This window comes from Macaca thibetana, chromosome 7 (genome assembly GCF_024542745.1).
Source record: "Macaca thibetana thibetana isolate TM-01 chromosome 7, ASM2454274v1, whole genome shotgun sequence".
Taxonomy (NCBI): domain Eukaryota; kingdom Metazoa; phylum Chordata; class Mammalia; order Primates; family Cercopithecidae; genus Macaca; species Macaca thibetana.
Genome location: NC_065584.1, coordinates 167019230 through 167091318, shown reverse-complemented (window position 1 = coordinate 167091318; position 72089 = coordinate 167019230). Strand labels below are relative to the sequence as shown.

General features: G+C 43.4%; 1 protein-coding gene and 1 pseudogene across 1 annotated transcript; both read left to right on the top strand.

Moving 5' to 3' along the window:
• Window positions 1-12858: 12858 nt before the first annotated feature.
• On the top strand, window positions 12859-17273 carry MEX3B (mex-3 RNA binding family member B). Its single transcript, XM_050798568.1, has 2 exons — window positions 12859-13628; window positions 14456-17273. The coding sequence occupies exons 1-2, from the start codon at window positions 13364-13366 to the stop codon at window positions 15904-15906; spliced, it is 1716 nt and encodes a 571-aa protein (XP_050654525.1). The 5' UTR covers window positions 12859-13363; the 3' UTR covers window positions 15907-17273.
• Window positions 17274-50348: 33075 nt separating this feature from the next.
• Window positions 50349-50754, top strand: LOC126959458 (peptidyl-prolyl cis-trans isomerase NIMA-interacting 4-like; annotated as a pseudogene).
• The last annotated feature ends 21335 nt before the right edge of the window (window positions 50755-72089 follow it).

The following is a 72089-nucleotide window of genomic DNA, read 5'->3' as shown; positions in this document are numbered from 1 at the left end:
AGTAGAGAAAGGAAGAGGAGGGAGGAGAGGGAAGAGGAGGAAATGAGAAGAGAGGGGAAGAGAAGGGAGGAGTTGGGGAGGAGGAGGGGGAGAAGGGAGAGGAGAGGGAGGAGGAGGAAGGAAAAAAGGGAGGGAGAGGAGGAGAAGAGGTAAGAGGGGGAGGAGGAGGAAGAGGAGAGGGTGGAGTGGGGTTAGTGGTTAGTCCTGGAGGCATCAGAAGCTTCTCTAGGGAGCCTGGTTTCTATCCTACTCTGCCTTAGCCTTGAGCAAGCAGGCAGATAGCATTAGTATTCACTCCTTGCTTGGGGGCACTTGAAAAGTTTATAAAAAGTTGTAGGCTGTTAGGATAAAAGATGCTCTGGAGACAAGACGGTGCATCTTCCTCAGTCACTTCCTCATTCTTTTCTCAGCTCTGATTCTGGTGTTTGATGTTTACCCAAACCCGGCAAAGAAAAAAATCCCTCTACTCACTGTGCGGTTTGTAGGTAACTTAAAGGAAATGCATTCAGGTGGTTACTTGCCCGGCAGGGTGCAGGGATGGTGTGGGATGCAACCAACCCCTCAGAGGGCAAGGGCAGCTCATTCACAGTGGCCAGGATCCCTAGGGCAGCCTCGGGCGTCTGTCCCACAGCACAGGACACTCTAGTGAGGCACTGGAAACTCAGCCCAGGGCGTGCCAGGTCCCACGGGCGCCTTCCAGCCTGGGACACCTGTGCCAAACCTGAACAGGGAAGGTGCAGAAAAGCGTGTGTGTGCTAAAATATAAATTAACAATTAAGGGTTTCCTCTGCTGGATATTCTCTGCGGTGGGGAGGAGCGGTGGGAGAAAGAGGCTGTTTTTGCCGCTTGGGGTATGTTTGCCCAATTGGTAAAGGTAAAATCGTTCTTTTCCAAAGGAAAGTTGTGTGGGAGTTGCTTCTTTACTGAAAACAAGGAAAAGCATTAGTGAAAAGATGTAAGATCAACAGACAATCAAAAATGCACACTGCCAGTGTTAAGGGCACAAGCGAATTTTCCTTATAGGATTCTCAATACACAGCTATTTTGAAATAAAATGCTTCTAGGTCTTCCCTGCCTAAACCCATGTGGAGAATACTAACAGCCGGGTACAAACTTCATTAAACTGGCCACAGCTGAAAGGAGCTGGTGCCAACCCACTGCTTTTCGCTGACCAAAGTATCTGGCTGGGTTTTTGCCCTCATTCTGAAGTGACTGCTGCCCATCCCCTAAACCTTGAGCATTGTTTTTCTAGACATCTTCTAGTGTAGGGTAATTGGAAGAAAAGTAATGGAATATATCCCTGCCTCTTCTATTTCATGGTGCAGGGACACTGAGGGGAAAACGAGTTTCCTCTAAGTGCTTGGAGATCCTCCCCAACTCCACCTTCTGATTTCCATAAGCATTTGGCATCAGAGTCTTCTGGTAAACCCCCCAGCTTCTATAATTGGACAATTGGCTTTGTATCACGGCAGGAATTCGTGCCTCTCAAGTTTCTAGGGAAGCTCTACGGCAGCAATAAAGTAGTAGAGTTGTTTGAATAAAAGTAGCTTCTATGCTTGTAGGAAGCATACCCAATTCCAGTTAGCTGTATGAGATGCATCCATTTTGGAGGTTTGTGAAAATACGCAAGGCTCCTGTCTTCAGGAGAAAAAACAGATTTACATTCCTCCCTGTCTCAGCAGGGAGCCTTCAATCAAAGGCAACCAACAAATCAACACATGATTATGTCATCACATTGGTCCTGGTTTGTAATTATACATTTATTTGTGTGTGATCAATGCTAGTCTCCTCACTGGATTCTAAACTCCCTGAGAGCTTTTCTGTCTTAATTACCCTGAACTCCAGTGCCCACACAGTACCTGGCACATAGGTCATGCTGTAAATATCTGTGGAAAGAAGGAAAAAATGGAGAAAAGGAAGGGACGAAGGAACAGAATGGAGAAAGGAAAAGGGAAGAAAATAAATGTTCCAGGTGGAAGGATTTTTTTTTTTTTTTTTTACAATCATCCTGTCCAACAGTATATCCAAAGATATACATAAGATGGAGAAAATAGTCCTTGTCTCAATAGTTATTTTATGTTATTTTCTAACTCAAATAGTTAAAAGTCATTTGTAGGTCCCTGCTCTGGGCCCATGCTTTGCAGGATCTCACTATTGCTGTCCTCAGCTGTGCCCCTTCCTAGAGTATGAAGTCCCGGTGGGACTTTAAGCTTATTCTCCCCTTCCCCTTCCTCAGCATCTGTGTGGACTTCTCCCCGACAGTTCACCCAGGTCTCCACCACAAGTGTGCATGCCCTAGGCCCAAGGGGTGTCCAAGGAGGGACTATTTGCAGGGGATGAGGCATGGATGGAACTGTGGTGTGCCTGAGACCCTCTCTCATTGTGGGATGGAGCCCGCAGTGCAGTAGAGGGAAAGAAGGGAGGTGTGAGTTATGGCTCTTGACCCAGGCCCGCCTCTCTCTGCGTGGCCAGGGTTCAGGGCAGAACCTCAGGAGGCTGGAGGTTGTAGATTCTAACCTGGCCTTTCAGGTCATGATGAAGGTCTATTTGTCAGGGTAAGAGGTTCAAACCTCCTGCAATAGTCCTATTTAGCATCTGATAGCTTGGTTTATAACTTTTGAATATTTAGATACATTCCATGTGGGCAAATAGGAACACACACACGTATATATGTATATGTGTGCATTTATCTGTGTGTGTGTGTACATGTATAATTCTAAAGTTCACCCGTCAGTGTACCTTGATGATGAAAAATGAGGGAGGACCCTGACTTTGGACAGCATGGATCTGCCCGCCACTTACCAGCTAAACTGTTTCCTTAGGGCAAAAATAGAGATAACAATAGTACCTATTTAGTTGGATTATTGAGATTATTAAAAGAGAGTAACTAACATACTCCTAGAATATAAGTGCTCCATGCATATTATAAACTAAAATTTTTTTCCTGCTCCTTTCACTTCATGCATGAAGACATATTCACTCACTCATAAATACTTGCATTGTATCTATTATCTATCTATCTATCTATCTATCTATCTATCTATCTATCTATCAATCAATCACTCTGTTGCCCAGGCTAGAGTGCAGTGGTGTGATCCTAGCTCACTGTAGCCTTGAACTCCTGTGCTCAAGCAATTCTCCCACCTCAGCCTCCTGAGTAGCTGGAACTACAGATGTGCACCATCACGCCTGGCTAATTTTTGCATTTATTTGTAGAGACGAGCTCTCACTATGTTGCCCAGGCTGGTCTCGAACTCCTGGGCTCAAGTGATTCTCCTGACTCAGCCTCCCAAAGTGCTGGAATTAGGGGTGTGAGCCACCATACTCGGCCATTATGTGTATTTCTTATTCAATCTGAGAACTAACTATTTTACTATTTACTATTTTAGTTCAAGTTGATTTCCCTTTAAAACATACACACCAAGTTTATGGGTATTGATACCAGTGGTTTCCCAGGTGGTGTTTTTTTGTTTGTTTGTTTTTAACGGATTCTCATTCTGTTGCCAGACTGGAGTGCAGTGGCACTATCTTGGCTTACTGCAACCTCTGCCTCCTGGGTTCAAGTGATTCTCCTGCCTCAGCCTCCCGAGTAGCTGGGACTACAGACACGTGCCACCACGCCCAGCTAATTTTTGTATTTTTAGTAGAGATGGGGTTTCACCATGTTGGCCAGGATGGTCTTGATCTCTTGAACTCATGATCCGCTCACTTTGGCCTCCCAAAGTGCTGGGATTACAGACATGAGCCACCACGCCTGGCCTCATATAGGTATTTCACAAAATGATTTCCTCCATTAGGATCATATTCAAAAAGCCCTTCCCCTACTCCACAATTACAGAAACAGTCACATACATTCCATTTGATTCTTCTCTATGATTTCATTTTTGAAACTTAATTCCTTAACCCACCTGGAATTTATTGTGGTGTGGCTGTGAGGTTAAGAAAAAAAAAATTCAATCTAATATAATGTTTCTAAAAAGCCAGTTGTCTCAGCATCATTTTTGGAATAATCTTTCCCCTCATTCATTTACATTTCTACCTTTGTCACATAGAAAATACTTTTTTTCCAACTTGGGTTTCTTTCTAAACCTATAAGTCCATTTTAATGATCTAGTTAACTTTTGATGCCAGTATATACCGTTTTAAGTTTTGCAGTTGCATAACATAGTTAATACAGAAGAGTGCAAGGGCTGCTTGTTTTTCTTCTTTTTCCTTTATTTTGGGTGGCGGGGAAGGGAACAGGGTCTTGCTCTCTTGCCTAGGCTGGAGTGTAGCGGCGTGATTACTGCTCACCACAGCCTCAACCTCTTGGGCTCAAGCCATCCTCCCACTTCAGCCTCCTGAGTAGCTGGGATTACAGGGGTGCACCACCAGGACCAGCTAATTTTTTTTTTTTTTTTTGTAAAGACAGTGGTCTTGCTTTGTTACCCAGGCTGGTCTCAAACTCCTGGGCTCAAGCCCACCTCAGCCTCCCAGAGTGCTAGAATTACAAACATGAGCCACTGTGCCTGGTCATTTTTCTTCTTTTTCAAAGTTGATCAATTATGTGAACATCAACACTAGAATCTGCAAATGTCACTTCCTGTATCAGCAACGAGGAAGCACCCTTATTTTATAGATAAAATAAGCACCTTATTTTACAGATGAGGAAACCGAGCACAGAAAGAAGAGACACTTGCTCAAGGTCACAAAAACAAGGTAGGTCCAGGAACAGTGAGACACAGGTAGTCTAGCTGCAGGGACCATGATCATAAACTTTGCAAAGTGGGGCAGACCCCAGCTCAGAATCCACCTCCTTCAAGTCAGAGCATTTTCTCTGCATATCTATTATTATTGACTTCTTGGTATTGGTTTTATTTATTTGGTTGTTTTATGATTTCATATGTTTCATTGTGTTTTGTTATATACTTTCTATTTATAATGCTTCTTAAAATTTTCTGAAGAAATTTACAGACTATTTTCTTTCTTCTATTCTCAGATGTGGAACTTATCATGTTCATACTTTAAACTCTTTGGCTAGGTTTACTAATAATTGTGCTTACCCAAAAGCACTAACAGCTACTTCTTTGGTTTTCAAGGTCAGTGAATCTTCATATGGCCGCATACACATTTTAGTACAATGATAACTGGAGAATTTTAATAAATAAAGTTGTAGAAGATACGGTTTATGAACATAAAATGATTCTATTATTAGATAAAATTTCAACCGCACTGTGACGTAATTTTTATTGTTTTAATTAAATTGCATGGAAAAGAAACAATTTTATCATGAGAATAAAGAGGATGATCGTTCAAAGTTATTTGTGAGAATATCGTGGCTGTACTGCATTAGCATCTTGACTTTTAAGGTGATGTTTAATAGAGACACAATAATTCTTTAGGTCATAAAGGCAATTCTTGCTGTTTTAAAAAATGTTATGAGAACAGGTGTGATCACATAAAGTATTAAAAAAGGTGAAAGAATTTTCAATATTTTCCACTCTATATTCTACTGCTTTATAAGAAGACTGACAAGAAAACCCACATTTCACTAGATCGTATCTACATCTCACTGGCAGGAAAGAAGAGCCCATATGAGCTACCTACCTAAGTAGGAACTATTATTCCTACTTTACAGATGACAAAACCAAAGCTCAGAGGCTAAGTGACTAGTTGAATGTCAACAGACCAACTGAAGAAAACTCAAAATGTCACCACTCACCAAATTCACCTGTCTATCCAGCCAGTGCACACATCCTTGGCAGATGTCTCCCAATTAAGCGGAGTGTGTGTGTGTGTGTGGGCACAGTAAGGTGGCCCACCATGCCTGCAGGCAGCTCTAAGCTTAAGGAAGTTCTTATCCTATTCCGGTATCCATCTTCCCCTAATATCTATCCATGTTCGGCCCTATGGAGTATAAGCCTCCCATTGAGTAGTTTTTAAATATTGGAAAACTACCAATTTCCTCCATCGGTTACTATCCCTTTCCAATTGTGACTGTTTTAAACTTTATTTACCGAGTATTTTTGACTGTGGCATTTTACCTTGTATTTATTTATTATTAATCTCATTGTCATTCTCAACTCTGAGGAATAAATACAATTAGCCTCTGTCTAAAAAGTAATAGTTTTTTTAATTATTTCTTTTATATGATGATTTTGAGTCCTTTTGCAGTCCTGGCTGTCTTTTTATGAGCACATTTCTATTTGAGAAAGTCAGCAGGAATCTGGATTCTGGAGTCACTGAAGTCCCAACGCTAGTTCCAACTCTTCCTAGAAACGTGATCTTAGAAACGTTAATTTATATAACAGAAATGATAATACATATATTACAGGTATGGTGTGAGAATTAAATGAGAAGGTGTCCATGTATTGTTCCCAACTGGTTTCATGTGCCAATGCATACTGCTCATTTTATTTTGCTTTATTTCCATGCTATTGAGGTCCTTTTAAGAATATTTGCCCACTGTGGCCAGACGCAGTGGCTCACACCTGTAATCCCAGCACTTTGGGAGGCCGAGGTAGGCGGATCACAAGGTCAGGAGATCGAGACCATCCTGGCTAACACAGTGAAACCCCATCACTACTAAAAAAAAAAAACAATGTAGCCGAGCGTGGTGGCGGGCACCTGTTGTCCCAGATACTCGGGAGGCTGAGGCAGGCAGGAGAGTGGCATGAACCTGGGAGGCAGAGCTTGCAGTGAGTTGAGATTGCGCCACTGCACTCCAGCCTGGGTGACAGAGCAAGGCTCTATCTAAAAAAAAAAAAAAAGAAAAGAAAAAAGAAGAAAAAGAAGAATATTCGCCCACTGTGGAATGACTTTTGCTGCCGGTGACTCCTCTGTCTCCCCCAGGCAGGGTTATATAGTTCCTTGAGACATTCCTTTCACCAAAAGGCATTCCTTAGCTCAGGGAAAGGAAAGTGGAGAGGAATGGTGAGTGAGACCGTCTTTAAATGCCCTGAACTACTGCCCCCTTCCTTATTGTCTACTATGTAGATTTGGGGAGTGATTCTCTTTGCAAACTCTTAGGTTTGATATCAGCAATATTGACCCATGAGACTACCCCAAAGCCAAAGCATGAAACATAGAAGGTGTTCAGTAGGGACAATACCAGATTTCCTTAAATCACAAAGCAAGAGAGCACATCACACTGGATGTCTCACTCTGGCTTCCTGCCCCGCTCCATATCAACAGGCAATTGACGTTCGGGGGGGGCCATTTCCTATTCTGGCCTTCAGCTTGCGGTTACATGAGAGTGTTGGACCACACACTCTCTAGCATCCTGCGATTCTAACTTTCTATGGATTTCATCAGTTTTATAGATATGAGTCCAACCTACGACTTCGGGAAACAAATGATTCAACTGCAAAAAACACTTGAATCCCACTGATCTATTTTATCAGGAAGAAAAAATGACACCTTCTTCCTGAAGATTGTTTCCGGGCTCCTTGAATTCTGAGAGATTTTACAACTACTTTCTATTTTTCTTACTCCTTTCTGCTATTGCAAAATGGTTATTACCAATTATTAACTAAGTGATGTTTAATTTTAGAAGTCAAGCTACTTGTAAGGGCCCATATAAATGTGTGCTAGGGTTAGCTTTAGATTTGTTTTCTGCTTCTATTTACAGCAAGGACAGGATTGAGAAGAGGTTTTATTTTATTAAGCTTTTCAGCATGATTTAATTTTTTAAACTCAGCACGTATTACTTTAAAAAGTTAACTGAATAAAGATGTATGTTCATAACTTGAACCATACAGAAAAGTAAAATACAAATAAAATTGTGATCTCATTACTTAAAGAATAACATCGTTGGCCATGCACAGTGGCTCACACCTGTAATCTCAGCACTTTGGGAGGCCAAGGCGGGCACATCACTTGAAGTCAGGAGTTCAAGACCAGCCTGGCCAACATGATGAAACCTCGTCTCTACTAAAACGCAAAAAAAATTAGCTGGGCATGGTGGCGTGTGCCTGCAATCCCAGCTACTTGGGAGGCTGAGTCAGGAGAATCACTTAAACCCGGGAGGCCAAGGTGGCAGTGAGCAGATCGCGCCACTGCACTCCAGCCTGGGAGACAGAGCAAGACTCCATCAGAAAGAAAAGAAAAGAAAAAAGAAAAGAAAAGAAAAGAGAAGAAGGAAAGGAGGAACAAAGGAAGGAAGGAGGGAGGGAGGGAGGGAGGGAGGCAGGGAGGGAAAGGACCATTGTTAAAATTTTGATGCAATTCCTTGTAGCCTATTCATTCACTGTTTCTAATGCTTAGTAAGTGTTTAGTAACGTATACATACACACTGCACATTGTCTTCTTTCTTCTTCACTCAACATAAGGAAAGCATTTCCTATATTATTAAAACATTTTTAAAAATGTGTGTGTGTTACATGTGTTATATGTCACACACACTGTAACCACACAAAGACAACAGGAGAACATCAAAAATCAAGATGCTTTCACGTCTCCTCACACATGTGATTCTTATAATCCTGTGTGAGAAGCAGGACTGGAAATATTTTCAACTTCCAGCTGAAAATGCATAGCTCAGAGACAGGAAGGAACTTAACGCTGGTTAAGATCACAGGCTTGGGGTACCACATACCAGCTGTATGACCCTGGGCACAATAATGGATCTAAGATTTGTGTACCATGAAGCCTATATCATTTTAGGGGTTCTCCTTAAGGAAAATAATAAAAAATTTACTTGTGAAAATTTTAGTGATTTCATGTGATCTTGTAAGTATATTGCCAGGACCTCTCCCAGGGCCATGGAAGGGTCTGTGTTAAGTGAGGAGCCCTGTAGCTTCATTTCACCTGCTTGGAGGCAAATCTGCCTCTGTTTGGGTAAGTGACTTACTTTCATCTGTAAAATGGGGATAATAAAAGTATTTGACTCTGAGTAGTTAGAAAGATTAAACAAGATACTGTATCGTAAAGTATTTTGTAAACTTCCTGGCACATAATAAGCACTTAAGGGTCACGTGTGATTACTGTTATTCAAAATCGTGTCATTGTGGCTGGTGTCATTTGAGCTACTTCCCAGAGACTGAGCGATTTATGTACATACTTAAAGTTACACCTTCAAGATGGTACAGCTTGGCTCATTTAATAAGTATTTATAGAGTTCCTGCTAGATGCTATGCACTGTGCTAGGCTCCAGTCTCAATTCATTCTCACACCACATTCATTAGAAGCACAATTCAGGTATCCCCTCCTCTGGGAAGCCCTTCTAGGACCCTAAGTCGACTCACTACTATCTGGGCACTTATCTCGCTCTGTGACTGGGTTTGGACATGACCAGTATTCAAGGAAAAGACACTCTCCTGCCCCTCTGCCACCCTGTTCATTTCAGTTCAGTATAATCGATACTTTTCTCTATGCCTATAATACATTATGGAGGTGCTCAATAATCTTAAATGAGTTGACTGAGAATGTGTTTGTTCTCACAGGAAGATTTCAGTTTCTTTTGCAAGCTATTTAATTTGTAAAAGTAAGCAAGATGTGCGCGAAATAGTTTGAGACATCTGAAAACAAAACAAGGTTGCCTCATTGTTCATCTCGTTTTTGTGTGATAGCTTTACTTTTTCTCATTTTATGACAACTGAAATTCTCTATTATATTGCCAGACCTCATTCTGCAAGCTCTCTCTTGTGCTAATAAAAAATATTATGGCCACATCGGGAAGTCCTTAGGGAATGTGTTCCGCATCGGGAAAAGTAGTTAAGCTCTGGGGTCCTAAGGGAGCCTGGGAAAGTCTATCCAGAAACTATGGGGTTAGGATGTATTATCTATTTAAAAACAGAACTGGACTTTGCAAGTTTTACGATATCTTGGCTTATTAAAGCCATTAACTGAAAATTAAAATTTCTGGATTGTTACTTTTATAATAGCAGTCAAGTGTCGGAAAATATCCTGACCAGTCAGTAAGGCATACAAATAGAGAAGGCAAGGAGTAGCTGTGACTAAAGCGCCAAGTACATTTGCTTGGTACCTGGGAATTTACGAGTTAGCTTTTGCTATCATTATCTGTCTCGCTAAAGCAACCCTATGAGGCAGGTGGGAAGGTGGATGCCAGCCTCTTTTGACAGACAACACTGAAGAGCTGGCGCTGGAAACCAGATCTGTCAAGACATCGTACTGCTTCTATCACTCTCACCACCGTCCCATGCTCTTGAGAGTGCCTTCGATGTTGTGGGTGTCTTCAGAAAAGCATGCGGATCTCTGTTTAGGTTTTACTCAAGTATTCCTCTCCGTGGAGGGTGACCTGGGCTACATGAACATGGGCACCTCAGCATCAGCAGCTTTCCATGAATTCCTATGGTAAGGGGTTCAGCTTATCCTTCATGTGGCTGAAGATGTATGATTTCACTGAACATTGGCAGTTACAGCCAAGTACAACTCCTGCCTTCAGGATCCAGAAGGGAAGAATGACATTAAGCATGTCACCTTGGTGAAATGTTGCAATCACCTTCTGGGTAATGACCCGGCAACCCCAGGGACTCCTCTGAAATATCCAATCCTCTAAGTTTAAACACATTTCAGAATTAATCCATCTGAATTCTTATCGCTGCAGATGCAAGCAGAAGGAGTTATGGCAGGTCTGAAAATATTAGTGGCCAAGCTCCCTAGCAGAAGCAGACTCTCCCTACACTCCATTACCCGTGCACAGCTCCTCATCAGCGGAGGAACAACTTTACCTTCATTATATTTTCTACTTGGAAAAAAAAGAAATCTCAGTAGGCCCAATCCGAAGGCTATGAAATTCAGAGAAACAGAACTAAGAAGCGAGAAACTAGCCCTTTGTGTTAAATAGATGGAAATGCTCCAAGCGCCTTTCCAGTCTGCTTTCTGTTTAAAGGCCTTGCGTGAGCGCGGGAGGCTGGGCCTCATCTCTGGCTCTCCCCAGTCAGGACCCCTTACTCAAACCCTCCATCTCGGCAAGAACCCTTATTCCCAAGTTAGTTGGATTCCAAGTCCATAAACCGGGTCAAAAGAATACAGAAATTTCCTACTGGAGCTCTAAGTGGTGGCTTTCACGGAGGACTCAGCACCATCCTCCCACCTGCCTCCTCCCATCGAACATTCCCTTTTAAGAAAAACACACACCAGTCTTCGGGAAGCTGACGTAAACATCCTGAGGAAATAACCACTGTAAGTGGCTTCTAAACCCATTTCCCCAAGGAAATAATCAGCACCTCTTTCCCAAGACAGCTCCAGGTGAGTAAGCGGGGAAGTGAGCGGCACCTCCGCGTTCTCAAAAGTAAAGGCGCTTGAGGAACTGTCTACTGATTCCTAAGCGCGCGCCCATCCACTGTCGCATTTAATCCTCCGAACGACCCACGAGGTGGTAAGGGCGGGGATTTTTTTTTTTTCATTTTACGGATGAGAAACCAAGGCCCACAGCGCTCGTTCCCTCTAGCCGCGGTCACGCAGGGCACACCTAGGGGAGCGTCTGCCTTCAAGCTCCGGGACCCCCCCAGCGGCACCACGAGGTCTCCGGAGTTAGCCCGTGTACGGCTGCGGCCCTATGGCCTCATTGTTTTGGGCAGGCGTCCCGCTGTACGGGCCTTGGGCGACTCTATGAACCGCGGGCCCAGCCGCTCTGCGGAACGGTCCGCGGCGGGACGCAAAGGGCGCGGCGAGCCAGGCGGCTTCCGGAACAAAGGACAGGAGAGCGCGCGGGGACCGAAGGGGTGTCAGCCCTGGTGGGCAGCAGAGGGGGATGCGAGCGGAGAGGAGCAGCGCGCACCGCTCCGGCCCGCCCCTCAAAGCCTCCTTCCTTCTCTCTCGCGCTCGGAGACTGTCCCTGGGAGATCCGGGAGGGGGCGCAGCTCGCAGTCCTCGCCGGCAGGTCCCGTCGCAACCTCCCTCTGCCGCCACCCCCACCCTGAGAAGCGCACAAAGAGCTGCAGGGCACCGAGCGCTCACCTCCCGTCGGGGCGGTGCCGCGGACTGGACCGGCGCGCGCCCGCGCGCGCCGCACCGCCCGCCTTAAAGGGCCCGCCCGCTCCGCGCGCGCACTGCGCATGCCCGGCCGCGGGGCTAGGCGGGGAGGGATAGGGGAACAGCGGGCGCGCACGCCCGCGCCGGCCGCTGGCGCTGTGGCCTGCGTTCCCGCGGTGGCGGCGCGGCGCTCGTGCGCGTGTCAGAACCCGCAGGGTCTCGGCCCGGGCGCCGGGCGTGTGCTGGACTCTGGTGCCATGCATTCCAGAGGTCGCCAGCAGCCCGGCTGGCCGAGCTCGCGCAGCAGCCAGCTTTCCCTTTCTCAGTTTCAGGGCCAGATGGGCGAAGTGCTGCCCAAGGAGAGAGAAATGTAGACGCGGGGGCGCGCGCGCGCGGGTGCCAGTGTGGGCGGCCGTGTGCTTTTGTGTCCCTTGCCCTCCCGCGCAGGTGGACAACCCGCGCCGGGAGTCACTCTGCCCGTGCGTCCCAAGACTTGGAGTCCCGTTTTCCATGTCGGAGTAATCGGGTCGCCGTTTTGGGCGGACTACAGACTCTTCTCCCAGAGGAAGCTTTGGCTCCATGGAAGGTTTCTTTGGAGCCACTAACGGGACTTTCTAAGGACCGCTCTTCTAGAGCCGGGCCCCAGGCACCAGAGTTGGGCGCGTTTTGTTTTCTGAATCAGGCGAGGGAGGAGACTTGGGGACAATGATTGTCCTCGGCTGATAGGTACATACAAGTGTCCTGAGCCTGCCAGTCCCGCAATAGACAACAAAGAGAGGCGTTAGCGGCGGCGGGGGAGGGGCGCGGCCGGGAGGAGGACTGGGCGGGCTGCGGCGAGCGCGGGGGTGGGGGGTGGGGCTCTCCCTCCGCTCGCTCAACCCGCGGCCTCCTCCCGCCCCCGACCTGGCGCGCGCCAATCGCCTCCCCCAGCGATAGTGTCAGTAGCATTGTGGTGTCAGCTCCCGCCTGTGACGTTGCGCCTCCCTCGTCCCCCTCCGGAGTCGTCTGGCTGCAGAGGCTCAGTCAAGAGGCGGGGAGGAGAGGAGGAAAAAGCGCTGAGTGAGGGCGGGCGGGCGGGAGTGGAGGAGCCGGGGAGGGGCTCCTTAAAGAAACGCTTCTGTCGCTCGCCTGCTCGCTTTTCGCTCGGCATCGCGGCCAGCCAGCCGGGCACTCGGGGGGCACGCGCGGCCACCGCTAGAGCTCTGCCCCCACCCCACCCGCCAGCAGATCTGGGGTGGGGACCCAGGCGGGGCCTCCTGCAGCCACTGCCCGGTGCGGACCGCACAGAGCGACCCACTCCTCCCAGCACCGAGGAAGAAACAACGGAACCCTCAGCAGGCGGCCGGCCTCCCCGCCCCTGACCACCCGCTTCCCGGCTGCCTTTGTGGCCGCAGCTTCTCGCCGCCGAGCCGAGGGCCGGCGGGGGCGCGGCGCGCACGGCCGAGCGATGCCAAGCTCGCTGTTTGCAGACCTGGAGCGCAACGGCAGCGGCGGCGGCGGCGGCGGCGGCGGCGGCGGCAGCGGAGGGGGAGAGACCCTGGATGACCAAAGAGCCCTGCAGCTCGCGCTGGACCAGCTCTCCCTGCTGGGGCTGGACAGTGACGAGGGCGCCTCTCTGTACGACAGCGAGCCGCGCAAGAAGAGCGTGAACATGACCGAGTGCGTGCCGGTGCCCAGTTCTGAGCATGTCGCCGAGATCGTAGGGCGGCAAGGTAGGTCGAAGAGGGATGGGGAGGTAGGGAGCGGTGTAGGGTCTCAGGCCACTGCTTCGCGGGGAAGGCGTGTTCAGTATCGGGATCTGCGGCGTGGGGTGCCTTGGGGAGAGAGGAAGAGCCTCGCGATGGGCCGGCGCCCCAGACAAAGAAAGTGCAGGCAGGCTGTCTCCCGGAGCCGCGCCGCTGCCGTGGCGGGATGCACTTTCTTCTGCAAAAATCACTGCCTTCTCCCCTAACGCCCCACACCCAACCCACCTCCAAAAAAACAAATGTAAGATGTTTGGGGGAGGGGGCCTTTGATCAGTCCTTTGGGAGGAGAGAGGAGGAGGAGTGAGCATAGGATGGGAGGAGGATTCTGGATTTCTGCAAAGCGGAATGGAGCCCAGAGGAGGAACAATGGGTCCCAGGACTCACACCCCACCCCCTGCCCCCAGTCCACCAGCGCTGAGGCATCGTGCCTGCAGCTGCCTTCCTTGAGCCCCTTCCCCATGTCTTCAGAGCTGACGGCGCGCCCAGCTGGATCCCAGCGGCATCTCCCCAGATGACTTTTCTGGGATTCTCGGGTTTGATTCGGGACGACTGCAGTCACTGGGGGAGGGCCAGGTAGCCAATGGGCTGTTCCTCGAGCGTCTCGCGGGTGGGATTCACTGCCCAGCCCGTGCGCGGCCCGAGGTCAGTGAGGGAGACGCCCCCTTTACGCCCATCTCTTGTCCTGCCATCTCGCTGTCCTGAACGCGGGCTGTCCCCGGTCCCCGCGGTTACCCCAGGATAATGGGCGTGTCCATCTCTCTCTCCCACTTCTTCCTCCTTACCCTGGTTCCTAGGTTGTAAAATCAAAGCGCTGCGGGCGAAGACCAATACTTACATCAAGACCCCAGTTCGCGGGGAGGAGCCTGTCTTTGTTGTGACGGGCAGGAAGGAGGATGTGGCCATGGCTCGGAGGGAGATCATCTCCGCTGCCGAGCACTTCTCCATGATCCGCGCCTCCCGGAATAAGAACACGGCACTAAACGGCGCGGTGCCTGGGCCGCCCAACCTGCCCGGGCAGACCACCATCCAAGTGCGGGTGCCCTACCGCGTGGTGGGGCTCGTGGTGGGGCCCAAGGGCGCCACGATCAAGCGCATCCAGCAACAGACGCACACGTACATCGTGACACCCAGCCGGGATAAGGAGCCGGTGTTCGAGGTGACCGGCATGCCAGAGAACGTGGATCGCGCTCGAGAGGAGATTGAGGCGCACATTGCTCTGCGTACCGGCGGCATCATTGAGCTCACAGACGAGAACGACTTCCACGCCAACGGCACCGATGTGGGCTTCGACCTGCATCATGGGTCCGGCGGGTCCGGTCCAGGCAGCCTTTGGAGCAAGCCCACCCCCAGCATCACTCCCACCCCCGGCCGCAAGCCCTTCTCCAGCTACCGTAACGACAGCTCCAGCTCGCTTGGCAGTGCTTCCACAGACTCTTACTTCGGTGGCGGGACCAGCAGCAGCGCAGCCGCTACCCCGCGCCTGGCAGACTACAGCCCCCCCAGCCCCGCCCTGAACTTTGCGCACAACGGAAACAACAACAACAACGGCAATGGGTACACCTACACAGCGGGGGAAGCCTCAGTGCCATCCCCCGACGGCTGCCCCGAGCTGCAGCCCACTTTTGACCCGGCTCCCGCTCCCCCACCTGGGGCACCACTTCTCTGGGCCCAGTTCGAGCGGTCACCGGGAGGTGGACCTGCAGCTCCCGTATCATCTTCCTGCTCTTCCTCTGCATCTTCGTCTGCTTCTTCCTCCTCCGTGGTCTTTCCTGGGGGTGGCGCCAGTGCGCCCTCCAACGCCAACCTGGGGCTATTGGTGCACCGCCGGCTGCACCCTGGCACCAGCTGCCCGCGCCTGTCCCCGCCTTTGCACATGGCCCCGGGGGCGGGAGAGCACCACCTGGCTCGCCGGGTGCGCAGCGACCCAGGCGGAGGAGGCCTGGCCTACGCCGCTTATGCCAACGGGCTGGGGGCGCAGCTGCCTGGTTTGCAGCCGTCGGACACGTCGGGCTCCTCCTCTTCGTCCAGTTCCTCCTCCAGCTCTTCATCCTCTTCCTCCGGGCTTCGGCGTAAAGGCAGCCGCGACTGCTCCGTGTGCTTCGAGAGCGAAGTGATCGCCGCGCTGGTGCCCTGTGGCCACAACCTCTTCTGCATGGAGTGCGCCAACCGCATCTGTGAGAAGAGCGAGCCCGAGTGCCCGGTCTGCCACACCGCGGTCACTCAGGCCATCCGCATCTTTTCTTGAAGGCAGCGGGCGCTAATGCGCACCGTGCGGGGGGAAGGGGGAACTCCTCCCCATCCTCATTCCCCAGCGCTCGCCTGCCTCCCTGGTGCCCCCGCCCCTTTCTCCTTCCCGGCCCCACCAACACTCTTGAGATCCGAGAGGAGCTTGGAAAGCTGTAGTATCCGCTCATTTTTAAAATTTAATTTTTAAGTAAAGGAATTTGCCAGGATATCTGCATCAAGAGTACTGTAGCCTGGGAAACCTCTGAACACCTGAAATGCATGCTCTATAAATAATAGGAACGGCGACATTCTAGTAATGATAGTTTTTACACTGTACTTAATAGGAAGCTTCCAAAAGAAGAAAACCCCACAAGTTTTCCATTTTCTTAAAGTAGGAAAAAATGAACAGTAATGATGATGAAGATGATAGTAGTGCTGTGGGATGTGTGGACTGTTTAGTGTGTTCCCCTTTGTGGGTGGGTTCCTATGATACTTACTATAGAACACGGTGGATCCTTTTTGAATGTTCGTGGAAGGGCCAGGAGTTCCTGTGAAACCAGGATACTGCAGCTTTATTAAAGTTAAAGAAACTGTAACATATCTCTTATATATTAAAAACATTTAAAAGTTTTAAAGAGAAATTGCATTAATACAGATTGAAGTATTTTATTCTTTTTTGACTTGAAAAATTATATTTCATATTGCAAAGATGTTTACAAGTATTTTAATTTAAGTTCAGTGAACTTTTTTGTAGCTGGGTTAAATCTTTTTATTTTAGTATGGCCTTATGGCAAAGAACACTGTATTATTTTAATAATCACACAATTGTGACGGAATTACAAACCATAAAATGTGTAATGTTTTGAACAGTATTCTGTTGGGATGGAGATTTTATAGGTTCAGACAAATCTTCTAGATCTGCTTCACCCAGCATATTTTCTATTCAGTGATATAAAGCATATTTTATTCTATATTATTACAAAAACAAATGTATAAACATGTCAAAAAGAACTGTTGATGCTTTCTAACATTTGTATAAATAGAATTCAGTGCAAGTTACAAAAATTCTGTTGCACCACTATAGTTTTAGTATTTCTATTTTAATACATTTGTTTACCACTTGTTTATGTATATGTAGGTGACGTTACTTGAGCTTAAATGTACTTTACTGAGCAAAGTTTAAAAAACAAAGTATATTTTATTTTATGATAAAGGGCCTTTAACCTCATGGTCAAATACTAATATTATATTTGCTGAGACCAGATTTGAAATTGTATCAAGAGTTTTATTTTTCTGACATTTAAAGTTCTACATAATAAAGGTAAAACTTAAGTAATGGTGCTACTTCATTTTTTAAGTATTTCTATATAAATAAAATATTGAAAATCGTATCTTGTGTGGTGACTTGATTTTTTTTTTAAGCCACTTGGAATCTTAACTGTAAGGGATCACTTTAAATTGACGAGTTGAAGTACAGAATTCCCAGGTACCTTTTTTATATTATGAATAGAATGGATTTTCAAAACAGGCCAGGGTTGTGTTCGGTTGGATGGGTGGCCATGGATTACAGTATTTTTTCTAAAAATTGTAGTTATCTACTGAATTAGGGCCTCCATTTAGACACACAAGTCACAGTGCCTAGGGCCCATGATACTTTTAGGGGTTCAGGAAACTTTATTTTAAAAATTAGAAAAAAAGGAAATTAAAATATTCAAAAAATGTTTTAGTTTTCAGCCCCACAAAACAGCATTTTGCCTAAAACATTAAGAAAAAATATTGAAATGTTTTAAGTTATATCAAAAATAAATATTACTATGGATATTAGGAAGGTAAAAAGGGCCAGGGAATGTCATCATCCCACCCAGCATGGGCCCCTGGGAGGATAGTGGGTCTAAGGCTCTTTGCCTGCTCAGTGGCAGAGGGAAGTTGGTTTCAGCTCAAGGTCACTCCCTTGGGGAAGCTGAAGAAGGAAGAAGGGATGACAGTTTCTGCTTGCAGAGGACCTTGCTGGATTTGGGCACTGGTCTTAATAGGCTTCTGCTTGTAGGGCAGACTAATTGGTGTTGACAGGCTGAGGGTGTTAAGTGTTTGTTGTTGTTTGAGGGAAGTTTTTGTTTGCTTTTGGCAGGCTCCACCTGCTCCCTGGCTGTGGGGCTTTGTCAAGGGGAGGAGCCACGTGCTTTCACTTAACCTGAAGTCAGTCTTCTAGAGAGTATTTAGGAATGACCAGAGCATGTCACTGAATTTCCAGCAAACTTCCTGGCTGAGTTGCCCCTGGAGAACAGTATCTGACTGGAGTATGGCAGGCATTTCTTTCCATCTCAGCAGGTGAATCTGAAGGGTAGACTAGTATAAATCGATCTTGGTGTAGTCCCTCTTCCCTTTGTGTTAATTTTTACTACATAGCTCCTGATTCAGTTGGTTTATGTGATGCTATGTGAAGGCAGTAGACAGGACTTCGGGGTGGGAGGAGTAAAAGGAGTGGCTCTGCTTGGAAAATTTCTGGCATCATCTTCAGCCCTGGAAAGTTCCCAGGCAGTGTTTACCCCCTTTGCTTCTCTCTCAAGGACTGGAGGTTAGCTGAGGCCTGGCAAGGGGAAATGTCACCATGTCCAAGTCCCCCTTTCCTTCAGCTGTCTGGAAATGCCTAGAACAGAACGAAGATTCTTTTTGCATGTAACTTCCTTTAGTCATGTAACTTTGCTTTTTTGCTTTAGCAGAATAATTACAGACAATGCAAGGAAAAAATAATAAAGCCTTGATTGGTTGATATCTATCTAATGGGCCCTTACTCATTCATATAAGATTTTTTTGTGGTCCATGTGCCACTTTGGGAAATGAAGAAAGATCAGATGTTGAGACTGCCAACATACCTTACGATGGCCTGTATTTTTTTTTTCTTTATAGTGAGAGGTTCTCTTTGTTGACAAAAAAGTTTGGGGATATATTATTAATAAAATTAGGATTCTTGAGAGGAGAGCCTGCTCTCTAACATGGGTCTCCCCTGCTAAGCCCAGGTCCCTGTTACCAGCAGGGGATGTGGGCACATGCTAATATTATAGATGGCAGTCACTTTTGGTTTGAGTTAAACCTTTTGTCCCCTCCTCCAGCTTCCCCAGGTGACTTCCATGGACATGACCATTGGCTGTGGAGGTGACAGTCCTCTGGCCAGAAAGACGAGAGGTGCCACATTCATGTCCTCCAACTACCAGCAGCTTCCTTTTCTACTTCTCCACCCCTCTGAAATCTGTCTTTCTGCAGCAACAAAATACCAGCTAACAGACATCTTTTCCCCTAATTACTGTTCCATGTTTTATTTCTTTAGGTAGAATAGCTTTCAGTGGAGATAGGGGAGGGGATGATTTTGCACCCCTCCATTCTGACAATCTCTGGAGACATTTTTGCTTGTGATAAAAATGGGTAATTGTACTGACATTTAGTGGGTAGAGGCTAGGGATGGTGCTAAACATCCTACATTGCACAGGACAGCCCCCACACACGGAATTATCCAGCTCAGGGATGAGAAACCCTGATGTAGAGGAAGCAAATGTATCTTTCTGCTCCCTTCATTCATTGCCTTGAAATTGGTGGATTTCTTCCAGCATTTACATGCCTAAAGGCGGTCTAGGATTACCCATGACCCAGTGTGGCTCTATATCAGGAACATTGTAGGCAAGGTCAAGGCTGATGTCTGAGCATAGGAGGTCACAACAAAGGGACTCTTTTTTTCACCCTAGTGGTAGATTGTGCCCAATGAATGATAGTAATGATTACATGGAATGCTCAAAGCATTCTTATTTCCATTCTCTCCTGTGAGCCTTTCTGCAACCATGAGGCAGGCAGCCCTGATATTTTACTGTGCCTATTTGCAGTAAAACAAATATTACTCAAAACACAGTCCCAAGCCCCCTTACCCAGAATCAAACCTCTGTTTCCTAATCTAGCTGGCCTCTTTATGTTTTGTTCGGCTTCCTGTAACTATGAGATAAAATGTACTGAGAAATTTCCAAGTGGATCTGTGCTAGCATCTCTTCCCCTTTCCCTATTTCATGGGTACTCCTTATACTACCAAAATGGGCTCTTGGGAAAAGTTCTGATATCCTCAGTGAATTTCAGTCACTAAGTGATGCAGAGCTCTTATCTCTTAAGTCTTACCTTTCTAAGAAATATGAACAAATTTGACCAGGTGCAGTGTCTCAGGCCTGTAAATTTGGGAGGTCTAGGGGGGGCGGATCACGAGGTCGGGAGATCGAGACCATCCTGGCAAACACGGTGAAACCCCATCTCTAATAAACATACAAAAAATTAGCCGGGCGTGGTGGCAGGCGCCTGTAGCCCCAGCTACTGGGGAGGCTGAGGCAGGAGAATGGCGTGAACGAACCCGGGAGGCGGAGCTTGCAGTGAGCAGAGATCCCGCCACTGCCCTCCACCCTGGGGAACAGAGCGAGACTCTGTCTCAAACAAACAAACACACAAGCAAACAAAATATGAACAAATTTGTCTTCTCTCAAGTGGGTTTTGAGCCTGCTGGCCAATGCAGTGACTAGGAGTAGTAGTCCAGAAGCTTTGTTGGGGCAAGGTAACTCGGGAAGGGAGGGAATTTGCATTGGGCACACTCACTCTTTTTCGCAGTAAAAGAGTAATTCCCTCCCTGGCTGGGGAAAAAGGGCCCTTCTAACACTGAACACTGCCTCCCCTTTGGCTTCCTCCCTTCCCGGACCTAGTCAAACCTGACCTTGCCCACAAGTGATGCTTAAAGTGTTAAAGGATCTCTTCCCCCACTGTTAAGACCAACCGGCTTTCCAGGAAGGGAGAGTGGGAAGAGTTAAGCATCACTTACATTGGCTCAGGGAAGGTCAATGATAATTTCTATAGTTTACTGAGGCTCTCACTCTGACCCAAGCGCTTTACTTGACATTGGTCCAATCCAATGGGGCAGGTCTGAGTAAACTCATTTCAAAGATAAGGAAACTGAGGTAGAAGTTACATTACTTACCTAAGGCCACACAGTCAATAAATGTTGGACGTAGGACTCCAACTTGGGTCTACCCAATGCTTCTATCTTTACCACTTCAGAAAAAAAAAAAAAAAAAAAAAAAAAAAAAAAAAAGGCTTTTATAGGAGGTATTTTGAGAAAAAGCAAGCACTCGTTTGTCACAAAATAGTCAACTGTGAGAATGATGTTCCTTTTAGTGATAACGTGAAACTGACTTGAAAAATGAAGCCCCACTGAGTTGCTGTGATGCGGCCAGGCCACATGAGGAGAACCATGAACGTGAACAGCACCTCATAGGCACAGGGCATTTCTTTGACATTAATTCTAAATAAAGGCTTGACTGCCTTGTGAACAATCAAACATTATTCTCTAATGTATTCTTTTCAGGTGGACAAAGAAAAATTACCACTGGATGAGAAGAAAATGAATACAGAAATCTCTCTTTTAAAAAATCTCAATAAAAATGTCACATGAACTAATTTAGAAAGTGACTAAAAGATGCCAGAACCCTGACTGAAAAGTGTAATGTAGTCAATTGTTTGGTCTCCTGAATGCCAAGGTCTTTGTTTGACTGATTTTTTTTTTTTTTTTAATTGACTTCATTTTTCAGAGCATGTATTAGAATTGCAGGATCTGGGCTGGGCGCGGTGACTCACGCCTGTAATCCCAGCACTTTGGGAGGCCGAGGTGGGCGGATCGCGAGGTCAGGAGATCGAGACCATCCTGGCTAACACAGTGAAACCCCGTCTCTACTAAAAATACAAAAAATTAGCTCGGCATGGTGGCGGGTGCCTGTAGTCCCAGCTACTCGGGAGGCTGAGGCAGGAGAATAGTGTGAACCCAGGAGGCAGAGGTTGCAGTGAGCCGAAATCCAGCCTGGCAGACAGCGAGACTCCGTCTCAAAAAAAAAAAAAAAAAAAAAAAAAAGAATTGCAGGATCTGAGCATGGTCTAAGAATGGCATTATGGGTGCTACCCAGCCCGTGAGTCTTTAGCGCTGGTTCCAACTATAGCACATGTTTTTATGGAAGGTGTGTGTGAAACAAATGGCAAATTTGTGACTCAGTTTACTCATCTGTGCAAAGTGAGATGGTGTCCTTACTTCTGGAGTTATCAGACATGTTCAGCCCCTTACCTGATACCTATACCCCTTCCACAGTGATATCTTCCAGACCCTTTCACAATTGCTTACTTAATTGTCTTTTCTCCCTCTAGGCTGAGAATGTATTCAGAGCAGGGGTCTTATCCCCCCTCTCTGTGCCTCCAGCACCATCTGACACAGAGCCTGTTTCACAGCGGTATTCAAGGCACAGTTAACAAATCAGTGAAAGGGGTGTTTTGCTTGAAATAACCTACATACCCATCTATAGGGGACTTGCTTATGAAGATATGTAGCTTCTGCACATGGAATTCTACCTGTACTAGTAAACAAGGGGATCACTTTGATATCTGTAAAGGCAAAAGATATAAATTCTGTAAAAAAAGTTTTATTTGTATAGAAAAGTTCTAGAGGACTGTCATGGTGCACAGTCTTTAAGATGGCCCCCAGTGATCCCTACCTCCTTGTGTGACCCTCTCCCCTTGAGTGTGGTTTGGACTTTGTGACTTGCTTTCTAATGACCGTATATGGCAGAAGTGAGGGGATGTCACTTTTGAGACTAGATTATGAAAATACTATGGCTTCTGTCTTGGTGTGATCTCTCTCTTTCCCTCTGTCTCTCTCTCTCATCACTGACTCTGGATGCAGGCAGCCCTGTGGAGAAGTCTTTGTGGTGAGAAACTGAAGAGGGCCTCTGCCTCTGGCCATGAGTACTTGAGGCTCTCACTCCAATAGCCCATGAGGAACTGAGACCTGCCAACAACCACAGGAATGAACCTAAAGCGGATCCTCCCCAAGACAAATCTTCAGATGAGACTGTAGCCCTGATCAACATCTTGATTGAACCTAGCAAGAGATCTTAAGTCAGAGGCACCTGGCTAAGCCACACCCTCATTCCTGATCCATAAAAGCTGTGAGCTAATAGATGCTTATTGTTGTTGGTTTTTTTGTTGTTGTTTGTTTGTTCTGAGACAAAGTCTTGCTCTGTCCCCCAAGCTGGAGTGCAGTGGCACGATCTTGGCTCACTGCAAGATCCACCTCCTGGGTTCATGCCATTCTCCTGCCTCAGCCTCCCGATTAGCTGGGACTACAGGTGCCCACCACCACACCTGCAAATTTTTTGTATTTTTAGTAGAGATGGGGTTTCACCGTGTTAGCTAGGATGGTCTTGATCTCCTGACCTCATGAACCGCCCGTCTCAGCCTCCCAAAATGCTAGGATTATAGGCGTGAGCCACTGTACCTGGTCGATGCTTACTGTTTTAAGCTCTAAATTTTAGGGTAATTTGTTGTGCAGAAATAGAAAACTAATACAGATGTGGCATTGACTGTGAAACAGTGGTCATCTTTAGAGAATAAGACTAGTATTTGGGGGTGATGACAGAAAACCAGCTCTGACACTTACTAGCTGTGTAACTTGGGAAAGTTACTAAATTTCTCTGTGCGTCAATTTGACCATCTATGAAATGCAGATAACAATAGTAACATACCTCAAAGAGTTTCTCTGAGGAGCATTTAGAATAATGCATGGCATGTGGTAAGTGCTATCTATCTATGTCTATCAATCCGGATCTATGCTATTATTATTATCTTTTCATTCTATATTCTCTTGACCTTTAGATTTTTTAAACCATGTGATTATATTACTTTCATAGGTTAGAAAGAATTTTAAAAATTTAAAGCAAGATGCATGAATGGTGTTAGTCAAATTGGCCTGAGACAAATCTCCATCAGAGCATTTCGTTGGATGCATATCTTTAAAAGTGATAAAATGCTATTATTTTATTTTGTACAGGAGATATCATGCTTTTGAAAATCCTTTCATATAAATTGTCTCACAGCAACCCCGTGAGGTAGTGGATAATACGGATAGTACTATTATCCTAATTTTATAGCTGAAGAAATTGAGCTTAAATGCTAAAGTAGAGACTAGAGATTTCTGGAAACCAAGATCTTTCTAGAACATTCCCTGTGCAGATATACAGAAAACTTCTGCTTTTATGGAATAGCCAGAAGTGATTTTAATGAGTTATGAATAAGTTTAATATGCTGTTTACTGATAATATGCAAGCTTATCACCCATGGATTTAGGCTTTAAAACACACTTCTTATTAAAGCCATGATGGCATTACCTTACTATCCCTTTGATGATTCAGAAGGCACTTCAGGGTCCTCATCATGAACATCAGCGACTGTACTGCAAGAACACTATCACTTAAAACCTCTTGATAAACGGGACTAGGGTATTTGGGGTTACTTATCCTAGTCACATTTTTATGGTGTATATCCTAGATGAATTAATTCCTCCACACCTCCTATTCAGGCGGCCCTGTTGTACAGCTAACTCTGCCTCTAACTTCTCTGCTATGAGATTTTGAGAAAATCGCTTTATATCTTTTAACCCTAGTTTTCTCATTTGGAAAATTAGAAGGATGGGCTATTTTATTGCTTTGTAAACTAGTCTTGTCAGATGCCTACATGAGAGTAACCTAGAGAAGATATACGAAACACAAATTTCTGGGTTCACCTCTTTAAATTCACATTCAATAATTTTGGGATGAGATCTGGAAAGCTACTGTTTAAAAAGTTCCGTATATCTGTCAATAGGGGATGATGAGTTAAAGATATAAATATATACTTTAGATGACTTGGCAGAATGCTGTTAAAAAGAATGATGTGGTATAATTTGTATTGATACTGCACAATCTTCAATATGTATTTAAAAAATTTCCCCCTAATCCCTGCACTGATCAACAATATGTATTATTAAGAGGAAAAAATTGGCTGGGCGCGGTGACTCACGCCTGTAATCTCAGCACTTTGGGAGGCTGAGGCAGGCAGATCACGAGGTCAAGAGATCGAGACCATCCTGGCTAACATGGTGAAACCCGTCTTTACTAAAAATACAAAAAAAAAAAAAAAAAAAATTAGCCAGGCATGGTGGCAGGTGCCTATAGTCTCAGCTACTCGGGGGGCTGAGGCAGGAGAATGGCATGAAGCTGGGAGGCAGAGCTTGCAGTGAGCTGAGATCATGCCACTGCAGCAGCCTGGACAACAGAGCGAGACTCCATTTCAAAAAAATAAAAAATAAATAAATAAATAAATTTTAAAAGAGGAAAAAATTAAGATTCATTACAGGTGTATGGCATGCTTCATTTGTATTAAAATTATAGATGAAGACCTACCTACAAGTATAGTCATATACACAGAATATATATCTCAGGGAGGGAGACTGAGGCTTCAGGGATCAGGAGCTGGAGAGAGACTTCTATTTCCCTGTATATCTTTTTATACTGCTTGGATCCTTCTTTTTTTTTTTTTTTTTTTTTTTTTTTTTTTTAAAGTGTGTATTGCCTATTTTTTTCTTTGGTTGGTAATGATGTGTCAATGTTGGTTATTGATTGTAACGCATGCACCCAGATGTGGGATGTTGATGGTAGAGAGGCTGCCTGTGTGTATGGGATAAGGCAATGTGAGAACTCTCTGTACTTTCTGGCTAATTTTGCTGTAAACCTAAAACTGCTCTAAAGAGTTGGCCAGGCACGGTAGTTCACGCCTGTAATCCCAGTACTCTGGAAGGCCAAGGAACGCGGATCATCCTGGCTAACAAAGTGAAACCCCATCTCTACTAAAAATACAGAAAATTAGCTGGGCGTGCTCGCGGGCACCTGTAGTCTCAGCTACTTGGGAGGCTGAGCCAGGAGAATCACTTGAACCTGGGAGGTGGAGGTTGCAGTGAGCCGAGATCGCACCACTGCACTCCAGCCTGGGCAACAAAGCAGGACTCTGTCTCAAAAAAAAAAAAAAAAAAAAAAAAGCAAGTCTATTATATAAAAAAAATTTTAAGTGCTAGGCATGATAAACCCATATATAAATAAATGTATGGCTAGATAGCTAGATAGAAGGACTGATAAAGTAAAAGTTCCCCGGGAGATTCTGCTATGAAGCTGAGTTTGGGAACCATGAGACTAGGTGAGCTCTAGGGTCTCTTCCAGTGAAGATTTCAGGTGAGCTGAAGAGTAGAAAATAAGTTTGGAAAAGCAAGTCAGAGGCAGATTGTAGAGTCTGGGAGACTCAACTGAGAGTTTTGGGGTGTGTCTTGCAGGCATTGGAGAACACTGTTTTATATTGTTTTCTGGTAACTGTGAGCTGGATGGACTGGGAAAGTGCCAGGAGGCCAGTGAGGAGCCAAGGCCTTGATCCAGGAGGTGGCTGGAGAGGCGAGAGGCAGAAGAATATCTAGGATGGTGAGAAGAGAAGAGGGGAGAGTTTTAAGGACCTCAAAAAACTATTAGGTTGAATCATGTGAAATTGCTGATACCAGACCACTTTGACCTTCAGTAATGGCAATTTCATACGGTTCAACCCAATTACATTGACATTGTTAGGTGGCAGGGGCCATATCTGGGAGCAAAGACTGACAGGGAGATCTGAGGATTTAGAGCTTTGGTGGGTTGGGCATTATTATTAAAAATAGAAGAATGAGGATGTTAGAAACGATGACTAAATGTAGTTAGACCTAGATGGGAGTCATAGAGCAAATGCTTTTGCTTACGATTTCCTGAATACATCTAGTGTTTTTACATATTTGTGCCTTTTCTTGAAACATTTCCTCTGCCTAGGAAATGTGTTGATTTAAAAAAAAATTAAGATCCCTGTGAAGGACTATTGAGATGTGGGGGCGGAGGAGGGTGTGGGTAGGGGGACAAAAAAAGCCACCTTACCTGGAGCACAGTTCATGATCTCATGGGGCGGGAAGAGCTTATCAATGATAAATACAAGCATTTACATTGGTGTGGCTGGGAACTGGCCTTTGAGCAGAGCAGGCCTTAACAAAGTGACATTTTAGAAAGATGAAGTTGCAAGTGGTAGGCAGGACTGATTTCTTGCAAAAGAGACCAGTGACCCAAGATTGAGGTGGTGAGGGCACCAGGCCAGGGAGATAGCAATTGGAGTGGAGATGAAATAGCATGCTTCATGGCTTCACAGAATCTTGGAGCAAGAAGGAAGCTTAAATGACATCCAGTTCAAACAGCACCTCTATCAGTGCTCAGATGGCTTCCTCAATCTACTATTTTCTTGAAGAACTTTGGGGCTGTGAAAGTAATCACTCATGTGCCTTGGTCTACCCATGAGAGAGTTCATCTTTGTCAGGAGTGAAAAGTCAAAACTTTGCCCAGTAACTTTCATTTTTATAGATCAAGTCAAATTTCTTTTCTTTTCTTTTTCTTTTTCTTTTTTTTTAACCTGACAACCCTTCAGAGATTTGAAGTCACCAACCATGAAATGCTGAATCTTCTTGTCTTCTTGTTTCTACGCTACCCAGCTCCAGGGCTGTGGTTTTACATGATTGTTTCCAACCAATGCATACACAATTAGATGATCTGAAATTTTTCATTGTGAGTTTATAGACATATTGACACTGTTTATTTAGTCTTTTTTTGAAATGAAGTTTAGAAAGCCTACAATATATAAGGTTAAACATTTGTTACCTCCTTTGAACATACAATGGCCAATAGTGTTTTGTTTGTTTGTTTGTTTTTAGAAATCTTGTGTTTCTGAGTATTTATTTACACAATCGAAGCTTGAAGATTTTAAAGAAGTATAGATTTGTGACTTCTGAAAATAAGCTTAGAATTTTTATGAAGTATAACTTGACTGTGGAAGTCAGAGAAGGAGCCACAGTGACTTTGGGGAGGCAGTGCAAATGGAGCAGCAAAGATGGACAAAGGACATTGAGAAATGAGGAGAATCATTGGAAATAGGAAGAAAAATCGAACATTTAGATGTGCAAGATGCAAAATAATCCTCAGTAATTATGAGGAAGGGCATAAAATAGGACATGTGCTTCAGCTGTGAGCACTGAAATACAAGATGTTGGGAACAGGGGTTAAAACACATTAGACAAATACTCTAAAAGCTGCATGATGGAGAAGCTTCATTTGAACATCTGTCCAAAATGCTTTCTCTATTATAAGAACCACTCACACGGTTTGCACACAGCCAAAACCTGCAAAGAACATATGCAATTCCACGCTAAGCAGTATGAACATATATTGGGGACATATCTGATCCTCAGACTCACTAAGAGTTTTCTCTGAGAATAAAAAAGGATTGCTAACTGTATTTAAATGACATATAAGAATGAATAAATGTATGCATTATTATTTTTAAAATAACTCTTAGGATTTGCTTAGCAGTATATCTTACACTGGATCCAGTCAGCATTAAGTAAGTATCAAAGACCAACAGTTGTTAGGATGCTTTTAAGATCCATTTATTAGTAGTAGTATTTTAAATCCCTTTGTATGAACACATACATCAATGTGTTATTGTTATAAAAGTTTGATTTCCATAGCTCAGTATCTATTAATACCATTTAGGGTCAAGTGCCAGTCAGATTCTAGCAATTCCACTCCAAAGAAGAGATCAAAATGAATGAAAACCTCCAATCTATATTTCCCATTTAGGGAGAAAAACTTTCTTGAATTTCCCTTGAAAATTTATGAGAAGTTTGGGACTGAGTAAATGGTGGAAGGAGTGGAATTTTGAATTTACTGCCTAAATATCTTGCCCTCTGCTTAGTAAGATTGGGGCTGCCAAATAGCTCACTATAAGAGAGTGAATAATCCAGGTTCTTGGTGGAACTAGGCCATATATTAAATTTGGAAACCAGTCCAATGAAGTCCCTTCCAGGGCAACTCAATTAATCCTTCCTTAATGATCAGAACATGGAAGCTTTTGCATCCAGACCAATCTCCAAAATGAATCAATCAAACTCAGAAGCTTCTCACAAGAGCAAAGTATGCAGGATTTAGAGCACAGGACAGTAAAAATGCAAAACCACATCATTGTGTGGTGCTATCTTACTGCATCAAGACTTAGCTAGGACTCTATGGCCACAGGCAATCTGTACACAAGTTGAAGCAATTAAGGAAGGCATGGGCTCCCTGTGTGAGAGAGAGGAACTCAACCCCTGCCCCTTGCTAAGAACTCTGAGGCAAAGTGCAGAGAATCTCTCCAGCTATTCAGTGTTCTTAATGGCTCATTAAGCTTACATTTACTGGCTGTCCCTAGAAGTCCACTGGACAGTTGTCTAGTTACTGAGATTTTTCCAAATGTTGAATATATCTGATGATTGTTGAGGTCACATTTAGGGTGGGTATAGGGTTGGTGGCAGAGCTGGGAGACTACCTGGCTGTATCATACAGAGATATATCCAGTTTCAAAGAACAGAACATCCTCCTGTATTCATTTGGCAAGGGGGCCAAGTACCACAAACTGAGTGGCGTAAACAACAGAAATTTATCGTCTCTCAGTTCTAGAGGCAAGAAGTCTGGTATCAAGGTGTCAGCAGGATTGCTTTCCTCTGAGGGCTGTGCGGGAAGGATCTGTTCCAGGCCTCTCAGCCTTGTATGTGGCTGCCTTCTCCCGCCTTCACTTTGTCTTCTTTGTATATGTACATCCACAAATTTCCACTTCTTATAAGGACATCAGTCATATTGAATTAGGACCCATCCCTCATGACCTCATTTTAACTGGACTATCATTGTAAAAAGATCCTATCTTCAAATAAGATCACATTCTGAGATACTGGGGTTTATGACTCCAGTATATCTTTTTTCAGTTTAAGATTCATTTATTATTAGTAGTATTTAAAATCCCTTTGCAGGAGCACATACATCAATGTGTTATTGTCGTAAAAGTTTCATTTCAACAGCTCAGTATCTATTAATGCTATTTAGGGCCAAGTGCCAGTCAGATTCGAAGCAATTCCATCCAAAGAAGAGATCAAATGGATGAAAACCCTCTATAGTGGCTGAAGCAGGGTTTGACTGGCCTTACACACAGGCAGCCCCAAAGTAAGCAGATCAGGGCTGCTCTGGTTTCTCAGAGACACAATCAGTAACCACAGCTCTTTATATCTTTCTGCTCTGTTGTTTGTTAAATGCTTGATGCCTCAGGGTCAAAGGATGGCTGCCACAACCCCAGACCTCTTGTCTGTAGTCCAAGCATGAAGAAGGAGGGAAAAGCTTAGTGAAATGGCAAGGACGGCCAGTAAAGAGGCACTTTCCTGGTGAGCCTCTGCCTTTTCATTCAGGGACTATCTCTCATTGACCAGAACTGTTCATATCGTTGGGAAATCAAACATTTATAGTTAAGCAATGTCACCCTGAACAAAGTCTGTGTTATTTCTGTAAAGATAAAAGGTAAAGAGGGATAAATATTGGATAAGTAGCAGTAATACTTCCGAAGCTAAGACTGGAATTTGCTAAGATAGGAATTTGCCAAAGTAAGGGTCAAGGCTAAAGTCACCAGCCAGGTAGTTTAATAGGATCTGTGAGTGGGGCAAGGGCCAGTCTAGGGAAGGGAATGAGACCTGAAACCTAGAGAGAGGTTGAACAGCTGTCTCTTACAAGATGGAGGGGCCCAATACAGGCTGACTTGTCACTCTGTGGCCCTGTGGTCTCCTCCAGGGGCAGTGCCATTTCCAAGGCTTAGCTTTGACCTCTGTTGCTGGTAGACTGGACATTCAGAGGTGACGGTGGCTACACTGGTCACAGTCAGTAAGAATGCATGCTGTTGGGCCTATGCATAGCTTCCATCTCTCCATTTATGTGCCCATCATACCACTTCTGGGGTGGCCAATGACAGGCTTGCCACCTGTCCCATAGAACATTACACTGATTCGGCCAGGTGCGGTGGCTCACGCCTATAATCCCAGCCCTTTGGGAGGCCAAGGCAGGTGGATCATCTGAGGTCGGGAGTTCAAGACCAGCCTGACCAACATGGAGAAACCCTGTCTCTACTAAAAATACAAAATTAGCCAGGTGTGCTGGTGCATGCCTGTAATCCCAGCTACTCAGGAAGGCTGAGGCAGGATAGTCGCTTGAACTCAGGAGGCAGAGAACTCAGGAGCTGAGATTGTGCCACTGCACTCCAGCCTGGGCAACAAAAGCGAAACTCAGTCTCAAAAAAAAAAACATTTCACTGATTCATTATACCGATGACATCATGCAGATAAGACTTGACCAGCAAGAGACTAGTACTCCAGAGATCTTACAAGGTAAGACATTTGCAATTTCGAGGTGGTAGATAAACCCTACAAAAATTTAGATTTTGGCCAAATGGTCAAATCATTTTGTCTTCTTGGTTGTCTATTTTCTCTTCCATGATAGATGTTTTCTGGTGGGCATTAACTTATAATTCAAATATCACCAGAGGTTGAGCCATGTTCATGTTCATCTACATGCCTCATGCCTCTACTGCAGACTTCCTTGTCTCCAATTTTTCAGTCCTTTCTTTTTGGTTCCTAACCAGCTAGTTCGGCCATTGGCCCCTGCTCAGGAATCTGTGTATGTTTTCCTCTTGGCCACTTTTCTTCCTCACAAAGGGTATTAGGAGGATCCACCTCTTCCACGGGAAAGATTTGTCCCTCTTGCCTGTCTTTCAGTGGCTGTAATACAGCTGCTGCCCATTTTCAGTTCATGCCTACATACCAAGGTGATATAGCAGTAACCAAGCTTAGACATTTTCTCTTCTTTCAATTGATCATATGGGACCCATATAACTTTGATGAGCTGAAAAAATTGTTGAGAGTACCTTGAGCTTCTGGGCTACCTGCTCATGTAGTTTATTCACGGCCCCAGTCCTGCTCAGACCAAGTCTTAGCGGTATAATTTTCACCTTATGATGGACTGCTGCTGAGCCTATTTCAACACAGGACTTGGAGAATTCAGCTCATGATGCACAGTGGTGGATGCATGGTCATTTGCCCCCAAATCCAGTATTCCATTTCTACCTGGGTCCAATGAGTACCAGGAGCTGTTTCTTGAAAGGTGTATAAATCTTTGCTGTAGACAGTGTGGCGTTGGTCCAGTAACCCAGAGACCTGCTTGCAGTTTTTCCAATGGGCCTTGCAATAAGCTCCACCACAGCATCTTTTAGTGCACCAGATACCTCCAACATCAATCTGCTAGACAGGACTATGTGGCAGGGCTGCACAGAGCTGTTTCCTGACCTGGGCCCCAGTTGAAGCTGTCAATCTTTTGTGTTGACCAGTATGTGGGCCCAAGCAGTATTCCTAGATGTGGGACCCAAAAAGGCCCACCTTTCTTCTTTGGGGTAGGTAATAAAAGATGCATCAATTAGTTTTTTACTTCAGAGGTAATATCCCAGAACATGCCTGACTTCTTGACTCCTAAAAAAATTATTGAAGTGACCGATTTCTGAATCTTTGTAGGGTTTATCTCCCACCTCTAGATTGCAAATGTCTTACCTTGTAAGACCTCTGGAGCTCTGGAGTACTAGCCAGCTCTTGCTGGTCACGTCTGATCAGTATGATGCCATTGGTGTAATGAATCAGTGTACTGTTTTATGGGACGTCCAGGTGCCTTAGATCCTTTAGACTATATTATGATAGAGACTGAAGAGTTAACATAGCCTAGAGGCAAAACTGGAAATGAATACTATTGTCAGATCTATGGGAATGAAAGCTGTTTCTGATACTCTTTTCTGAGTGGAATAGAAATGAGTTTGCCAACCAATGATGGTATATCTTGTACCTGAGGCCTTATTAATCTATTTTAGCAATAATACTGCCTTCTGCAGGGCAGCTGTAATCAAGGCTACTTAGTTGATCTTGTGGGAATCTATAGTCATTCTCCAGGATCCATCTGGTCTCTGCAGGCTCTATACCGGTGAATGAAACTGATATATGTTATGGCCTATCAGCCCTGCCTCCTTGAAATCCTTAAAGATAGCATTAATATCTGGCATCTCCCTAGATGCCACATTGTTTCTGATTAACTGTTTTGGCCAGGGCTAGGGGAGGGCTTGCAAATTCAGAGGGTTCCACTTGGTCTTCTTTACTATGATATCTGTTACTCCACAGGCAAAGAACCCCATGTGGGGCTGTGACAGGCAGAAGGATGGCTCCTTGAAGATACTCATGTCCTAAATCCCAGAACCTGTGAATATGCTACTTCAACAGAAAAAGGGACTTTGCAGATGTAAATGAGGGACCTTGAGAACAGGAGATTATTCTGGCTTGTCAGGCAGACCCATTATAATCACAAGGTTCATATGAGGGAAATAGGGAAGCAGGAAGAGTCAGAGAAGGAGATGGGATGATGGAGGCAGAAGTTGGAGTGATGCAGTTGCTAGCTTTGAAGATAGAGGAAGAGACCTTAAGCCAAGGAATGTGGGTGGCTTCTAGAATTTAAAAAAGGCAAACAAACAAACAAACAAACAAAACCCTGCAACAGATTATTCCCTAGACCCTCCAGAAGGAACACTGCCTTGCTAGCACCTTGATTTTAGCCCAGTAAAATCCATTTTGAACTTATAACCTCCAGAACCGTAAGATAATATATTTTTGTCATTTTAAGCCACTTATGTTTGTGGTGATTTGTTACAGCATAATAGGAAACAATTACAGGGGCTACTCCAACGGACAAGTGCATCAACCTCAACTATGCACTCCAGGACTGGGAAAATGACCACAAGTTGTATCAATTGACCCGGTGGACCAACTGAAAGCTAGACCTTAGCCAGGACTCTACTGACTACGTGGTACTTGTAAGCCCTCACTCTAACAAGGAGGTCATGATGAAGCTTTGGCTCTTTTGGTATCAATGTCAACTTATATCCTGTGTCCAGCAATACTTGAAACATCCGGGCATTCCCCCTTCCTCAGTGTGTAGTCACCAGGGTATTGCTCATAGGTACTTTGATGAAGGACTGAGAGATTCATTGCAATATATACTTGCTGTGGCGTTGCAGGGTCCTTTCTCCAGGGCACCTGGCCAACTCCTCAATCAATGTGTTTTGGATCTGAAATTTGGTTCCAGGTCTGGGAACTGAATGAAAGATCGTGACTTTTTTTTATTGGGGTGATTGCCATCAGGTTTTTATTCGTTCATTCTTGACTTCTTCTGATTATAGATGTCAAACAGTACCCTTGTTGGTTCCTGCCCTCCGGGGCTCCATGCTTTATAAACCATCTCCACAGCTCCCTGTGGGTCAAGGCCTCTTGGCTACCCTTCTGACTTTGTAGTAATTGTGGCCCCCCACTTCTGGTGGTGAGGGACTGCTACCAGGTCTCCATTATTTGGGGCCCCATTCTGCAAATAACCATTAACAAGTCCAACTTTGTGAGTGCCTCACTACAGTTAGCCCTACCTCGCCTGCTGAGGACAGGTATCACTGAATTGATTAGTGTTCTTGGTGAACCTCTTGCCAGCTCATTCCTGGCGGCCTTGTTGAATGATGAGTTCACTGAGCCTACCCATGGAGCATAATCTTCTAGTGGGTCTCATATAATATAACCATTCCAGCGTGTCTTACTTACTAATCTTACTATGAGTCTAAGACAAGACTAAGCATAGATTAATTCTTCCATTGTCATTTAGTTAGCCTATGCACAGTGATACGTTGCATGTCAATAAATGTCAGGAGGGGACCACTGCCTGCCACGACTCTCAATTAATCTATGCTGGTTAAATATTCTAAAACCTGCATTTTTATTATCAACTTTCTATTATAGGTGAAAGGGATAGGAAGACAAATATCTGAAACCAAGCAGTGTGAGATGGGGAAATTTGATCCGAGCTGAGCTCTTAGAGAAGTGGTTGTTGGTTGGATGGGAGTTAAGAGGCAGAGGAGAGGAAGAAGGTAGGGAAGACCTGAGGACTCCAGTGCCCAGGAGGAAGGAAGTATCTCAGCTGATTAGACTGCCTGGAGCCTGCTTCAGGAATCTGTTTTTAGGAGTTTGCTCTGCCATGAATCCTGTTCCCAGTGAAGAGTCCTCAAAAGGTGGGTTGTGAAGAAAAATCAGAAACTGGCTGGGCGCGGAGGCTCACGCCTGTAATCCCAGCACTTTGAGAGGTGGAGGCGGGCAGATAACGAGGTCAGAAGATCAAGACCATCCTGGCTAACACGATGAAACCCCCGTCTCTACTAAAAATATAAAAAAGATTAACCGGGTGTGGTGGCACGCATCTGTAGTCTCAACTACTCGGGAGGCTGAGGCAGGAGAATGGTGTGAACCTGGGAGGCGGAGGTTGCAGTGAGCTGAGATGGTGCCACTGCACTCCAGCCTGGGCGACAGAGTGAGACTCTGTCTCAAAAAAAAAAAAAAAAAAAAAGGAATCAGAAACTTACAGGTAAGGGGCGTGTGGTACCCTATCCCCTGCCACTCCAAGAGGGAGAGGGAGCCTTGGGGTCATCACTGGTGTCTGGCAAGGCAAGGATGGGGTGTCTGAGAGAAAATGCCCAGGATAAATAAGAAGGGAAGAAGGTGCTGCGAGTAAGGTTATATGTTGTGGGGTGGGCAAGGCAGCAGTGCTGAAGTTGCCAATTAAGTTGGTGAAGCTGCCAATTAAGTTGCCAATTAAGTAAGTTGGGTCAGCATAAAATGGATAGAAGAAAGAGAAACGTCACTGTCCAGATAATTTTTTTTTTTTTATAAAAGAGAGAGATAAAAAGAGTTAAGAAAGAAAAAGTTAAAAATAATTTTATGGCTATTGTGTCTATGTTCACAAAGAATTACTGATACAGACGTTTCTAAAGATAATATCAAAAGGATTACAAAAATGTTTACAAAACATAAGATATTTAGCCTGTCTTAATATTTATCATGTGTATGAATGAGCTACAACTTACTTCACACTTGGTGATCCTTCCTATTCCTTTCCCCACTTGCAAGGAGAGCACTTTTCTAAAGCTAATGAGCTCTGAGTTATAGAAGTCTACGCTATGCTCGCATCTTTCAAAGAGAAGGTCTTGTTTATCTTTACACCCCTAGTGCTTACTGCCATGCTAGCACATTGTAAGTAAGCAATAAAATCTTGTTAACTCAACTCAAACGTCAACTGGTGAATAAATAAATAAAATGTGGCTTGTGATATATTATGGAATGTTATTTGGCAATTTAAAAAAATGAAGTCCTAATACATGCGACAACATGGATGAATCTTGAAAAAACACTCTGTGAAAGAAACCAGCCACAAAAGGCCAGAAACTGTATGATGTCATTTGTATGTAATGTCCAGAACAGGCAAATCTATAAGATAGAAAGTAGATTAGTGGTTTCGGGAGGCTGGGGTGATGGGGGAGAATGGGGAGTGATTGCTGATGGGTACAGGGCTTCGTTTGGCAGGGAATGATACAAACATTCTAAAATTGATCATGGGGATAGTTGTACAACTCTGTGAATATACTAAAAACCATTAAATTGTTCATTGTAAACGGGTGGATTATATGATATGTCAATTATATCTCAATAACACTGTTATACAAAAAGAAGAAGAAGAAAATAAAGAAGTGCTTTGGGGCTAAATGGACTTGACCACAATATAAGCTCAGAGAAAACCAGAAGTTCAAGGGAGTAGGCTGGGGCAAGAGCACACAGCACCTCAACAAAACCTAAAGCTCCAATGTTGTTGTAATTGGAAAGCAAGAGTCCTAACACTGCAGAGGCAAGGATGGACTCAGGCCAAAGATTGAGTCTGGGAAGGCCCTTCAGCCTTGGCTCCTCGTCTCCCTACTCTTCTCTATCTCTCCCATCCACCCAGCACTCAGGGATCAAGAAACTCTCCAGGAAAAACTTCATCTTTTTCCGATTAAAAAAAAAATCCAGGCTGGGCACAGTGGCTCACGCTTGTAATCTTAGCACTTTGGGAGGCTGAGGTGGGCGGGCTACTTGAGGCCAGGAGTTCAAGACAAGCCTAGCCAACATGGTGAAATCCCATCTCTACTAAAAATACAAAAAATTAGCCGGGCATGGTGGTGGGCACCTGTGAACCCAGCTACTTGGGAGGCTGAGGCAGGAGAATCGCTTGAACCCATGAGGCGGAGGTTGCAGTGAGCCGAGATCGCACCATTGCACTCCAGCCTGGGCAACAAGAATGAAACTGTGTCTCAAAACAAAGAAACAAACAAACAAAACACAAAACTGCTTTGCATAACTGGAGAATGTGGAATTTCTAATTCTGATTTCTAATTCCACATTGAGTATGCTGCCACGTTTTGTTCCTTGTGCATCTCTCCTGTTCTCTCTCATCCCTGTGACCCTCTGCTATCCCCTTTCCTTGCTCCATCCCCTGGTTTGTTTGTCCTTCTGTCCTGTATCTTTTCTGGAACTCTCCTCTCTGACCATCACCATTCTCTAGCCCTTTCATTCTTCCTGCTGCCTTCCTTTCGCCTTCTTTTCTCTCCTGATAGACACCCTCTCTCCTTTCAGAGGCCCTGCTCTCCTAACACACCCGCACACCTGCTCGAGGCCACTGCAATCACACATGCCACTCTCACACACTCCTTCCCTTTGCATTTTCTGGGACCTGCTTTTGACTGAGCAACTGGCTTCTGACGTCAAAGTTTTCAGATACAATAGATGTCAGTTATTTAATGTCACTCTAGAGGCTAATCTAAATTCAAGAACTTTGGCTTGAGAGGAAACATTTGGAGAAAGGCAATTTCACTACTTTTCAGTCTATAGATAACTTCTTCTACCATTGTCAAGGGGAAAGAAGAACACCCCTACATCTTGTCAAAAGCCTTTACAGAAAGATAAGATTCATTCTCATTCTTTAAGCACTGTTGCTGATGTAAAACATCTTACCTTCAAAGAGGTCAGTATTTCTTCTACTTCACTACAAAATTACTAAGGAAAATCACATATTCCTTCATTGAGATAAAACTGTATCACTAAGTTTTAGTAAAACAGTTTTTTATTTTCCCAAGTCTCAAAGGGCAGCTTCATCCAACATTCAACAAATGAGTTGAAATGTTAAAAAATTTAAACTAACATGTACTCCACAAAATTTTCAAAATATGGCAACCTACATATAAGCAAGGTTTGTTTTCTTTAAGGTGAATCAAATTTTGTCATTAGGTTATTACTATTACTGGTCTAGTTGAAATCAAACACTGTAATTGGATATTTCTCTGAAGTTCAAATCAGGGGAGGGGAAGCCTCTGGGCTCCGGGTGGGAGGAAATTGATGGGGTTTAATAGACTGCCAGGTTCGTGATAACATCATGGATTCCTTAAGACCAAAACCCTTAGGGCACGGTTTCTCAACCTCTCCACTACTGAGATTTGGGGAAGGGTTATTCTTTGTTTTTGGGCACTTTCCTGTGTGTTGTGGGATGCCTAGCAGCATGCTTGGCCTCTGCCTCCTAGATGCCAGGAGCATCCCTCCTCCCCCATATGACAACTAAGAATGTCTCCAGACGTTGCCAAATGTTCCTGAGGGGTGTGATGTGGGTGGAAATTGCCCCTCGTACAGAATCTGCCTTAGATTATAAACAAGGAAGGAGATCCAGAGACCTCATGGGGATTTCCATTAGTGGAAAACAAAAGATATTCTTGGCTAGATCCTCTAGATCCTCCGAACCAAGAATCCCAGGCCCAGGAAAGCCCAGTGGGTAGCTGTGGAGAGGTCTCCCTCAAAGCCAACAAGCTGTACCTGTGGGGCATTAGAGAAGCAGGTGGGGGCAATTGAATGGGAAGCAGAGATCATGTTTATGCTCATTGAGGAACCCTTTCCCTCATATCAAATCTTTGAGCTTGCAGGAGACAGCAGCATTTGTTCTCCAACAGGCAAAACCAACAGAAGACCCCTGGTCAGTTCTAATGGGACCTCTGAAGATGAGACAGAATCTGAAGTAGCAGAGCTTGTCCCTGAGCGGGAGTAGGAGGAAAGCCCAGGCAGTGACCCTGACTGGAGTAGCTGGTTACTATTGGTATCTTCTTTTACTGGGCCTGCTGCCAAGATAGGAGAGGAGGCAAAGGAAGAAACATGTTGAGACCTGCAAGAGCAGTTGGGTAAGCAGAGACAGCAGCTGTTCAGGCTGGAAAAACAGCTGGACAGGCTGCAAAAAGGAAAAAAAACCCGGAGGCTTGGAATGAAGAAAAGGAATCCCCTGCTTTCAAGATGAGAAGAACTATTGCCTAAAGACTGAGGATAAGATTCTTCAGCTTTGAAAGAGATTTCAATAATGGGGCATTGCATCCCCTTTTTCAAAAATCTCCACCAGAGGCCCTTGAATCTAGCACACATCCACTCTCCGGATTGCAGGACAAGACTGAGCCCAGGCGCAGGTGTTCTCAGAGGAGGCTTGGAAGAGCTGACTTTAAAGGGACACCTATGCCCAGGGAACCAGGGTCTCCTGTAAAAGGCAAAGCCTTCAGCATCTGAGCGTGAGCCTCACTGTCTTGTGTGAGGGAGATTTTGATGAGAAACGAGTGGATAGTAGAGACCCTCAGAACATAAGTTTTGTGTGTGTGTGTGTGTGTGTGTGTGTGTGTGTGGTGTTTATGTTTGTGTAGGGGATTCATCTTTGACCCAATTCTCTGCAATGTGAAGAGCCAGAACAGTCACCAGGCCATGTGGATATCTTACTGGGTAGGAAAAATGGTCTATATCTCTTTATCCAAATTCCATCGTGTTCCCATTTCTTCCGAGCGATCTCCATTCAGGGAGCAGAATCTATCTCCTGAGAACCATGCAAGGAGCTGAGGAGAGCCCATATTCAGGAAAATATTCAAGTTCACAGAGTCAAGGCTATTTGGCTTGAAGAGGATGGTTTTTATTTAAGTCTCTAACCCATACCCCCAGGGGGGGAAAATCCATTAAAATTTTTACCTCTAACTGATGTCCTATGTCCTGTGAAGGGGACCTACAGAACACTTCAGAAAAAGGATTGTGCTAGAACGGACCAAGAGACTCTTGGTAGGAAAATTCCCTGGGATGAGTTGTTGGAGGAGAGACTGTGTGAGTCATCCTGTCTCCATTGCCCAGCACAGGGACTGGCAGAGAGAAAGCATCAGCATATGTTTGTGGATTGATCAGATGAATTAGTTAATTAATTAGAGGGTGAATGCCTCTTTGCACAGTGGAGCCCTGCTGGGCTCTGTCAGTGCACTCTCCACTGGCTTCTGGGGGCTGCCTGATTCCTCTTGCAGGGAAACATGGGGCTGGAGGAGGAAGCCCACTGTGATGGTCCTTTGCTCCCAAATCCAATTCTGATTGCTCTCTGGTCACTGAGGCAAAGATTGCTTAGAGTGGGGAGGAGCTTAAAGGCCAAAACCAAATCCAGGGGTGACTGGATGAGCTCAGCCTGTCACAGAAAAGGCTCAGAGACAGCTTGTGGAGCAGTAGCAAAGGAGGAATCTCTTCATATGGATATTGACTTTATGACATCGTCAGTCTCTCTGGGCATTGCTTTGACCTGCTGTTCCCTGGAATCCCCAAGGAGCTTCTTGGATGAGAAGGCTTATCAATGACTTAGAGCATTTTATGGGTTTGGCTGGCTTTGGACAGGAATGTGATCATATTTGAGGTTTCCTTTTTCATTTGGGATGGCTTGATTTGTTGTGAAATGTGAGGTCTGGAATGAAACAAGCTATGCCTGAAGGGACAGGGGAGAAGAGAGGCTGGTTGGGTATTGGAGCAAAGAGACCATCTGAATCCTAGAGGAAGGGATAGGGACATGCACCCCTTTCAGTTGGCTCCAGACTAGTGGGAGGGCAAAGAATGTCCAGGTTATATTTGCCAGATGCCCTAGGAAGCCTTAGAGCTTTCAGTATTAGCAACCCAGGCCTCGGGAATAGAATCTGAAGTGTGGCTCAGGGAAGCCATTTTGGAAGGCATTGGGTTTCTAATGAGACAGAGAGGAGTGGGCATAGGGAAACATCAGTGCCAGTCATCTACTGACTGCCATATTTGAACTTCTTGGTAGGACAGAAGAGGAGAGGCAGGGAGATACCTGCCTATCCCTGAAGATCAGCAAGGAAAGTCTTGATGCCTGGAAGTTCGGAGAGGGAGATAGATGATGTTTCTGGGGTGGGCAATACTCCCTTGGAAATGGAATTATTTTAGGAGCATTTAGCCAGACCATTCCTTTTTTCCCCCACTAAAAGGGGGCTTCAGTCAAAACAATTGCTTTCATCTTCCATCCTGAAATAAGGCCCAGGGCACACAGTGTGTGTCGTTTCTTCCTGCTTTTGGAAAGAAGGCAGTGACAAATAATACAAGGATTCTTACAGAGAATCTTCCACTCACATACATTGTTCCAAACAGATTTCATACTCTGTCTAGCCCATTGATTTGCATATAGTATATGCTCAATAAATGTTTGAAGCAAAATTGCTTTAAATAGTCCTTAATTATTTTGGCTTTTTCTATATCTAGACACAAGAAGAGAATGCTAAATTAGAATTTGGGAACTGGATGTATATGGCATAGGTAGCTAATTACCACATACGTTTTCTCTTCTTCCTGGGAATACGGCTAGATGACACATCCTAGCTTCCTTTGCAATGAACGTGGCCATGTGATCAAGTTCTAGCCAGTGGAATGTGAGTGAAAGGGTCTTGCTTTATGTTCTGGGCTCCCATACATTCTTGACCTTCTGTATTAACCTTGGAGAAGATAGAACTACAAGATGGAGGGATTCTGGGTCCCTGAATCACCACTGGAGGAGTTACTTGCTGACCACAAACACCTATTTTGGATTCATATGAGCCAGAAATAAACTAATATTATATGATGCCGTTGAGATTTTCTGCTTTTGTGCTTTACCTGCTACATTACAGCTAGTGTTACCTAGTTGAGAAACTGGTACTTGGTACCTTGAAGTGAGGTATTTCTGTAACAAAACTCAAAATATGTGGTGTTGGCTTACCGTCTAGTCATTGAGTGAGAAAATTGCTATCAGGTGTTGGAAAGATGGAGATCTGTGTCATGCAGTGCCATGACATCTGGTAAAACTATTACCTTTGATCATTTTAAAGGCAGGCTACGTATTGAATAAAACTGTGGCTCTAGAAAAAAAATGTGTTGGTTTTTACTTTTTACTTTTTGTATTCTACTATGAAATACAAACACACTCAGGAAATGTTTAGCCAGTTAGCAAGCATAAATGAAAAAGAATATAGAGAAAAGCCAATGCCTTTGGACAATACATATAAAAAATAAGGCCAATATCAGTGAAACACAGTGATTGAGTCCCGTGGTGAAGATCAGATGAAAGGTGTGGCCTTATTACCTATTGTTTGCAATGGCCTCAAGGTAGCAGCATTAGGTAGAGAGATGGAATGGAGGCAAAGAGGCAGTAAAGACATCAGACTTGAGAATTACATCTAAGAAAGAGTTTGGAGTATGATTCCTGGCACATGGAACTACCTGGAAGAAAATACATCAGAAACCTGCCAAGTTTTTGAGATCACTGGATTGCCAAGGAAAACCGGTAGCCTACATTTAAAACGCTTTTGACTGAGACTTAAAACAATCCCCACTATGCAAGCCTTGCACAAGTGGAGGTGGGCTGATGCGAATGCAGGACCTCATACTCACCCATACCCACTTCAACAGTGACCCCTCCCAGAAGGTTGAGCCAGTGGCCATGAGAACAAGGGACATAGAGTATTTCCCTAAGGCAGAATCTGGGTTAGGAAAGAAACTTCCCCTAGGGCCAGGGGAAGGGGCCAGGCAGGATTGCATCACTGCTTTGGACTTGTGACACTGTGGGTCTCCCATTCTTCTCATATCTGGCTGGGACTTATTGTGGTTTTCCGGTTCCTACTCCACTATGGTTTGACTGGCATATATGTGGAGGTGAGATAGGCTGTCCTCTGGCTCTTTGGTTGTTGCACCACAAAGAGCCTCATCTGGACCCAGAGATCCTGGGCTGTGAGCTGGTTGTTATGGCTGACATTGAGCATGAGTCTGTTTTCTGCATCTTGAGAAGGGAGAAACAGATATTCCGTGCCCAGAGAGGTGACCTGTGGCAGACACTACTGGTTGTTCACAAAGCCCACTTCTCTCTGGACACACAGCCACACCACATTGCCCAGCATCCCTTGCCACAGGCATGTCTGAGTTTTAAGCCACTGGAATATGGGTGAAGGTGACAGGTCCATTCCCAGGCCCAGCCCATAAAACTTTCCTACCCATCCTCTCTTTTCCCAGTCATGGCAGCCGTGGAAGCCACGTGTTGAAGTTGGCAGAGACACAGGAGAGAAGGAGCCTGGGCCTTGGAATCGCCACTTGGAAGAAAGCTACCTGATGACTGAGAGCACCTCTTTTGCACGTCAAATGAAAAAGAATCCCCTGTTTGTTACTTGCTGAGATTTGGGGGTTTATCTGTTTCATCAGTAGAGTGACCTCAACTCAACATAACTGTAAAGGAACAACCTTTGCTTTCCCGCATTCGCTGGAGATTCTCTGCTCCTTTCAGAACCATGCTCACTTCCATGGATGAGTTGATCTCCCTTCTTTCCTGTCAACTCTGAAGAAGTGTGGAAAATAATGTATCAGGGAATTGGGAGATTTAGCCACAGCCACAGTTCTGTCACTTTCTCCCGGCTGTGTGACTTGCACCCCTGTTTATTCATTTGTCCCATGAGAGTATTAATAAATCATCTGACTATTTTACTAGGTAAATGTTTAAAGCAAATGTAACAAGACTCATCAAGCTGTTTTCAGACTTTGAAAGCACTGTGTGATTCTTTAGGTCTTGTTCTATTTAGACACACACATCACGTTATGTTTGACCATGAAGAAAAATATTTAATCTCCTTCAGAATTATTTTTCCCATCTGTAACAGAGGAATAGAGAAACCTCCCTTTCACAGGCTAGTTATGAGGATTCAAGGAAATAACCTGTGCATCGTGCCTGGTGGAAGGCATGGACAATCATGGTGGCTCAATAAATGCTAGTTTTAGAATTATTAGTCTTATTTTGTTCTGTTCTATGTTAGGCATTTATTGTGCCTGCTTACGTGGATGAAAATGTATATAACACTTTCCCCACCTCAAGAAAAATTTGGAACTGGAGGAAGAGAACTTACTATCTGTTTCTCTCCCCACGAGCCTTCTCTTCCATCTTCCTGTTGCTCTGACCCAGGTATCCCCTTGGCCCAGAAAACATCCCCTTGTTTTCTGTGTCCTAAGAGGGGAGAAAAAGATATTCTGTGCCCAGAGGGGTGGCTTGTGGCAGACACTACTGGTTGTTCACCAAGCCCACTTCTTCTCTCTGGACACACAGCCATGCGACATTGTCCAGCATCCCCTGCCACAGGCATGTCTTCTCTCAGGTTTTTGGTTGGCTTTCTGTTGTTGTTATTTCTCACTCTTGTTTTCCCTTTCTCTTTTTCCAAGGTGCATCCTCTACCGCCACAAGGCTCTCCTTTTCCTTACGTTGTTCCCATTTTCCCTTGGCCCTTTACTCTGTCTTCCCGGCTTCCCTCTTCTTTGATCCTCTTCCTTGGTGCTTCCCTGCCGCCCAGGCCATGCCACAGAGGCACTATGGACGTCCTCCTTGTGACTATGTGGACTTGCTTCTGGTTTTCCCAACAAAGCATTCATTTGCCTCAATGCAGGAGGTCAATCTACAATAGGAGGAGGTGAATGTGCTTAGAGAGATGAAGTTTTATTTTTCATGGATCAATAACGTGATGTGCAGATGATCGAGGAGGAGAAAGAGCTTTTTTAAATGACGAATTCTTATAAGAGCCTTCACACAAATATTATTCCTAGTGATTAAATAGAAACACTACCATATAAAGCTATCTCTTGAAAAGTGGTACATGGGCCGGGCACGGTGGCTCATGCCTGTAATCCCAGCACTTTGGGAGGCCAAGGCAGGTGGGTCACAAGGTCAGGAATTCAAGGCCAGCCTGGCCAATATGGTGAAACCCTGTCTCTACTAAAAATACAAAAATTATCTGAGCATGGTGGCATGCGCCTATAGTCCCAGCTGCTGGGGAGGCTGAGGCAGGAGAATGGCTTGAACCTGGGAGGCGGAGGTTGCAGTAAGCAGAGATCGCACCGCTGCACTCCAGCCTGGGTGATAGAGCGAGACTCTGTCTCAAAACAAAACAAAACAAAAAAACAAAGAAAAGCGGCACATGTTCTTTTGGTTCAGCCATGATTTAGCATAGAAAAATCTAATATTTATCAATAAAAGTAAAATCCTTTTCTGTGCATCCTGTGAGGCAATGATTTCTATATTCTGTTACACATAATAATTAGATAACAGCATCAACAGCAGTGACAATAGCTAGCATTTACTTGAAGACGAAGGTAAATAAGACAGAGTCCTTGTCCTCAACAGCTCACAGTCTGTTTTATAAATCTGGTTCCAATTAAATTTAATTACTAGAACCTCTTAATGTCACCCTTTATTCTGCATAGAGAAAATACTAAGTTTTATCCTGTTTATTTTGTAATTCAGGGAGGACTGATAATAAGAAAAGCAAGCCATTCTCAGTTCCTTATTCTGCTATTAAGTAGCAATTAACTTCCAATTTTCTTTCTGTCCTTAATCTCTCAGCTCATCCTGATTCCAGGTAAAATGGCAGCTTTATCATATGCATTGAATTACTTTCTCCATTTTACTTCACTTCATTGCATTTTGATTGAAAATCAAAAAGAACATAAAATGGGGAGCATCTGCCTCAGGAAAGAGGTCATCCACAGGCCATACTTTGGAGGAATTTCTGGCAAGTTGAGTACAGAGGGACCAGCCTGAAGGAGGGCACTGATCACTCACTGATGGCTTCCCTTCTAAGAAGCAGTGGGCTGGTGAAGGATGAGAGGAAACACTATCCTGGCTTGGAAGACAGAAGGATGGGCCATGGGTCAGAAGGGGAATGCCATCCCTGGAATCCTTTTTCCCACTGAATGGCCAGCAGCTGAGTCACATATGGCTTCACCAAGATGCCAAAGAACTGCAGTCCTGGGATGGAGCCAGAGAACAGCCAGACTGTGTACTTGGAAGAAATGCTGGGACTGGCCACAGAGAGTGTCCTCTGGGCTAGACTGTAAGCTTCATGAGAGCAGGGACAGTCTGTCTTTCTCATCATCATATCCTCTGTGCTTTGTTGGCTGAATAACAGGTGTGTAATAGGTATTTGTGGACATAAGGTGAGATCATTGAATTTATGATGTAAATTTATTTCAGTCAGTCTGTTGCAATTTGCAGTGTTTTTTTCTCTAGGCCTTTGCATTAGTGTCATAATGGGACATCCCTTTATGGCTGGGCTGGGTTGGAGCTACTGCTTCCTGGATCTCATTTCTTCTGACTAATCAGTTAGCTAAACTTTTAAAGAAACTGCTCCATCAGGGGAGCAAGGTATTCTATTGTCAACAAGTATCACTGATGGGAATCTTACGTTTAATTCTTCCTTCCTTCCTTTTTTTTTTTTTGGAGGCAGAAGCCCCTTTACCTCCTGGGGACCAGGTGCAGTGACTCGTGCCTGTAATCCCAGCACTTTGGGAGGCCGAGGTGGGCAGATTATGAGGTCAAGAGATCGAGACCATCCTGGTCAACATGGTGAAACCCCATCTTTACTAAAAATACAAAAATTAGCTGGCCATGGTTGCACTCGCCTGTAGTCCTAGTTGCTAGGGAGGCTGTGGCAGGACAATTGCTTGAACCTGGGAGGCGGAGGTTGCAGTGAGCCAAGGTCACGCCATTGCACTCCAGCCTGGGTGACAGAGTGAGATTCCGTCTCAAAACAAAAACAAAAACAAAAACAAACAAACAAACCCTCTACCTCCTGAGTTCCAGTGATTCTTGTGCCTCAGTCTCCTGAGTAGCTGGAACTACAGGCGCCTGCCACCATGCTCAGCTAAGTTTTGTATTTTTCATAGAGATAGGGTTTTGCCATCTTGGCCAGGCTGGTCTCGAACTACTGACCTCAGGTGACCTACCCGTCTCAGCCTCCCAAAATGCTGGGATTACAGGAGTGAGCCACTGCGCCCGATCTCTTCTTTCTTTTTAAGTAACCTATTTTTCTTTCTCTAGAGTCTAGAAGTTTTAGACTTGTTTGCTTCATTTTTGGTATTCTGAAATGTTGCAATGATGTGTCTGAGTGTGGGTCATTTCTCAGTCATCCTGCCCCACACTTTGTAGGGTCTTTTAATTTGAAAATCAGTGTTTCCCTGTAGCTGGGGGAAATTTCTTTTCATTTTTGACCAGGTTTCTCCCTGTTCTAATAGATCTTTCTGGAATTTATATTTGAATTGTTTGATCTTCTGAGCTTGAGGCATACATGTACAAGAGTCTCTCACTTTTATCTTGCCACGCTTCAACTGAAAATGTAAAATAAACTCTGGCGAGCATATTTTTAAGATGCTAAAGCTTGCTCTTGTTTATCGGTTGTTGCTTTTTGTCAGTCCCATCAGGTCTTTGGTGGAGGAGGTAATGGCTGAAGAACATGAGCTTGTTCTTAACCAGGGAAAAGAAAAGAGACCCTGAAGAAGCTAGTCGGCACAGAGTGTGGCTTCTGCTGCATGGCCAGCTGCTGTCTGTCCCCCAGGAAACCATTCTAGAGCATGCTTGCATGGGGTGGAGGATATTTTCAGCTGCTGAGTCTTCTTCAAGGAGGAGTTAGAGTCAAGACTCTCTGTCTCAGAACCTTGGAGCCCAAATAGAGGAAACAAAACAAAACAAAACAAAACACTGGAAATGTGGTAGCATCAAGTGTCAGCCAAGCTGAGAAAACTAGATGCCAAAAATGTTATGTGTAAAAAGCAAGCGGGCCAAGCAGACACAACAGTTGCTGAGGCAGAGATAAGAGGCAATCGGTTCTCTTCAATGGAGGGGCCAATGCCTACAGAGGACTCACCCAGACCCTTCAATGTGATATAGCAAATAATAAAGAGAGGGATTCGGTACCTATGAGAACAGCCTCTACTCAGTGACATTCAAGATATTTCAATGTGCCATCTGCCTCATCTCCCGAGGTGGCACCACCAGTGTGGGGTCCAGGAGACAGTGCATTGGGAAGAGACAGAACAGCGACCTCAGAGACCAGGACAGGCTCAGAGGGTCACCTTGACACTGGGGAAAGAAGAGGAGCCAGGGCCTTGCTTACATGTTGAAGTCCTCAGGAAGTCAAGGGCGAGCTATGCTGTGAATGGCTGAGAGGTGCAGGATTCTGATGGACCTAACCGGAAGCTGGAGGAGGGCTTTAGGAAATAAGGGACTCTGGTTTGGGTGAAGGAATGGTGGGCTGAGCTTTGTGCAGGGTGAGGCACCAGGGCTGACAGAGGGCACAGGGGGATGTGAAAGACATGAGCAATGAGTAGAATAACTTTTACCAGTTGTTTCCATGTTCTCCCTTCTTCCAGGAAATCCACTTACACAGAGATTTTTATCCATAGAAAGGAGAAAACCCCAAGAGCAGAGGAGGGTCTGCTATTCATGAAGAAACAAGGCTCAGGGCAACTAGGGCCAGAGGCAATAGTTTTTGTTTTAAGAGAAAATTTTGTGTTTATTATGTACTTTGAATTTTATTATTATTTTTTTAAATGGTGTCTCACTCTGTCGCCCAGGCTAGAAAGTGCAGTGGCACAATCTGATCTCAGCTCACTGCAATCTCTGCCTCCCAAACTCAGGTGATTACCCCACCCCAACCTGCTGAGTAGCTGAGACCACAAGTGTGTACCACCATGCCCGGCTAACTTTTTGTATTTTTGATAGAGATGGGGTTTTACCATGTTGCTCAGGCTGGTCTTGAACTTCTGAGCTCAAGCCATCTGCCTGCCTTGGCCTCCCAAAGTGTTGGGATTACAGGCGTGAGCCACCGCGCCTGGCCTATAGCTAATACTCTGAGGATACAGAGAGATAAAATTCTAGTGATGGGAATATTCCAGGATGAGAATTGGAAGGAAAATATACTGAGTGCAATCTGGGGAGAGAGTACAGTGATTTGGAGAATTAATGAGAAAATGAATTGAGCTGATAAAGAAGTTTGCATGAGAAAGAGAGGACAGTGTTTGAAAATTAGCTAAAGAGGGATGTGAGGTGTATTAGTTTCCACTTTCTGTCCTAACAAATTATACAAACTTAGTGGCTTAAAGCAACAAAACCGTCTGGGCGCGGTGGCTCCTGCCCGTAATCCCGGCACTTTGGGAGGCCGAGGCAGGCGGATCACAAGGTCAAGAGAGCAAGATCATCCTGGCCAACATGGTGAAGCCCTGTCTTTATCGAAAATACAAAAATTAGCTGACCATGGTGGTGCACACTTGTAGTCCCAGCTACTAGGGAGGCTGAGGCAGGAGAATCACTTGAACCCAGGCGGCAGAGGTTTCAGTGAGTTGAGATCACGCCACTGCACTCCAGCCTGGGCGACAGAGCAAGACTCTGTCTCAAAAACAAACAAACAAAAAACAACCACCACCAGCAAAAACATTATTGTCTTACAGTTATGGGATATCAGAAGTTCAAAAATGGGTTTTATGGTGTTAAAATTAAGGTGTCATCAAGGCTGTTTTTCTTTTGTTTTGCTTTATTTTGTTTTTTTGAAGGCTCTAAAAGAGAACCTCTTCCTTGCCTCTTCCACTTTATGGAGACCATGGCTCATGGCCCTTTTCCAGCAATGGCATCACTCTGATCTGTGTTTCTGTTGTCCCAACTCCTTCTCCTTCTCTGACTCGGGCCCTCCTGTTTCCCTCATGTAAGGACCCTTGGGATTACCTTGTTCCTGCCTGGATAATCCAGGACCATCTCCCCATCTCAAGATCTTTACCTTAATCACATCTGCAAAGCCTCTTTTGCCATGTAAGGTAACATTCATAGGTTCCAGGGAGTAGGAGGTAGACAGATTTTGGTGGGGAGTGTAATATTCTGTCTACCATACAGGATTAAGGTAGGATTTTTTTTTTTTTAAGTGGGAGATACAGACATGTTTATCCACTGAGGGGAAAGGGCCAGGAGGGAGGGAGAGATTTCAGGCCTAAGGCAGAGATGTAAAGACTGATGAAGAAAGCTCCTCAGGAGGTGAGGCAGGGGGGATGCCTAAGGCACAGGTGTGGGGAACAGTCGTAAACAGGAGGAATGAAACTGGGGTGAAGATGAAGATGGATGCAGAAATAGTGTAATTTTCAGTTGCCTGGAAGGAGGTAATATTCTTAAGGGAACTGGTTCTCTTAATGAGGTTCTCAGAGAGAAGAGGGCAGGGTTAAGAATGGAAGCTGAGGATGAGATGCTAATGAGTGATATGTAGGGGCAGTCAAGCAGTCCACAGAACCCCTTCAGGAGCAACTTCTTTGCAACCAGCAATTTCTTTTTTACTTTCTCTTTCTTCCAATTGTGCCTCCGTCTCAGCAGGGAGCTCCCACAATTAATACTGTTCCAGTTGAAGCTACTCTTGGTTCTAGTAAGTGTAAGAAGAGAAGAGAGATGTGTTAGGGGGATTCAGAGGTAGATTCTGGAAGACTTTATTGTGATGAGATCTTTACTGAGCCTGGAAAATATGACAATTTTATGTTTCAGATTCCAGTGACATTTTCAGACGATTCAAACACCGTTTCCATGGAGTTAGAATTTCTAAGCCCGGATAGTTCAACAGCAAGTTTCCAAGATGCCGCCCAAAGGAAAAAGTGGTTCTTGAAAAGTTGGGAGAGGGGGAGCAGCCTCTGGGAGTGACAGCGCTAACAAGAAGGCTCAAGGTCCCAAGGTGGTGGCAATGCAGTAAAGGTCAGACACGTTCTATGTGAAAAACATGGCAAAGTCACGGAAGTCATGAAAAAGTTAAAGTCTGGAATGAGATTCAATGAAGTGGCCACATAAAATGTGAAGATAAAGCCAGGCAAAGGGGACACTTGGGTTAGATGACCAGAGGGTCCATGGTGGGACCATTTCAAGAAGCAACATTTGCCTTGCCTGTAAGTGGGATAGATAAGCCTGTGTTTACAGACTCACCGGTTAAGACAAAATTTGGATATCATATTATTATGGTTGAAGGAAGAAAATAAAATCATATGAAAGACTGAAAAGAAAAAAGATTTTTCTAAGCCCATGAAAAGGGCACACTTAGAAATTTCTAACCCCACAGGAAAGGGTGTTTGAATCCTGTAAAATTGTCATGAAGTTTTTCTGCCTGGCAGAAAAATATGAGATGGTGATCACCATTTGTTTCCTACTTTATTAAGAGCATTCACTGTGGCTAAGGTGAAGGAACCCAGAGGACAGGAACCCAAGGCTGAATCCAGTCCTCTGAGGATAAAAAGAGGATAGGGAAGAGAGGAGAGTACACCTGTCACCTGCTCAGGGACAGGCTGCATCGATGACATCTCTACTTGCTGGCTCAGTCTTTTAGTCTTTCCAGGCCTGGGAACCTCCATGAGCAATGGGGATGGATGGTGTCGTTGCTGAGGAGGAGCTGCAGGGTGTGACGGTAGACATATAATGGTGCACACTTAAACTTTCCTCAGCAGCCCCATTAAGGCTACCTGACTGCCTCTGAGATTTGAACCTGGAAGATGAGATTCCAGCAGTGGTTAAAACAGGAGAGCCACGAAACTGGAAGAGAGAGGAGACTGCCTGGGCCTCAGGGGTGGGACTGGAATGTGTGGTCTTTGGGTCTGACTCTGGCTTAGAGGGCCGGAAGAAGAAGATTAAGTCACTGCTGAGTCATGGAAGCAGAGGCTGTAGGAGGCCCTAGGGGTGTTGGGGTCAGTGATTTCTTTCTGATAGAGGAGATGTGAGGTACCCCAGGAAAGCTGCATGGCTGCACTGACGAAGGGATGGATGGGGTTTCTGCAATTGCACAATTGTCAATCTGATGCCAAATTCATTGCTTTTAGAATGAGAATTAAAGACTCTTGGTGTGTCAGGAGAGAAGAAGAGTAAAAGTCTTGAAGAGGACGCTACGACAGCTAAAAGTACACAAAAGAGCCCGGAATTCCTGGGGTAGACAAAGGTTGTCTGGGGGACCCTGACAGGGACATTTGGCTAGATCACGTAATAAGTATTACTTTGTGTAAGACCATTTATTAATGTGCTCTACTTTTTATCTTGAACCAAGGAGTAGAAAATAAGGATGTATATTTTCTAACAGAAGCTATTGAGAAAGAACTTGGTAGTAGCACCTTTGTTGTAATCGTTCTTATTCTGTGAGATCTAATACACTGCCGTGCCCATGTGCTGACTGCATCACTGAGGATTTATTCAGCACCACACAATTATTTTTGGTAATTGAGAGAGTTTCAGGAAGCAGAAGTTTTCATCTTCAAGGGACTAAAAGTTCGGCAGGCTGTAGCATCTGTCTTTTAAGACGTCTGGAGGCTTGAACAAACATTTAGAACTGGACAGTAAGGAATAATCACAGTGTTTCGAAAACACAAAAACCAAACAAACCTTCAACATGCTATTCTTTGTTTTGTTTTCACTCATGCTCCCCTCATTCTCTGCCTTCATATTCTTTTTTTTTGAGACAGAGTCTCACTCTGTCGCCCAGGCTGGAGTGCAGAGGAGTGATCTTGGCTCACTTTAACCTTGGCCTTCCGGGTTCAAGTGATTTTCCTGCCTCAGCCTCCTGAGTAGTTGGGATTACAGGCACATGCCACTGCACCCAACTAATTTTTGTATTTTTAGTACAGACGGGATTTCACCATGTTGGCCAGGCTGGTCTCCAACTCCTGGCCTCAAGTGATCCACCTGCCTTGGCCTCCCAAAGTGCTGGGATTACAGACGTGAGCCACTGTGCCAGCCTCTGCCTTCATATTCTAATTGTTAGAGTCAGCTTTCTTATGCTGTCATTTCAAACAGTTAGAACAAGCACTGGCCAATGTGCCCAAAGGTATGGGGAGGGAGGGGATTCTTGTCTTCTTCTACTTCCTCCTGGCTGTATGCCCTCAACAATCACCTAACTTTTTTGAACTTCAGCCTTTTAATTTGTAAAATGAGAATAATACAAAGGTTTTTTTTTTTTTTCCTACCTCTCTGGTTAGTTATTTTGAGAAATGAGATATTATTTGCAAAATTACTTTCACAGCTGTAACACGCTATATAGTCATTTCACATAGCAGAGACGTTAAGGGCAGGGAGAAAGGACAGCAGAGAATAGCAAGAGATGGCCCCGGGAGTGACAGTGGGAGGCCAGACAAGGAGACATCTTGCATAAAGGCCATGTGAAGAAGTGTGACCTTTGGACATTTTAATTTTAATTTTATTTCCTTATTTTTTATTCTTTTGAGCACTCTATCACCCAGGCTGCAGTACATTGTTGTGATCATGACACACTGCAGCCTTGACCTCCTGGGCTGAAGCAATCCTCCCACCTCAGCCTCCTGAGTAGCTGGGACCACCACTACCACGCCCAGCTTTATTGATTGATTGATTGATTGATTGATTGTAGTGATAGAGTCTTCTTATGTTGCTTTGTTTAGGCTGGTCTTCAGCTCCTGGGCTCAAGGGATCCTCCCATCTCAGCCTCCCAAAGTCCTGGGATCATAGGCATGAGCCATGGTGCCCAGCTTGAACATTTTTAAGTAGGAGAGCCATTTGGTCCGATTTAAACATTCAGTGTATCACTTTCAACTTTGTGGAGGTTGGATTTCAGGAGGACCAGTTGAAAGGCAGAGAGATTAGGGAAGGGAAGGTTGCAATAAAGATACTGAGGGTGAGAACTAGGATGGTGGTAAGTCGCTGGGATGGACAGCAGAGGAAAAAATAACTTCAGAGGTAAAATAAAGAGCACGTAGTGATCAACTGACTGGTGGGAGAGAGGGAGAATTGAGGCGTTCATGAAAGAGGACTCCTGAGTTTCTGGTATAGGTAGACAGCCCCTAATTCAGATAAGGGAATATATTATACAAGGAGGAGCAGGACTGGAAGGAATGAAGGTGAGTTCCATCAAGATGCACATGGGGCATGGAAGCGGAAATACCCCATAAGCAGTTGGATATAGACATTTGAAGCCTGGGGAGAATGTCAGGGCTAAAGATGTTGATTTTGGAGGCGTCAGCTTATAGTTATTTTTTAATCTTAAAAGTGTTCCTAAGTAACTGTAAAATTTGAAGGTCAAATAATCTTTAGGAAAACTAATGTTAAGAGGTGGTATATTATTTTCTAATTATAACAGTGGCTTACAATGATACAAATTGATTTGTCTTACAGTCCTGTAGGTCAGAAGTCTGACACTGGGCTTTTGACCACACTGAGCTAAAATCAAAGTGTCACCAGGGCTGTGTTCCTTTCTGGAGGCTCTAGGGGGAAAATTCTTTTCCTTGCTTTTTCCAGCTTCCAGAAGCCACCTGTATTCCTTGATTTGTGGCTTCCTTCTTCCATGTTTGAATCCAGCGTGGGTGGGTTGAGTCTTTTTCATGCTGTCATTTTGCAGGTTTCCCTTCAGCTTTTTCATCCACTTTTAAGGACTCATGTGATTAGAGTGGGCCCATCTGGATAATCCAGAATAATCTCCTCATCTCAAAATCATCTGATTAGCAACTCTGATTGCATCTGTAACCTAATTTCTCTTTTGCCATGTTAGGTAATATATTCACAAGTTTAGGGCATGGACATCTTTGGAGGCATTAGCTGCTTACCACAGATGGTAGAAAGAAAAAGCTTTCATTAAAGGGGTCAAGATATGGACAGGTAAGAGGAGAGTGGTGTCATCATTGTCCTTGAAATAAGGCCCAAAGATCTAAAGCCATATTCTTGGAATGACTCTAGCTAAACCTAAAATGGGTAAGTGAGTAATGACGTGGTGGAGAGCTAGAAGATTTGGATTCAAGTTCTAGGTTTTTTCCCCATGCTTTGGGACCTTGGGTCATCTACATTCTAAGACATTTTCTTCATCTGCACACCATGGATCATGATTATACTTCCCTCATAAAGTAATGCACATGAAAACTTTTAGTAAATTATAGAGCGATTTGCACATGTCAATGATATGCTGTTCAGGAATTTCCCTAAGACTTTTTCAAGGTATGTTCAAGTCTATGTCAATATTCTATCAGGATCAACTACCTCTTTCAAGCTACAAGGTAAGCCTTCCTCAATCCTGAATTACTAGGCTTTAGTAAAAGAATCTGCATTAAATGAGTGACTCTGTCAGCCCACATATATAGGGTATATACATAAGCCATTTACGTATATAAGCCGCCATTAGCAAAATTACTCCTGCTTTCAATGTTAACATCACCAGCTGCTGAATATTAGTTTGTATAAATGGAAGGTTCTAGAAAAGATGAGAGGGTATAAAGAGAGCCTCTAGTGGAGTAGGTCTGTGAGAACTCATATTGAAGAATTATCAGCAGGAAAAGAGAGTTGTCATAATGTGCACTAATTTAGAAGTCAGATAAAAAAGTTTAAATCTAAATAAGATATAGATTTTGATACTTAAGGTAGAATTTTCTGGGGTTAGAGATGTCCAATTCTAGCATTAATGGGTGCAGACTGTATTTTTTTAGTGTTAAGGTATAGGCTGTAATGATCTTTATCATTAGGATTCCTGTGGTGGGTAGTGGGTACTTACTTGGACATTATGACTATTTACGTTCCAAATGTAAGATTTTATAATATCTTTAACTTCCATTGCTACTTGGAAATTTCAAAGTCAACTTCAAACTCAATACATCTAGAACCTTCTGGTTTAAGTCCAGTTTATTTTTGCTACTAAGTGTCCCTGTTTCCATCAGTGGTAGCTAGTTTCTCAAGCCCACAGGCTAAAACTCTTTTTCTCTTCATTCTATGATGATTAATTTAGCACCCACTACATACCAGACAGTGAATGAGACAAAAGGATTACAAAGATGAATAGGAGATGTCCATTCCAAGTAGTTTGGTATCCTGGATACATCCATAAAAGCCTTCTGCTGCAATACATCTCACATACTATATTTAAAAATTATTTAAGTGCTAAATTAGCAAGAAAGTAGGAGTACTCTTCAGATGCCCAAAGCAAGAAAATGCAGGAATTTAGACTGGTCAGGGCAAAACAAACATTAGCCATTTAACAAAAATAACAACGAATTTAAATAAAGACAAGATAAAGTTAAATTACCAATGGGATTAATCAGAGTTAAAGTATACTAAAGTCCTTGATCTGTTCAAGAGGTGGGTATTTAGTATCATAAGATTTTACTAAATTTTATGTGTATGTTACAACTTCTAGAGTAATCATCAAAAGAATAGAAATTGAGTGCAAAGCTTTCAAACTAGTAAAGGAAAAAATAAAGCAAAAAATAAAATTAATCCACAAGAATGGAAGAAAGGAATGATAATAATAGTTAAACAAAAGAAAATGAAAATGCAAAAAATAATAGAAATCACAAAATAAATCTTAACTCACCATTTATCCCTATATATGTGAATGGAATCAATTATCCAGTTAAAAGTAAATATTGTCACATGAAATTTTAAAGATGATTAGGCCAGGCATGGTGGCTCACATCTGCAATCCCAGAACTTTGAGGGGCCAAGATGGGAGGATCCCTTGAACTCAGGAGTTTAAGACCAATCTGGGCAACACAGCGAGATCTCCTCTCTACAAAAAACAAAAAAATCAGCCAGGTGTGGTGCTGCATGCATGTAGTCCCAGATGCTTGGAAAGCTGAGGTGGGAGGATCAGAGGTCCAGGCTACAGTAAGCTGTGATTGTGCCACTGCGCTCCAGCCTGGGTGACAGAGTGACAGCCTATTTCAAAAACACAAGTATATATATATAATAAAAGATTAGCCATTTTTTGCTTACAAGAGATGCACTTAAATATAAAGTTGAAAGTAAAAGAAAAGATATTCCAGGTAAATATTAACCATATATAGGTATATGAGACAAACCATGTATAGGTGTAGCCATATCAGAGAAAACAGATTTTCAGGTAAAAAACATTATTAGAGACAAAGAAGATCAATATGTAATAATAAAAATGTGCAAGTCATATGACTGACAATTCTATTTTTAATTTTTTTGAGGAACTGCCACACTGTTTTCTATAATGGCTGTACAAATTTCAATCTCCACCAATAGTGTATAAAGTTCCCTTTTCTCTACTTCCTTGTCAACTTGTTATCTTTTGTCTTTTTGACAACAGATTCTTTTTATTTTCTGTTTGAGATGGAGTCTCACTCTGTTGCATAGCTGGAGTGCAGTGGCGTGATCTCGGCTCACTGTAACCTCTGCCTCCCGGGTTCAAACAATTCTGCCTCAGGCTCCTGAGTAGCTGGGATTACAGGCACCCACCACATGTCTGGCTATTTTATTTTATTTTTATTTTTTGTATTTTTAGTAGCGACAGGGTTTCACCATGTTAGCTAGGCTGGTCTTGAACTCCTGACCTCAGCCTCAACCTCCCAAAGTGCTGGGATTACAGGCGTGAGCCACCGCACCTAGCCCGACAACAGCCATTCGAACAGGAGTTAGGTGATATCTCCTTGTGGTTAATTTGCATTTTCCTGATGATTAGTGATATTGAGACTTTTTCATATGTCTGTTGGCCATTTGTATGTCTTCTTTTGAAAAATGTCTATTCATGTCTTTTGCTTATTTTTAAAATCAGGTTATTTGCTTTCCTGCTATTGACTTGTCTGAGCTCCTTAAATATTTTGGATATTAACCCCTTATCAGATGTGTAGTTTCCAGATATTTTCTCTCATTCTGTAGGTTGTGTCTTTACTCTGTTGATTGTTTTCTTTGCAGCGCAGAAGTTTTTAGTTTCATGCAATCCCATTTGTCTATTTTCGGTTTTGTCGCCTCTGTTTTTGAGGCCATATTAAAAAAATCATTGCCCAGATCAATGTCATGGAGTTTTCCTGTGTTTTCTTCTAGTAGTTCTATAGTTTCAGGTCTTATATTTAAGGTTTTTTTCTGTTTGTTTTGAGACGGAGTTTCGCTTTGTCACCCAGGGTGGAGTGCAGTGGCGCAATCTCAACTCACTGCAGTTTCCTCCACCCAGGTTCAAGCAATTCTCCTGCCTCACTCTCCTGAGTAGCTGGGATTACAGGTGTGCACCAACACGCCCAGCTAATTTTTGCATTTTTAGTAGATACAGGGTTTTGCCATGTTTGCCAGGCTGGTCGCCAACTCCTGGCCTCAGGTGGTCCGCTCGCCTTGGCGTCCCAAAGTGCTGAGATTACAGGCATCAACCACTGCATTCGGCCTATTTAAGTCTTTAATCCAGTTTGGAGTTGGTATTCGTATATGTTGAGAAATAAGGGTCTAATTTTTTTCCACATATGTGTATCCAGTTTTCCCAATGCTATTTATTAAAGGGATTGTCCTTTCCCCATTGTGTGTTCTTGGCACCTTTGTGAAAATCAGTTGGCTGTAAAAGTTTGGATTTATTTCTGGGCTCTTTATTCTGTCTCTATTTTTATGCCAGTACCATGCTGTTTTGGTTACTATAGACTTCCAGTATACTTTGAAGTTAGGAGTGCAATGTCTCCACCTTTGTTGTTCTTATTCAAGATTGCTATGGGTATTTGGGGTCTTTTGTGGTTCCCTGTGAATTTTAGAATTTTTTTTTTCTATTTTTTGAAAGAATGCCATAGGTATTTTGACAAGAATTGCGCTGAATCTGTAGACTGCTTTGGGTAGTGTGGACATTTTTAACAATATTAATTCTTCCAGTCTATGAACATGGAATATCCTTCCCTTTATTTGTATCCTTTTCAATTTCTTTCATCAGTGTTTTACAGTTTTCATTGTAGAGAACTTTCAATCTACTTGGTTAAGTTTATTTCTAGGTATCTTTTTTTGGAGCCATTTTAAGTGGGATTGTTTTCTTGATTTCTTTTTCAAAAAGTCCACTATTAGTGTATAGAAACATTACTAATTATTGTGTATTAATTTTGCATTCTGCAGCTTTATCGAAGTTGTTTATTAGTTCTAACAATTTTTTTGGTAGAGTCTTTAGGGTTTTCTAGGTATATGATCATGCTGTCTGCAATGAGGGACAATTTGATTTCCTGTTTTCCATTGTGAATGCCTTTTAATTCTTTCTCTTGCCTACTTGCTCTGGCTAGGATTTCCAGTACTATGTTGAATAGAAGTGGTGAAAAGTGGGGATTCTTGTGTTGTTTCTCTAAGGAGAAAAAGCTTTCTTTTTTTTTTTTTTTTTTTTTGAGGCGGAGTCTCGCTCTGTCGCCCAGGCTGGAGTGCAGTGGCCGGATCTCAGCTCACTGCAAGCTCCGCCTCCCGGGTTTACGCCATTCTCCTGCCTCAGCCTCCCGAGTAGCTGGGACTACAGGCGCCCGCCACCTCGCCCGGCTAGTTTTTTTGTATTTTTAGTAGAGACGGGGTTTCACCATGTTAGCCAGGATGGTCTCGATCTCCTGACCTTGTGATCCGCCCGTCTCGGCCTCCCAAAGTGCTGGGATTACAGGCTTGAGCCACCGCGCCCGGCCGAGAAAAAGCTTTCAAATTTTCCCCATTCAGTATTATGTTAGCTGTGGATTTGTCATACATGACCTTTATTGCATTGAGGTACATTCCTATACCTAACTTGTTGAGAATTTTTGTCATGAAGAGATGGTTGAATTTTGTCACATGCTTTTTCTGCATCTATTGAAATGACCTTATGATTTCTGTCCTACACTCTATTAATGTGTTGTATTACATTTATTGAACCATCCTTATATCCCTGGGATAAATCACACTTAATCATGATGAGTGATCTTTTTAATGTCTTGTTGAATTTGGTTTTCTAACATGTTGCTGGGGATTTTTGCTTCTATGTTCATCAGGGATATTGACCTGTAGTTTTCTTGTGTGTGTATGTGTCCTTGTCTGGTTTTGATGTTAGGGTGCTGTCCTTATAAAATGACTTTGGGACTGGGTGCGGTGGCTCATGCCTGTAATCCCAGCACTTTGGGAGGCCGAGGTGGGTAGATCACCTGAGATCAGGAGTTCGAGACCAGCCTGATCAACATGGAGAAACCCCATCTCTACTAAAAATACAAAATTAGCTGGGCATAGTGGTGCATGTCTGTAATCCCAGCTACTCGGGAGTCTGAGACAGGAGAATTGCTTGAACCGAGGAGGCGGAGCTTGCAGTGAGCCAATATTGCGCCATTGCACTCCAGCCTGGGCAACAGAGCAAGACTCCATCTCAAAAAAAAAAAAAAAAAGAAAAGAAAAAAAAAGACTTTGGACGAAGGGCCTCTTCTTCAGGTTTTGGGAAGAGTTTGAGAATAATTGATATTAGCTTTTCTTTAAATATTTGGTAGAATTCATCAGTGAAACAATCAGGTTCTGGGCTTTTCTTTGATGGGAGACATTTTGTTATTGATTCAATCTCCTTACTTGTTATCGGTCAGTTCAGATCTGTATCTTCATAATTCAATTGTAGTAGGTTGTATGTGTCCAGGAATTTATCCATTTTTTCTAAGTTATCCATTTTGTTGGTGTATAATTGTTCATAATAGTCTCTTACAATCTGTTGTGTTTCTGTAGTATCAATTGTAATGTCTCTTTTTTCATCTCTTATTTTGTTTGAGTCTTCTTTTTTCTAAGCCTAGCTAAAGTTTTGTTCATTTTGTTAATCTCCAAAAAAACACCCAAGTCTTCGCTTATCTTTTGTATTACTTTTTCTATTCTCTATTTCATTTACTTCTGCTCTGATTTTTATTATATTCTTCCTTCTACTAATTTTGGGTTTAGTTTGTCCATATTTTTCTAGTTCCTTGAGGTATAATGTTAGGCTGTATGAGATCTTCCTTTGTGATGTTGGTATTTGTTGATATAAATTTTCCTCACAGAACTACTTATGGTGTATGCCACAAGTTTTGATACATTGTGTTTCCATTTTCATTAGTCTCAAGATATTTAAAATTTTTCCTTTGAATTTCCTCATTGACCTATTGTTTTTCTAGGAGCATGTTGTTTAATTTCCATGTATTTGTTAATTTTTAAAAGTTCCTTCTATTATTAATTTTTAGTTTTATACCATTGCAGTCAGAAAGAATACCTGATATTTGATTTCAGTCTTCTTAAATTTGTTAAGACTTGTTTTGTGATCCGAACATATGATCTATCTTGGAGAATGTTCCATGTGCTGTGTGAAGAATGTGTATTCTGCAGCTGTTGGATGGAATGTTCTGTATATGTCTGTTAGGTCTATTTGGTCTAGAGTGCAGTTTAAATCTGATATTTCTTTGTTGATTTTCTGTCAGATGATCTTTTCATTGCTAAAATGGGAGTGCTGAAGACCCCTACTATTATTGTATTACAGTCTGTCTCTCCCTTCAAAGTAATGTTTGCTTTATATATCTAGGTGCTCTGATGTTGGGTGCAGTAGTTACAATTGTCATATCCTCTTGCTGAATTGACTCCTTTATCATTATATACTGAACTTCTTTGTCTCTTTTACAAATTTAACTTAAAATCTACTTATCTGATATAAGTATAGTTCCTTCTACTCTTTTGCTCTTTTGGTTTCCATTTGCATCAAATATCTTTTATCATTCCTTCACTTTCAGTCTGTGTGTGTCCACTTACAGGTGAAGTGAGTCTTTTGTAGGCAGCACATATATGGGTCTTTTTAAAAAAAATTCATTTAGCCACTCTATGTCCTTTGATTTGAGGATTTAATCAATTTATATTCAAGGTACTTATTGATAGGTAAGGACTTACTACTGTCATTTAGTAGTTTTCTAGTTATTTTGTAAATTATTTCTTCTGTTGTTACTGTCTTCCTTTGTGTTTAAATGATCTTCTCTAGTAGCATGTTTGATTCCTTGCTTTTTACTTTTAGTGTATCTATTACAGGTTTTGCTTTGTGATTACCACAAAGCTTACAAAAACATCTTACAGTAGGTTATTTTAAGCTGATAACAACTTAACTGATTGCAAAAAACAAATCTTCCACACTTTAACCCTACTCTCCATTTGAATTTTTGATGACACAGTTTACATCTTTTTATATTGCATATCCCTCAAGAAATTATTGTAATTAATTTTGGTTTTTAATAATTTTGCCTTTTAACCTTTATACTAAAAATTTAAGTGATTTACACACTATCATTACAATAATAATTAGGGTGTTCTGAATTTGATTGTGTAGTTACTTTAGCCAGTAAGTTCTATACTTTCAGATGTTTCCATGTTACTCATCAGCAACCCTTTTATTTCAGTTTGACGACTACCACTAGGGTTTCTTCTAAGACAGGTGTGGTAGTGATGGACTTCCTCAGCTTTTGTTCATCTAGAAACATTTTATCTCTCCTTCATTTCTCAAGGATAGTTTGGCTGGGTACAGTATTTTTGGTTGGCAGGTTTTTTTCCTTTAACATTTTAAACATGGTATCCTATTGTCTCCTGGCCTGTCCAGTTTCTGCTGCTGCTAGGAGGATTGGAACTGCCTTATATGTTATTTGCTTATTTTCTGTGTTACTTTCAGGATCCTCTCTTTTTCTTTGATCTTTGACCTTTTAGTTATAATATGTCTTAGGATAATCTTATTTGGATTAAATCTGATGGGAGGTATTTGACCTTTATGCTCCTGGATATTCATATCTTTCTCCAGATTTGAAAAGTTTTCTGGTATTATTTCTTCAAATAAGATTTCTGCCCCTTTATCCTTTCCTACTCCCTCTTGAACACAATGACCTGTATATTTGCTGTTTTGATGCTATCCCATAAATCCCATAAACTTTCTTGTGTTTTCATTCTTTTTCTCCTCTGAATATGTATTTTCAAATAACCTGTTTTCAAGTTTATAGATTCTTTCTTTTGCTTGATCAATTCTGCTGTTGGTGCAACTGCATTTTCCGTCTTGTTCACTGTATTTTTTAGTTACAGGGTTTCTGTTTGATTTTTAAAAATTATTTTAATCTCTTTATTAAGTTTCTCATTCTAGTCACTTATTGTTTTCCTAATTTCATTGAGGTGTTTCTCTGCATTTTTTGATGTTCACTAGCATCTTTAAAATAGTGATTTTAAATTCTTTGCCAGGCAATTAATACGTCTCCATCTCTTTAGGGTCAGTTACTGGCACCTTATTTTGTCTATTTGGTGAGGTCACATTTCCCTGGTTGTTCCTTGTGGTTATGTATTGATTTCTGTGCATTGAAGTAGGTACTTATTCCAGTCTTCACAGTCTGGCTTTATCTGGGAATGTCCTTTAGCAGTAAGCTTGTTCAGAGATTCTGGGCAGATTATCTGGTGTACTCCCTAAGCCCATGACTGCTGCAGCTGTTGCTGTGCTAAGGGGTTGCCTTAAGACCTGGACTGCCATGCCAAGTGCACTGCTGGGCTAGAATTAAGTGGCTGCCAAGGCTGGCATACACTGGGCACACCCAAAGCCTATAGCCACTGAGACTAGTGCAACACTGGGGCATGTCTGTAGCCCTTGGCTGCTGAGGCCTGCCTGTTACTGTGGGTTATTCAGAGCCCTGGCCCATTGTAGTTGGCTAGTGTTGATGCAAGCCAGGACTTGAGTTCATCTTGCAGTGGCTATAGGTTCCTATCCTATGTTGGAGTGGATCTGTAGGCTCTGTCACTGGCTTAGAGACAGGGGCCATAGGAACCGCCTGGTGTTGGGTTTTACCATGGCAGGGCTGGTCTTGGTGTTCAAGGCAAAGTTTTATGTTTACCTTCCTCTACTTCTCCAAGTGAATGACATGTCTCTGCTGTGCTGCCTAGATATGGAGGAGGGGTGATGTGGGTACTGTAAAATTGTCCTTCCTATATCTTTAATGCATCTTTTACAATTATGATGTGATCACCAGGCACTACGATTTCTATCTGGCTTCCTTAGCTCTTTTAAAGGTATTTTTACGTGTGGATAGTTGTTCAAATTGATGTTTCTGGTGGGGGACGACCACTGGATAGTACTACTCCATGATCTTGCTTTGCTCTCCCATGGCCAACTTTTAACAAACTAGAAATAGAAGAAAATGTCATAATCCATTACAGATTATCTATAAAAAAATCTACTGCAGGCTGGGCATGGTGGCTCATGCCTGTAATCCCAGCACTTTGGGAGGCCGAGGCGGGCAGATCACGAGGTCAGGATGGCTACCACAGTGAAACCCCGTCTCTACTAAAAATACAAAAAATTAGCCGGGCATGGTGGCAGATGCCTGTAGTCTCAGCTGCTCCAGAGGCTGAGGCAGGAGAATGGCGTGAAGACGAGAGGTGGAGCTTGCAGTGAGCCGAGATCACGCCACTGCACTCCAGCCTGGGCGACAGAGCAAGACTCCATCTCAAAAAAAAAAAAAAAAAAAAGATCTACTGCAAAGGTGAATAAGAAATAATTCCTGTCCTCAAGAAGCTCACAGTTAGGGGGAGATAGATGCAGAAGCCATGAACCACAAAATCATTCTTTGAAGTCCCCTTAACAAAGGAGAAGATAAAGGTAACGTCAATTAAGTCAGTCATCACATCTTAATTTCTTTTTATATAATAACATTGCTCAAATATTCCCTTTTCTATGACCTAACAGTGCAATCTTCCTGCTCTTATTGCACCATTTTATCTGTAATTATATCTTACTGAAGAGTTTTTAAACGCTCTGCTAAAATCAAGCTGTACTGTGAGTTAACACTCAACTAGTCTACATGACATTTTGTCTCAGATTTATTCAAAAAATTGTGAGGAAATTTTGACAGTACTTTAAAACCTTATTTTTTTTTTATTACTAAGTATCATGTGTGCAGGTACGTTTACCACATCATGACTTTAACCATCTATGTTCTTCAAGGAAGATAGAGGCTTATGAACGGGGACAGAAATAGAATGAAGGTCAAGAACAGAATCGGAGGAAATTAAAGAGTAGAGGAGCAAGGTAAGGATGTCTATTGTGACCTTTATTCTGCAATGAAAATACTTGGTAGTTTGTCGTTCTTTTGTTTGAGTTAATTGGTAAGTACAAATGTCAGCATCTCCACTCTGAGATGCTGAGTTTTATTCTCGAGCACAGGATTGTCAGAAAATTGGGTGAGGCTTAGGGATAGGTCTCTTGAACACATTACTTGAAAATAAAATGCTTAAGGTTTTTGAATGCCTTTAATTTTTTTTATGTTTACATTAAGCATTTTTTTTTTTTTTTTTGTATTTTCGAAAATATCAGTCCTCAATTGATTTGGAAAAAAAAAATAGGTCCCTTACCACAGGGAGTCTGAAAAACACTGAAATTGGCTCCATTAAAATCAAGGAATGCTATTCATAAAAAGATACTGTAAAGAGTGAAAAGACAAGTTACACAATGGAAGAAAATGTTCGTAACACATATAACTGACAAAGACCTAGTATTTGAAATATATGAAGAACCCATTCAAGTCAGTTAGAAAAATGGGTTAAAAAACTTAAAGAGGCACTGCATAGAAAAAGAAATTCTAATGTCTTATAAACATATTAAAGGCCTCCACCTCATTAGTCATCAGGGAAATGAAAATTAAAACCACAATGAAAATTACACATACAGTCACCAGACTGGCAAAAATGTAAAAGCTTCACAAGCCTAAATGTTGGTAGGAATCCTGAGTTACAGAAACTTTCGAATATTTATTGCCTGTGGGAATGAAAATGAATTAAACTACTTTGGAAAACCCATTGGCAGTATCTATCAAAGTTGAACATATGGCCGGGCGCGGTTGCTCAAGCCTGTAATCCCAGCACTTTGGGAGGCCGAGACGGGTGGATCACGAGGTCAGGAGATCGAGACCATCCTGGCTAACACCGTGAAACCCCGTCTCTACTAAAAATACAAAAAACTAGCCGGGCGAGGTGGCGGGCGCCTGTAGTCCCAGCTACTCCGGAGGCTGAGGCAGGAGAATGGCATAAACCCGGGAGGCGGAGCTTGCAGTGAGCTGAGATCCGGCCACTGTACTCCAGCCCGGGCTACAGAGCAAGACTCCGTCTCAAAAAAAAAAAAAAAAAAAAAAAAAGTTGAACATATACAACCCAGCAATTCTTGAGGACCCAACAGAAATGTGTTACATGTATTAACCAAAGGACATATACAAGGATATTCATGGAAACACTATCATAGCCCTCAACTGAAAACAGCCAAGGTGTCCATCAGCAATAAAATGAATAAGTTGTTGTATAGTCACACAATGAAACACTCTATAGAAGTTGTTCTTAAAGCATGGACCATAGACCAGAAACATCAGCATCACCTGGGAACTTGCTAGAAATGCAAGTTCTTAAATCTCACTTTGGACTCAGTGAATCAGAACTCTAAGAGTGGGGGTCAGAACTCAGAACTTACTTTTTTAAGAAGCCTTTCAGATAATTCTGATGGACTTTAAAGATTGAGAACAGAATTTCTCTCTGTTTCTCACTGTAGAATTTTATTTCTGCAGAGATAAATATGAATGAATTATAGCTTTTGCCAACAACATGAATGAGTCTCAGAAACATATTCTGTTGTCATAGTGTTTTTTGTGGTTTCTGTAAGGTATCCGCAGGACATTTCAGAGGACTGACTCTTCTGTAAATTCAGAAATGTCTCCATGCTATGATGTTTCTCATCCAGAGAGTCAGTCCCACCCTGGGGCCAAAGTATTATGGCAGAGAACAGTAGGGAGAGATATGGGGGTCACCAAAGGGGTCTGCAGTAAAGAATGCACTTTGGACTCAGGGAAACATTCAGACTCTAAAATGAAGTCCATGGGTGCCAGAACCCCTGGTGGAGTTCTTGAACTCAGGCATCCCGGGCCTGGCTGTAGTTGAAGAGAAGAAATTCTGCTGCTGAAAATTCCCAAGGGTCTGGATGGAGAAGGTCTAGGGAAACTGGATATTCCTAGACTAACAGATTGGTAGATGCAGAGGCTCTAGAGCATCTGCTTGGCTTGTCCCTGGCTCTGCATTATTGGCATTGTTTCCTTGGTCATGGCTGTTGTTGCTACTGCCAAGACAATTTGGCCTGAGCCACACCTGTTAGAGAATTTCTACAACTTTGGTTGCTTTTTTTTTTTTTTTTTGCAGTAGACAGTGCGTTCTGGTGTTGCCTCAATAAAGGCCACATGAATTCCTGAGGTTCTTGCTCCCCTCACTTCTATCCCATTTTCTCCAAGGGTTCCTTAAAGTTTAATAATTTTTTAAAAGGATTATGAGGTAGGCATAAAAGACAAAATGTTCTAAGGTGTAAAAATAATCCCATTAATGCACTATGGCCTGAGTGGCTCATGGCCAAAGAACAGATCATGACTCTAAAACATGTTGCACTGAACTCTTCTACTCTATGGATTTCAATACCTTCTATACACTATCAACTCAAAAATTTACATTCTGAGGTCTTCTCCAAGCTGTTCTCTAAGCTCCAGACGCATGCTATCTAATTGACCACATGACACTTTCACTTTTTCCCAAATAAATTTTCCTTCCATTGGCTTCTTACCCCATTCACCTTGTAAAAAATGCCCCTCCCCTAGTCTTCTCCATCTCAGGTAATGGCCTAAAGGCCCCACCTTTCACCCAAGACCTAAGGCATAGGGGCCCTCCCTGGTTCTTCTGGTTTCCTCATCCCCCTTATCCAATCTACTAACACATTTTTTTGGTCTTGTTTCCTTTGAAATTTAGTTTTTAGCCAACCACCTCTCTTTCCACTCTTTCTTCCCAACAACAGTCCATAATCACCTCTCTTAAATTTCTGCATACACTCCTTCACAGGTCTTTCCCCATTCTTGTCCCCTTTAATCCATTCTGCAGATAGCATCTAGAGTGACTTTTTGAAGTAAGTAACTCAGATGACTTAAGTTCCCTAATTAAAACCACGCTATGGCTTCCCATTACACTTAAGATCCAAATTTCCTGACATATCTACAAGGACAGGATCTAGACTCTGCCTACTTTTTTAGCCTTATCTGTTCCTCTTTCTCCAGTTTACCACACTCTAGCCAGGCTGGTCTTCTTGCTCTTTCTGAAACAGGACATACTCACCCTTACCTCAGGGACCTTAACGTTCTTATTTCCCTCTGGAATGCCTCCCTAGCCAGATGACCACATGCCTCTCTTCTTTTCATTGTTTTCATCTCTGCTCACATGTCATCTCCTCAGAGACATCTTTTACTATTTCATCTAAAGTCATACCTCCCTTCCACCTCTTGCTTCAGTCCTCTTATTATACATTATTTCCTTCACAACATTCACTGTCTGAACATTAATCATTATATTATTGAGTGTCTAGCTGAAAGATGATGAAGGTGTTGGCAGGAATATAAAGCAAGGGAGGAAACACATGTAACAGAAAAGTTGGCTGGATCGCATTTCTTCAACCAAACATCCCTAAGTCAACTATGAGTCAGGCACTGTACCAGGGGCCAGAATTAGAAAGATGAATTAGACATGGGCTTGATCTCACAAGTCTCAGAATCTGGTGTGATAAACAGTATTTTCAAGAAAGGTTGGGAGCACAGGAAGTGGTGTGTCTTGTGGGTATGCAGGACAATGAGGAGAGTTTCAAAGTTTTATGGGTAATTATATTTGGAGAAGAAGGAGTTGGAAACTCTGGAATTGACTTCTAGGTCCTGAGCTGGGAGAATGGTGGAACCATCACTCTATGATCAGAAGGAGGGAAGACTGATCTGTGACAACCTCTGATACCTTCAGGAACTCCCCGGCCAGAATCCATGGTAATCAAAAGCCAACAGTGGGCTGGGCACGGTGGCTTACGCCTGTAATCCTAGCACTTTGGGAGGCCGAAGAGGGCAGATCATGAGGTCAGGAGTTTGAGACCAGCCTGGCCAACATGGTGAAACCCTGTCTCTACTAAAAAATACAAAAATTAGCTGGGTGTGGTAGTGGGCGCCTGTAATCCCAGCTACTCGGGAGGCTGAGGCAGGAGAATCACTTGAAACCAGGAGGCGGAGGTTGCAGTGAGCCGAGATTGCACCACTGCACTCCAGCCTGGGTGACAGAGTGAAGACTCCGTCTTTAAAAAAAAAAAAAAATAGAAAAGCCAACAATAGTTGTGCTCAGGACATAGACAATGATAAGAAAATAGGAGCAGGGCATGGTTGCTAACAGGCAAACTTCTGGTCATGATGGACTCTGGAAAGGGAGAGAAGCAAACTGTCTCCTTGGGAAGGCCTGGATTACTGGGCAATCTTTTCTGGATCCAAACCCTCTTGGGTTCTCTGTTTTCTAGGTCATTCCCATTCCTTCTCCATCTTTACCTTCCAGCAATGCCGTCCAGCTCATAGAAATCTATCCTGTTCCACAGAATCCAAGAGCTGGAGCTATGAGTTGACCCATTAGGACACATTATGATCTCTATTCTTGAGCTTTTGCCTATATTACTTTCCAAGCTACAGTTGCTGGTTTTATTTCATGGAATGCTTCAGATTTCTAGCATTTAGTCTCTGGAAGCTGAGGGGTTTGTCTACATAGGGTTCTAGTTATGAAAGCTTGGTGGAACCCACTTGGTACTGGGCATGCACTTGTAGCTCAGCTCCACTCACACTCAAGGAAGCCAGATTCTGAGGCCTTTGTCCACAGTAGCCTTGTTGTGGGTGCACTGCGGGAAACCAGCCTAAGATGCCAGTTCTAACCCCTATCCTTCAACCTCACATTTCACATAAAGTTTCTAACAAAAAATAGGCAAATTGGAGTAGTGACTTCAATGCATAATTTATGCTCAAATTATGGCTCTTTCTGCAAACAAAGCTTTGCTCTAAACACATTGGCTGTCATTGGTGATGTCTGAGTCGAAAGTCCATTTCCATGATGTGTAACCAGGAAACTTCGTGTCTTAATCAAGATGGTATTCATATCTCAGGAAATATCTGAATATAATGTATTCCTCAGTTAAGCAGAAAACCCAAGAGAGACAGACGTCCACCAAATGCTTTCATTTTATCCTCACTAGCCATTTATAGCCTGGTTTCATGAGGAAAACGTATGTTTACTGACTGCTAAGGAGGTGTACATCTTAGTTTCTGAAAACTAACTTACTAAATAATGTGTTAAAATGGCTTTGCATTTTAGGTTCTCATTTTCAGATGTCTACATTCTGAGCCATAAGGTCTATAGTTTAGCTTAAACCCAGATTATTCTAGATTTTTGCTTCCAGTGATATGTAACATTTGGTTTACCTTATTTACTTACCTATTCATAATGAATGGCTGATGATCTTGAGGTGGATTCAGCTTTAGTGTAAAACATATACACATACACTGTTCTTTTTTATTTTTATTTTTTACGATGGATTCTCACTCTGTCGCCCAGTCTGGAGAGCAGTGACGTGATCTTGGCTCACTGCAAGCTCTGCCTTCCAGGTTCACGCCATTCTCCTGCCTCAGCCTCCTGAGTAGCTGGGACTATAGGCGCCCGCCATCACGCCCAGCTAATTTTGTTTTGTATTTTTAGTAGAGACAGGGTTTCATCATGTTAGCCAGGATAGTCTCGATCTCCTGATCTCGTGATCTGCCCGCCTCAGCCTCCCAAAGTGCTGGAATTACAGGTGTGAGCCACTGTGCCTGGCCATCATATGCTGTTCTTGATACATGCTGTATACATCTTTCTAAATATGCATGTGTTTACTACAGAACAATCTGCAGAATAAAGGTTCTGTTAGGAAAGTGGTTTGAAGGCTAAAGATTCATTAATTTGGGTTTATTAGATATGAAGAGATATAAATGGGACAGAGAGCAGTGACCACCTGCTTATTTAGTTTAAAAATACTAGCATAGTGCTTTGCTGGTGAGTGAACTTCGACATTTTGGAGGAATGGATAGAATAGGAGAACGTGTTGGGTAGAAGAGAGGAGGAAGCGGTAATGTGGGGCACAGTGTTCCTAACATTTTTCCTATCAATCCGTAGACCTTCAAAAAGTCCTGAGAAAAAGGGTTTTATAGTCAAACAAGTTTGGAAAGTAGTGTATACTGTATCTCCCTTTTGGAAATTCAGAGTATAATAGCACTATAAAGGCTCTGAGAAAATCTTCAATCAAGAAAACCTGTTCACTTTTGTTTTGGTTTTTTTGGAGACACATATTGCACCATCTAGGTCTGAGTTCGTTGAATTAGAGTTCATTGCTATGGCTTTTTCCCATGACTCTGGGGCATTGGGGGATAGGCCTGAGGCACTAGACAGGGGAGGTTGAGGCAAAACCTCAGATGTTGTCAAAGATAACCAAAGTTGGATGCTGGGTTGAAGTGGCAAGGGCAGATTGTAACCTGTGGTACACTATTGCACCTGGGTAAAGAGTGCCATGTGAACTGACCTCAGCTTTGGTTTATTCTGAGGTGACTGGGTATTTTCAAGGGAGAATTGAGGGCATATGATTAGGGCAGTGTGGGGCCTCAGTAGAATCAGGGAAGTGAACAATTACAAAAAGCAGGAAGGGGCTTTGGAGTTAGTCCAGGTGGACCCCCTCTGGGTTTGCTAACTGCCACTTATTGAAGTCAGGCTCCTACCCTCGCGCAGAGGCTAGGAGACAGGATCTCTCTCTTCAGGTGATGACTGGAACAAAGAGTCCATTGCTTTGGCAGCCCTGAATTTTCTCAGGAAGGCACTCTAGGTCATCCTAACAGCCTAGAGTGGTTAGAAACTTTGTTAGTGTATGTTCAGTCTCTTTACAGGCCAAGGTTCAGACCTCATCAAGAGGAGGGCTCTGAGGAACCTGGCAGGAGTTTGGTCAAGGAAAGAATCTTTGTTAGTGCCAGGTACTGTCAGAACTGGGTGTAGAAACCAGAGACCCATACTCAGAACCAGAAGATGGGGAAACACGTGCCCCTCATACACTTCCCTCTAGTGTCTAATCACCTCTCTGGCATAACAGTTCATTTGGCACCAGCCTCAGTTTACCTTCCTGCTTTTAGCACTTAATTACTTGATGTGAGAAAAGTAGAAAAAGAGAGGATGATATAATGGTGAAGGTCGCTACATGAAATTCCATGATCCTTTGTTCTTTCCTATCAGATATCCCAAAATTAGAAATGGGAAAGATTCATTTTATATATCAGGTGAAGACATTTTGATTTGGATCAAATTGCATTTAAATTAGCAATTCTACTTCTGAGAACACATTTCAAGGGACTGTCTCTAAATACTCCCTTCCACCCACACACATGCAGCTGGCTACCCTGTCTTGCCAATCACGCCCTCACGTGTGCCTTACGTCCATCTGTTTGCTCATTCTCCTCGCCCAGCTCCCATCCGCACTGCCTCTTATCACTATTGTTTCCACGGGCCCTTGATACAATTTCAATGCAACCTGCTCCTGTGTCGCCCTTCATTCAATGGACAGTCCCCAAATAAATCTTCCTACAGTACATGTCATTCTTCTGCCTAAAATCTTCAGTGACTTCCTTCTGTTCTCAGAATCAAGTCCAGTCTCCTCAGAATGGTATCAGCTTCTGCTAGGATGTGGTCTCAATATATATTTTAACTCTTATACTCTATCAGTTTCCTAAAT

Coding starts and splice junctions, on each gene's coding strand:
- MEX3B (XM_050798568.1), top strand. CDS start 13,364: ATGCCAAGCTCGCTGTTTGCAGACCTGGAGCGCAACGGCAGCGGCGGC. Junction 13,629..14,455: donor CGAGATCGTAGGGCGGCAAG/GTAGGTCGAAGA, acceptor CCTGGTTCCTAG/GTTGTAAAATCAAAGCGCTG.